At 42.6% G+C, this 72,089-nt stretch overlaps 1 protein-coding gene across 2 annotated transcripts; it reads right to left on the reverse strand.

The window, feature by feature from the left end:
• Positions 1-26,480: 26,480 nt before the first annotated feature.
• On the reverse strand, positions 26,481-39,393 carry LOC145416554 (legumain-like). 2 transcript variants are annotated; one of them, XM_080285522.1, is made up of 11 exons: positions 39,352-39,393; positions 34,206-34,375; positions 33,587-33,684; positions 32,344-32,650; positions 31,489-31,558; positions 31,191-31,309; positions 30,228-30,425; positions 29,603-29,719; positions 29,253-29,423; positions 28,390-28,458; positions 26,481-27,659 (listed from the first exon to the last, which is right to left on the reverse strand). In XM_080285522.1, exons 2-11 carry the CDS (start codon positions 34,368-34,370, stop codon positions 27,603-27,605), a joined length of 1,371 nt encoding a protein of 456 aa, XP_080141648.1. In that variant the 5' UTR covers positions 34,371-34,375; positions 39,352-39,393; the 3' UTR covers positions 26,481-27,602. The 2 variants fall into 2 exon arrangements, with proteins under 2 accessions (XP_080141648.1, XP_080141647.1); XM_080285521.1 differs by lacking the exon at positions 39,352-39,393 and adding an exon at positions 34,587-34,698.
• Positions 39,394-72,089: the final 32,696 nt, after the last annotated feature.

Here is a 72,089-nt window from a genome sequence, read left to right on the forward strand (position 1 = left end):
CGAGCACACCCGCGATGCCCTGGGCGGGGCGGTAGTCATCAATGCACAGGGCCCAAGTCTGTGCCGTTTCACTGCGGGGCTCCAGCCTAACTCATCACTGTGGTTGGGTTAGCTATCTGCCATCTACTGTTATTCTACCCTCCACTACCACTTACTGCCACTTATTTACAGCCAACTTTCCTACCATCTAATAGGCCTACCCTTTCCCGGCCAGTAATTATTCTTGTACTCACAGTTGTACTTACTAAACAACCTACATCAGACACCAGAAAAATAATAGATAAAACTACCAATCTCTACTTGTTAATCCTCTCTTCTACCTTACTCCTATTGTCCCCTGATAACCTATTTCCTAATTTTACAGCCTACACCCACACTACAAACTGTGCTGCACAACGAAGATTAACCAGCTTAATCCTACTCCTACTGCTGCAAAGTCCTAAGCAGCTGTCAAGGTTAAAAATTAAAGCAAAAACAAAAATTTAAACCTAAAATGGAATTATACTTATCAGAAGGTATTGGCGCAGTGTATGTACACAGCAAGGGCGAAGGCAGCAGGGACACGTGTGTAGAGAGCAGACAGGACACTGCGGGCGAAGACAGACACCACCTTCACGACCCCGACATCAGAACACCTGCGAAATATGAAGCGTTAATGGCTTCGTGGCAAAGGTGCGCCTCGCGTATATTCAGCCTTCCTCAAAAAAAAAAAAAAGAAAAAAAAAGAAAAGAAAACGAAAGAGTTAAAAATACTGCAAGCTAGGCACTGATAAGTAGCTGTGAACATGCAGCGCGAAAAGAAATTCAATAGCGTTCTATCTATCACCACAAAGATTACTGTTCAGGCTTTTCTAGTTCTTCCCTTCACTAAGATTGTCTACCTACCCTCCACCACTTCTAAGAATCTAACTATATCACTCAGTATGGGCGAGCACACCCGCGATGCCCTGGGCGGGGCGGTAGTCATCAATGCACAGGGCCCAAGTCTGTGCCGTTTCATTGCGGGGCTCCAGCCTAACTCATCACTGTGGTTGGGTTAGCATTCTGCCATCTACTACTAAGATTCTACCCTCCACTACCACTTACTGCCACTTGTTTACAGTCAACTTTCCTACCATCTAATAGGCATACCCTTTCGCGGCCAGTAATTAATCTTGTACTTACAATTCTACTTACTAAACAACCTACATCAGACACCAAAAAAATAATAGATAAAACTACCTATCTCTACTTAATCCTCTTCTCTACCTTACTCCTATTGGCCCCTGATATCCTATTTCCTAATTTTACAGCCTACACCCACACTACAAACTGTGCTGCGCAACGAAGACTGACCAGCTGAATCCTAATCCTACTCCTGGAAAGTCCTAAACATCTTGCAAGGTTAAAAGTTAAGCAAAAAATAAATAAATAAATAAAAAATTAAACCTAAAATGGAATTATACTTATCGCAGATATGGGTGCAGCGTGTGTAGACAGCATGGGCGAAGACAGCAGGGACGCAAGGTGTAGACAGGAGACTGGATACAGCGTCCAAGATAGACACCACCGTCACGAGACCGACATCACAACACCTGCGAAATATGATGTGTTAATTACGTTGTCGAAAAGGTGTGCCTCATATTTTCAGCTTATCGTTAAAAAATAATTAAATAAAACTGCAGGCTAGGCAATGATATGTAACGGTGAACTTGCAGTGCTCAACGAAATTCAATAATTTTCTACCTATCACCACAAAGATTACTGTTCAGGCTTTTCTAGTTCTACCCTTCAAGATTGTCTACCTACCCTCCACCACTTCTAAGAATCTAACTAATATCACTCAGTATGGGCGAGCACACCCGCGATGCCCTGGGCGGGGCGGTAGTCATCAATGCACAGGGCCCAAGTCTGTGCCGTTTCATTGCGGGGCTCCAGCCTAACTCATCACTGTGGTTGGGTTAGCATTCTGCCATCTACCGCTAAGATTCTACCCTCCACTACCACTTACTGCCACTTGTTTACAGCCAACTTTCCTACCATCTAATAGGCCTACCCTTTCCCGGCCAGTAATTAATCTTTTACTTACAACTGTACTTACTAAACAACCTACATCAGACACCAGAAAAATAGTAGATAAAACTACCAAGCTCTACTTCTTAATCTTCTCCTCTACCTTACTCCTATTGTCCCCTGATAACCTATTTCCTAATTTTACAGCCTACACCCACACTACAAACTGTGCTGCACAACGAAGACTAAACCAGGTGAATCCTAATCCTACTCCTGCAAAGTCCTAAGCAGCTGTCAAGGTTAAAAATTAAAGCAAAAACAAAAATTTAAACCTAAAATGGAATTATACTTATCAGAAGGTATGGGCGCAGTGTATGTACACAGCAAGGGCGAAGGCAGCAGGGACGTGTATGTAGAGAGCAGACAGGACACTGCGGGCGAAGACAGACGCCACATTCACGATTCCGACATCACAATACCTGCAAAATATGAAGCGTTAATGGCGTTGTGGGAAAGATGTTCCTTGCCTATATTCAGCTTCCCGTAAAAATAATAATAAAAATATTGCAAGCTAGGCATTGAAAAATTCAATAACTTTCTACCCATCACCACAAAGATTATTGTTCAGGCTTTTCTAGTTCTACCCTTCACTAATATAGTCTACCTACCCTCCATCACTTCTAGGAATCTAACTAATATCACTCAGTATGGGCGAGCACACCCGCGATGCCCTGGGCGGGGCGGTAGTCATCAATGCACATGGCCCAAGTCTGTGCCGTTTCATTGCGGGGCTCCAGCCTAACTCATCACTGTGGTTGGGTTAGCATTCTGCCATCTACTGCTAAGATTCTACCCTCCACTACCACTTACTGCCACTTGTTTACAGCCAACTTTCCTACCATCTAATACCCTTTCCCGGCCAGTAATTTATCCTGTTGTACTTACAATTGTACTTACTAAACAACCTACATGAGAACAGAAAAAATAAAATTACCAAACTACTACTAAATCCTCTCCCACCTTACTCTTACTGTCCCCTGATAACCTATTTCCTAATTGTACAGCCTACACCCTGACTACAAACTATGGTCCACAACGAAGAATAACCAAGTGAATCCTAATCCTACTCCTGCAAAGTCCTAAGCAGATGTCAAGGTTAAAAATTAAAGCAAAAAATTATCCTACAATGGAATTATACTTATCAGAAAGTATGGGCGCCGTGTATGTACACAGCAGGGGCGAAGACAGCAGGGACACGTGTGTAGAGAGCAGACAGGACACTGCGGGCGAAGACAGACTCCACCTTCACGACTCCGACATCACAACACCTGCGAAATATGAAGCGTTAATGGCGTTGTCGAAAAGGTGTGCCTCTCATATTTCCAGCTTCTCAAAAAAATAAATTAATAAAACTGCAAGCTAGGCAATGATATGTAACGGTGAACATGCAGTGCTAAAAGAAATTCAATAACTTTCTACCTATCACCACAAAGATTACTGTTCAGGCTTTTCTAGTTCTACCCTTCAAGATTGTCTACCTACCCTCCACCACTTCTAAGAATCTAACTAATATCACTCAGTATGGGCGAGCACACCCGCAATGCCCAGGGCGGGGCGGTAGTCATCAATGCACAGGGCCCAAGTCTGTGCCGTTTCATTGCGGGGCTCCAGCCTAACTCATCACTGTGGTTGGGTTAGCATTCTGCCATCTACTACTAAGATTCTACCCTCCACTACCACTTACTGCCACTTGTTTACAGTCAACTTTCCTACCATCTAATAGGCATACCCTTTCCCGGCCAGTAATTAATCTTGTACTTACAATTCTACTTACTAAACAACCTACATCAGACACCAAAAAAATAATAGATAAAACTACCTATCTCTACTTAATCCTCTTCTCTACCTTACTCCTATTGGCCCCTGATATCCTATTTCCTAATTTTACAGCCTACACCCACACTACAAACTGTGCTGCGCAACGAAGACTGACCAGCTGAATCCTAATCCTACTCCTGGAAAGTCCTAAACATCTTGCAAGGTTAAAAGTTAAAGCAAAAAATAAATAAAAAATTAAACCTAAAATGGAATTATACTTATCGCAGATATGGGTGCAGTGTGTGTAGACAGCATGGGCGAAGACAGCAGGGACGCAAGGTGTAGACAGCAGACTGGATACAGCGTCCAAGATAGACACCACCGTCACGACACCGACATCACAACACCTGCGAAATATGATGTGTTAATTACGTTGTCGAAAAGGTGTGCCTCATATTTTCAGCTTATCGTTAAAAAATAATTAAATAAAACTGCAGGCTAGGCAATGATATGTAACGGTGAACTTGCAGTGCTCAACGAAATTGAATAATTTTCTACCTATCACCACAAAGATTACTGTTCAGGCTTTTCTAGTTCTACCCTTCACTAAGATAGTCTACCTACCCTCCACCACTTCTAAGAATCTAACTAATATCACTCAGTATGGGCGAGCACACCCGCGATGCCCTGGGCGGGGCGGTAGTCATCAATGCACAGGGCCCAAGTCTGTGCCGTTTCACTGCGGGGCTCCAGCCTAACTCATCACTGTGGTTGGGTTAGCTATCTGCCATCTACTGTTATCCTACCCTCCACTACCACTTACTGCCACTTGTTTACAGCCGACTTCCCTACCATCTAATAGGCCTACCCTTTCCCGGCCAGTAATTAATCTTTTACTAACAACTGTACTTACTAAACAACCTACATCAGACACCAGAAAAATAGTAGATAAAACTACCAAACTCTACTTCTTAATCTTCTCCTCTACCTTACTCCTATTGTCCCCTGATAACCTATTTCCTAATTTTACAGCCTACACCCACACTACAAACTGTGCTGCACAACGAAGACTAAACCAGGTGAATCCTAATCCTACTCCTGCAAAGTCCTAAGCAGCTGTCAAGGTTATAAATTAAAGCAAAAACAAAAATTTAAACCTAAAATGGAATTATACTTATCAGAAGGTATGGGCGCAGTGTATGTACACAGCAGGGGCGAAGACAGCAGGGACACGTGTGTAGAGAGCAGACAGGACACTGCGGACGAAGACAGACGCCACCTTCACGACTCCGACATCACAATACCTGCAAAATATGAAGCGTTAATGGCGTTGTGGGAGAGATGTTCCTTGCCTATATTCAGCTTCCCGTAAAAATAATAATAAAAATATTGCAAGCTAGGTATTGAAAAATTCAATAACTTTCTACCCTTCACCACAAAGATTATTGTTCAGGCTTTTCTAGTTCTACCCTTCACTAATATAGTCTACCTACCCTCCACCACTTCTAGGAATCTAACTAATATCACTCAGTATGGGCGAGCACACCCGCGATGCCCTGGGCGGGGCGGTAGTCATCAATGCACAGGGCCCAAGTCTGTGCCGTTTCATTGTGGGGCTCCAGCCTAACTCATCACTGTGGTTGGGTTAGCATTCTGCCATCTACTGCTAAGATTCTACCCTCCACTACCACTTACTGCCACTTGTTTACAGCCAACTTTCCTACCATCTAATACCCTTTCCCGGCCAGTAATTTATCCTGTTGTACTTACAATTGTACTTACTAAACAACCTACATGAGAACAGAAAAAATAAAATTACCAAACTACTACTAAATCCTCTCCCACCTTACTCTTACTGTCCCCTGATTACCTATTTCCTAATTGTACAGCCTACACCCTGACTACAAACTATGGTCCACAACGAAGAATAACCAAGTGAATCCTAATCCTACTCCTGCAAAGTCCTAAGCAGATGTCAAGGTTAAAAATTAAAGCAAAAAATTATCCTACAATGGAATTATACTTATCAGAAAGTATGGGCGCCGCGTATGTACACAGCAGGGGCGAAGACAGACTCCACCTTCACGACTCCGACATCACAACACCTGCGAAATATGAAGCGTTAATGGCGTTGTCGAAAAGGTGTGCCTCTCATATTTTCAGCTTCTCAAAAAAATAAATAAATAAATAAAACTGCAAGCTAGGCATTGATATGTAACGGTGAACATGCAGTGCTAAAAGAAATTCAATAACTTTCTACCTATCACCACAAAGATTACTGTTCAGGCTTTTCTAGTTCTACCCTTCACAAATATAGTCTACCTACCCTCCACCACTTCTAAGAATCTAACTAATATCACTCAGTATGGGCGAGCACACCCGCAATGCCCAGGGCGGGGCGGTAGTCATCAATGCACAGGGCCCAAGTCTGTGCCGTCTCATTGCGGGGCTCCAGCCTAACTCATCACTGTGGTTGGGTTAGCATTCTGCCATCTACTACTAAGATTCTACCCTCCACTACCACTTACTGCCACTTGTTTACAGTCAACTTTCCTACCATCTAATAGGCATACCCTTTCCCGGCCAGTAATTAATCTTGTACTTACAATTCTACTTACTAAACAACCTACATCAGACACCAAAAAAATAATAGATAAAACTACCTATCTCTACTTAATCCTCTTCTCTACCTTACTCCTATTGGCCCCTGATATCCTATTTCCTAATTTTACAGCCTACACCCACACTACAAACTGTGCTGCGCAACGAAGACTGACCAGCTGAATCCTAATCCTACTCCTGGAAAGTCCTAAACATCTTGCAAGGTTAAAAGTTAAAGTAAAAAATAAAAAAATAAATAAAAAATTAAACCTAAAATGGAATTATACTTATCGCAGATATGGGTGCAGTGTGTGTAGACAGCATGGGCGAAGACAGCAGGGACGCAAGGTGTAGACAGCAGACTGGATACAGCGTCGAAGATAGACACCACCGTCACGACACCGACATTACAACACCTGCGAAATATGATGTGTTAATTACGTTGTCGAAAAGGTGTGCCTCGTATTTTCAGCTTATCGTTAAAAAATAATTAAATAAAACTGCAGGCTAGGCAATGATATGTAACGGTGAACTTGCAGTGCTCAACTAAATTCAATAATTTTCTACCTATCACCACAAAGATTACTGTTCAGGCTTTTCTAGTTCTACCCTTCACTAAGATAGTCTACCTACCCTCCACCACTTATAAGAATCTAACTAATATCACTCAGTATGGGCGAGCACACCCGCGATGCCCTGGGCGGGGCGGTAGTCATCAATGCACAGGGCCCAAGTCTGTGCCGTTTCACTGCGGGGCTCCAGCCTAACTCATCACTGTGGTTGGGTTAGCTATCTGCCATCTACTGTTATCCTACCCTCCACTGCCACTTACTGCCACTTGTTTACAGCCAACTTTCCTACCATCTAATAGGCCTACCCTTTCACGGCCAGTAATTAATCTTTTACTTACAACTGTACTTACTGAACAACCTACATCAGACACCAGAAAAATAGTAGATAAAACTACCAAGCTCTACTTCTTAATCTTCTCCTCTACCTTACTCCTATTGTCCCCTGATAACCTATTTCCTAATTTTACAGCCTACACCCACACTACAAACTGTGCTGCACAACGAAGACTAAACCAGGTGAATCCTAATCCTACTCCTGCAAAGTCCTAAGCAGCTGTCAAGGTTATAAATTAAAGCAAAAACAAAAATTTAAACCTAAAATGGAATTATACTTATCAGAAGGTATGGGCGCAGTGTATGTACACAGCAGGGGCGAAGACAGCAGGGACACGTGTGTAGAGAGCAGACAGGATACTGCGGACGAAGACAGACGCCACCTTCACGACTCCGACATCACAATACCTGCAAAATATGAAGCGTTAATGGCGTTGTGGGAAAGATGTTCCTTGCCTATATTCAGCTTCCCGTAAAAATAATAATAAAAATATTGCAAGCTAGGCATTGAAAAATTCAATAACTCTCTACCCATCACCACAAAGATTATTGTTCAGGCTTTTCTAGTTCTACCCTTCACTAATATAGTCTACCTACCCTCCACCACTTCTAGGAATCTAACTAATATCACTCAGTATGGGCGAGCACACCCGCGATGCCCTGGGCGGGGCGGTAGTCATCAATGCACAGGGCCCAAGTCTGTGCCGTTTCATTGCGGGGCTCCAGCCTAACTCATCACTGTGGTTGGGTTAGCATTCTGCCATCTACTGCTAAGATTCTACCCTCCACTACCACTTACTGCCACTTGTTTACAGCCAACTTTCCTACCATCTAATACCCTTTCCCGGCCAGTAATTTATCCTGTTGTACTTACAATTGTACTTACTAAACAACCTACATGAGAACAGAAAAAATAAAATTACCAAACTACTACTAAATCCTCTCCCACCTTACCCTTACTGTCCCCTGATAACCTATTTCCTAATTGTACAGCCTACACCTTGACTACAAACTATGGTCCACAACGAAGAATAACCAAGTGAATCCTAATCCTACTCCTGCAAAGTCCTAAGCAGATGTCAAGGTTAAAAATTAAAGCAAAAAATTATCCTACAATGGAATTATACTTATCAGAAAGTATGGGCGCCGTGTATGTACACAGCAGGGGCGAAGACAGCAGGGACACGTGTGTAGAGGGCAGACAGGACACTGCGCGCGAAGACAGACTCCACCTTCACGACTCCGACATCACAACACCTGCGAAATATGAAGCGTTAATGGCGTTGTCGAAAAGGTGTGCCTCTCATATTTTCAGCTTCTCAAAAAAATAAATAAATAAATAAAACTGCAAGCTAGGCAACGATATGTAACGGTGAACATGTAGTGCTAAAAGAAATTCAATAACTTTCTACCTATCACCACAAAGATTACTGTTCAGGCTTTTCTAGTTCTACCCTTCACAAATATAGTCTACCTACCCTCCACCACTTCTAAGAATCTAACTAATATCACTCAGTATGGGCGAGCACACCCGCAATGCCCAGGGCGGGGCGGTAGTCATCAATGCACAGAGCCCAAGTCTGTGACGTTTCATTGCGGGGCTCCAGCCTAACTCATCACTGTGGTTGGGTTAGCATTCTGCCATCTACTGCTAAGATTCTACCCTCCACTACCACTTACTGCCACTTGTTTACAGTCAACTTTCCTACCATCTAATAGGCCTACCCTTTCCCGGCCAGTAATTAATCTTGTACTTACAATTCTACTTACTAAACAACCTACATCAGACACCAAAAAAATAATAGATAAAACTACCTATCTCTACTTAATCCTCTTCTCTACCTTACTCCTATTGGCCCCTGATATCGTATTTCCTAATTTTACAGCCTACACCCACACTACAAACTGTGCTGCGCAACGAAGACTGACCAGCTGAATCCTAATCCTACTCCTGGAAAGTCCTAAACATCTTGCAAGGTTAAAAGTTAAAGCAAAAAAAAAAATAAATAAATAAAAAAAAATTAAACCTAAAATGGAATTATACTTATCGCAGATATGGGTGCAGTGTGTGTAGACAGCATGGGCGAAGACAGCAGGGACGCAAGGTGTAGACAGCAGACTGGATACAGCGTCGAAGATAGACACCACCGTCACGACACCGACATCACAACACCTGCGAAATATGATGTGTTAATTACGTTGTCGAAAAGGTGTGCCTCGTATTTTCAGCTTATCGTTAAAAAATAATTAAATAAAACTGCAGGCTAGGCAATGATATGTAACGGTGAACTTGCAGTGCTCAACTAAATTCAATAATTTTCTACCTATCACCACAAAGATTACTGTTCAGGCTTTTCTAGTTCTACCCTTCACTAAGATAGTCTACCTACCCTCCACCACTTATAAGAATCTAACTAATATCACTCAGTATGGGCGAGCACACCCGCGATGCCCTGGGCGGGGCGGTAGTCATCAATGCACAGGGCCCAAGTCTGTGCCGTTTCACTGCGGGGCTCCAGCCTAACTCATCACTGTGGTTGGGTTAGCTATCTGCCATCTACTGTTATCCTACCCTCCACTGCCACTTACTGCCACTTGTTTACAGCCAACTTTCCTACCATCTAATAGGCCTACCCTTTCACGGCCAGTAATTAATCTTTTACTTACAACTGTACTTACTGAACAACCTACATCAGACACCAGAAAAATAGTAGATAAAACTAAAAAACTCTACTTCTTAGTCTTCTCCTCTACCTTACTCCTATTGTCCCCTGATAACCTATTTCCTAATTTTACAGCCTACACCCACACTACAAACTGTGCTGCACAACGAAGACTAACCAGGTGAATCCTAATCCTACTCCTGCAAAGTCCTAAGCAGCTGTCAAGGTTATAAATTAAAGCAAAAACAAAAATTTAAACCTAAAATGGAATTATACTTATCAGAAGGTATGGGCGCAGTGTATGTACACAGCAGGGGCGAAGACAGCAGGGACACGTGTGTAGAGAGCAGACAGGACACTGCGGACGAAGACAGACGCCACCTTCACGATTCCGACATCACAATACCTGCAAAATATGAAGCGTTAATGGCGTTGTGGGAAAGATGTTCCTTGCCTATATTCAGCTTCCCGTAAAAATAATAATAAAAATATTGCAAGCTAGGCATTGAAAAATTCAATAACTTTCTACCCATCACCACAAAGATTATTGTTCAGGCTTTTCTAGTTCTACCCTTCACTAATATAGTCTACCTACCCTCCACCACTTCTAGGAATCTAACTAATATCACTCAGTATGGGCGAGCTCACCCGCGATGCCCTGGGCGGGGCGGTAGTCATCAATGCACAGGGCCCAAGTCTGTGCCGTTTCATTGCGGGGCTCCAGCCTAACTCATCACTGTGGTTGGGTTAGCATTCTGCCATCTACTGCTAAGATTCTACCCTCCACTACCACTTACTGCCACTTGTTTACAGCCAACTTTCCTACCATCTAATACCCATTCCCGGCCAGTAATTTATCCTGTTGTACTTACAATTGTACTTACTAAACAACCTACATGAGAACAGAAAAAATAAAATTACCAAACTACTACTAAATCCTCTCCCACCTTACTCTTACTGTTCCCTGATAACCTATTTCCTAATTGTACAGCCTACACCCTGACTACAAACTATGGTCCACAACGAAGAATAACCAAGTGAATCCTAATCCTACTCCTGCAAAGTCCTAAGCAGCTGTCAAGGTTAAAAATTAAAGCAAAAAATTATCCAACAATGGAATTATACTTATCAGAAAGTATGGGCGCCGTGTATGTACACAGCAGGGGCGAAGACAGCAGGGACACGTGTGTAGAGGGCAGACAGGACACTGCGGGCGAAGACAGACTCCACCTTCACGACTCCGACATCACAACACCTGCGAAATATAAAGCGTTAATGGCGTTGTCGAAAAGGTGTGCCTCTCATATTTTCAGCTTCTCAAAAAAATAAATAAATAAATAAAACTGCAAGCTAGGCATTGATATGTAACGGTGAACATGCAGTGCTAAAAGAAATTCAATAACTTTCTACCTATCACCACAAAGATTACTGTTCAGGCTTTTCTAGTTCTACCCTTCACAAATATAGTCTACCTACCCTCCACCACTTTTAAGAATGTAACTAATATCACTCAGTATGGGCGAGCACACCCGCGATGCCCTGGGCGGGGCGGTAGTCATCAATGCACAGGGCCCAAGTCTGTGCCGTTTCATTGCGGGGCTCCAGCCTAACTCATCACTGTGGTTGGGTTAGCATTCTGCCATCTACCGCTAAGATTCTACCCTCCACTACCACTTACTGCCACTTGTTTACAGCCAACTTTCCTACCATCTAATAGGCCTACCCTTTCCCGGCCAGTAATTAATCTTTTACTTACAACTGTACTTACTAAACAACCTACATCAGACACCAGAAAAATAGTAGATAAAACTACCAAGCTCTACTTCTTATTCTTCTCCTCTACCTTACTCCTATTGTCCCCTGATAACCTATTTCCTAATTTTACAGCCTACACCCACACTACAAACTGTGCTGCACAACGAAGACTAAACCAGGTGAATCATAATCCTACTCCTGCAAAGTCCTAAGCAGCTGTCAAGGTTAAAAATTAAAGCAAAAACAAAAATTTAAACCTAAAATGGAATTATACTTATCAGAAGGTATGGGCGCAGTGTATGTACACAGCAAGGGCGAAGGCAGCAGGGACGTGTATGTAGAGAGCAGACAGGACACTGCGGGCGAAGACAGACGCCACATTCACGATTCCGACATCACAATACCTGCAAAATATGAAGCGTTAATGGCGTTGTGGGAAAGATGTTCCTTGCCTATATTCAGCTTCCCGTAAAAATAATAATAAAAATATTGCAAGCTAGGCATTGAAAAATTCAATAACTTTCTACCCATCACCACAAAGATTATTGTTCAGGCTTTTCTAGTTCTACCCTGCACTAATATAGTCTACCTACCCTCCACCACTTTTAAGAATGTAACTAATATCACTCAGTATGGGCGAGCACACCCGCGATGCCCTGGGCGGGGCGGTAGTCATCAATGCACAGGGCCCAAGTCTGTGCCGTTTCATTGCGGGGCTCCAGCCTAACTCATCACTGTGGTTGGGTTAGCTATCTGCCATCTACTGTTATTCTACCCTCCACTACCACTTACTGCCACTTGTTTACAGCCAACTTTCCTACCATCTAATAGGCCTACCCTTTCCCGGCCAGTAATTATTCTTGTACTCACAGTTGTACTTACTAAACAACCTACATCAGACACCAGAAAAATAATAGATAAAACTACCAATCTCTACTTGTTAATCCTCTCTTCTACCTTACTCCTATTGTCCCCTGATAACCTATTTCCTAATTTTACAGCCTACACCCACACTACAAACTGTGCTGCACAACGAAGATTAACCAGCTTAATCCTACTCCTACTGCTGCAAAGTCCTAAGCAGCTGTCAAGGTTAAAAATTAAAGCAAAAACAAAAATTTAAACCTAAAATGGAATTATACTTATCAGAAGGTATTGGCGCAGTGTATGTACACAGCAAGGGCGAAGACAGCAGGGGCACGTGTGTAGAGAGCAGACAGGACACTGCGGGCGAAGACAGACACCACCTTCACGACCCCGACATCAGAACACCTGCGAAATATGAAGCGTTAATGGCTTCGTGGCAAAGGTGCGCCTCGCGTATATTCAGCCTTCCTCAAAAAAAAAAAAAAGAAAAAAAAAGAAAAGAAAACGAAAGAGTTAAAAATACTGCAAGCTAGGCACTGATAAGTAGCTGTGAACATGCAGCGCGAAAAGAAATTCAATAGCGTTCTATCTATCACCACAAAGATTACTGTTCAGGCTTTTCTAGTTCTTCCCTTCACTAAGATTGTCTACCTACCCTCCACCACTTCTAAGAATCTAACTAATATCACTCAGTATGGGCGAGCACACCCGCGATGCCCTGGGCGGGGCGGTAGTCATCAATGCACAGGGCCCAAGTCTGTGCCGTTTCATTGCGGGGCTCCAGCCTAACTCATCACTGTGGTTGGGTTAGCTTTCTACCATCTACTGCTAAGATTCTACCCTCCACTACCACTTACTGCCACTTGTTTACAGCCAACTTTCCTACCATCTAATACCCTTTCCCGGCCAGTAATTTATCCTCTTGTACTTACAATTGTACTTACTAAACAACCTACATGATTCAACAGAAACAAAATAAAATTACCAAACTACTACTAAATCCTCTCCCACCTTACTGCTACTGTCCCCCGATAACCTATTTCCTAATTTTACAGCCTACACCCACACTACAAACTGCTCCACAACGAAGACTATCCAGCTGAATCCTACTCCTACTCCTGCAAAGTCCTAAGCAGCTGTCAAGGTTAAAAATTAAAGCAAAAAATTAAATCCTACAATGGAATTATACTTATCAGAAGGTATGGGCGCAGTGTATGTACACGGCAGGGGCGAAGACAGCAGGGACGTGTGTGTAGAGAGCAGACAGGACACTGCGGGCGAAGACAGACGCCACCTTCACGATCCCAACATCAAAACACCTGCGAAATATGAAGCGTTAATGGCTTTGTGGCAAAGGTGCGCCTCGCGTATATTCAGGCTTCCCTCAAAAAAAATAAATAAATAAATAAATACTGCATGCTAGGCACTGGTAAGTACCTGTGAATATGCAGCGCTAAAAGAAATTCAATAGCGTTCTATCTATCACCACAAAGGTTACTGTTCAGGCTTTTCTAGTTCTACCCTTCACCAAGATTGTCTACCTACCCTTCACCACTTCTAAGAATCTAACTAATATCACTCAGTATGGGCGAGCACACCCGCGATGCCCTGGGCGGGGCGGTAGTCATCAATGCACAGGGCCCAAGTCTGTGCCGTTTCACTGCGGGGCTCCAGCCTAACTCATCACTGTGGTTGGGTTAGCTATCTGCCATCTACTGTTATTCTACCCTCCACTACCACTTACTGCCACTTGTTTACAGCCAACTTTCCTACCATCTAATAGGCCTACCCTTTCCCGGCCAGTAATTATTCTTGTACTCACAGTTGTACTTACTAAACAACCTACATCAGACACCAGAAAAATAATAGATAAAACTACCAATCTCTACTTGTTAATCCTCTCTTCTACCTTACTCCTATTGTCCCCTGATAACCTATTTCCTAATTTTACAGCCTACACCCACACTACAAACTGTGCTGCACAACTAAGATTAACCAGCTTAATCCTACTCCTGCTGCTGCAAAGTCCTAAGCAGCTGTCAAGGTTAAAAATTAAAGCAAAAACAAAAATTTAAACCTAAAATGGAATTATACTTATCAGAAGGTATTGGCGCAGTGTATGTACACAGCAAGGGCGAAGGCAGCAGGGGCGTGTGTGTAGAGAGCAGACAGGACACTGCGGGCGAAGACAGACACCACCTTCACGACCCCGACATCAGAACACCTGCGAAATATGAAGCGTTAATGGCTTCGTGGCAAAGGTGCGCCTCGCGTATATTCAGCCTACCTCAAATAAAAAAAAAGAAAAAGAGAAGAAAACGAAAGAGTTAAAAATACTGCAAGCTAGGCACTGATAAGTAGCTGTGAACATGCAGCGCGAAAAGAAATTCAATAGCGTTCTATCTATCACCACAAAGATTACTGTTCAGGCTTTTCTAGTTCTTCCCTTCACTAAGACTATCTACCTACCCTCCACCACTTCTAAGAATCTAACTATATCACTCAGTATGGGCGAGCACACCCGCGATGCCCTGGGCGGGGCGGTAGTCATCAATGCACAGGGCCCAAGTCTGTGCCGTTTCATTGCGGGGCTCCAGCCTAACTCATCACTGTGGTTGGGTTAGCTTTCTACCATCTACTGCTAAGATTCTACCCTCCACTACCACTTACTGCCTCTTGTTTACAGCCAACTTTCCTACCATCTAATACCCTTTCCCGGCCAGTAATTTATCCTCTTGTACTTACAATTGTACTTACTAAACAACCTACATGATTCAACAGAAACAAAATAAAATTACCAAACTACTACTAAATCCCACCTTACTGCTACTGTCCCCTGATAACCTATTTCCTAATTTTACAGCCTACACCCACACTACAAACTGCTCCACAACGAAGACTATCCAGCTGAATCCTACTCCTACTCCTGCAAAGTCCTAAGCAGCTGTCAAGGTTAAAAATTAAAGCAAAAAATTAAATCCTACAATGGAATTATACTTATCAGAAGGTATGGGCGCAGTGTATGTACACGGCAGGGGCGAAGACAGCAGGGACGTGTGTGTAGAGAGCAGACAGGACACTGCGGGCGAAGACAGACGCCACCTTCACGATCCCAACATCAAAACACCTGCGAAATATGAAGCGTTAATGGCTTTGTGGCAAAGGTGCGCCTCGCGTATATTCAGGCTTCCCTCAAAAAAATAAATAAATAAATAAATAAAATACTGCATGCTAGGCACTGATAAGTACCTGTGAATATGCAGCGCTAAAAGAAATTCAATAGCGTTCTATCTATCACCACAAAGGTTACTGTTCAGGCTTTTCTAGTTCTACCCTTCACCAAGATTGTCTACCTACCCTTCACCACTTCTAAGAATCTAACTAATATCACTCAGTATGGGCGAGCACACCCGCGATGCCCTGGGCGGGGCGGTAGTCATCAATGCACAGGGCCCAAGTCTGTGCCGTTTCATTGCGGGGCTCCAGCCTAACTCATCACTGTGGTTGGGTTAGCTATCTGCCATCTACTGTTATTCTACCCTCCACTACCACTTACTGCCACTTGTTTACAGCCAACTTTCCTACCATCTAATAGGCCTACCCTTTCCCGGCCAGTAATAAATCTTGTACTTACAGTTGTACTTACTAAACAACCTACATCAGACACCAGAAAAATAATAGATAAAACTACCAATCTCTACTTGTTAATCCTCTCTTCTACCTTACTCCTATTGTCCCCTGATAACCTATTTCCTAATTTTACAGCCTACACCCACACTACAAACTGTGCTGCACAACGAAGATTAACCAGCTTAATCCTAATCCTACTGCTGCAAAGTCCTAAGCAGCTGTCAAGGTTAAAAATTAAAGCAAAAACAAAAATTTAAACCTAAAATGGAATTATACTTATCAGAAGGTATTGGCGCAGTGTAAGTACACAGCAAGGGCGAAGGCAGCAGGGGCGTGTGTGTAGAGAGCAGATAGGACACTGCGGGCGAAGACAGACACTACCTTCACGACCCCGACATCAGAACACCTGCGAAATATGAAGCGTTAATGGCTTCGTGGCAAAGGTGCGCCTCGCGTATATTCAGCCTTCCTCAAAAAAAAAAAAAAGAAAAAAAAAAGAAAAAACGAAAGAGTTAAAAATACTGCAAGCTAGGCACTGATAAGTAGCTGTGAACATGCAGCGCGAAAAGAAATTCAATAGCTTTCTATCTATCACCACAAAGATTACTGTTCAGGCTTTTCTAGTTCTTCCCTTCACTAAGATTGTCTACCTACCCTCCACCACTTCTAAGAATCTAACTATATCACTCAGTATGGGCGAGCACACCCGCGATGCCCTGGGCGGGGCGGTAGTCATCAATGCACAGGGCCCAAGTCTGTGCCGTTTCATTGCGGGGCTGCAGCCTAACTCATCACTGTGGTTGGGTTAGCTTTCTACCATCTACTGCTAAGATTCTACCCTCCACTACCACTTACTGCCACTTGTTTACAGCCAACTTTCCTACCATCTAATACCCTTTCCCGGCCAGTAATTTATCCTCTTGTACTTACAATTGTACTTACTAAACAACCTACATGATTCAACAGAAACAAAATAAAATTACCAAACTACTACTAAATCCTCTCCCACCTTACTGCTACTGTCCCCTGATAACCTATTTCCTAATTTTACAGGCTACACCTACACTACAAACTGCTCCACAACGAAGACTATCCAGCTGAATCCTACTCCTACTCCTGCAAAGTCCTAAGCAGCTGTCAAGGTTAAAAATTAAAGCAAAAAATTAAATCCTACAATGGAATTATACTTATCAGAAGGTATGGGCGCAGTGTATGTACACAGCAGGGGCGAAGACATCAGGGACGTGTGTGTAGAGAGCAGACAGGACACTGCGGGCGAGGACAGACGCCACCTTCACGATCCCAACATCAAAACACCTGCGAAATATGAAGCGTTAATGTCTTTGTGGCAAAGGTGCGCCTCGCGTATATTCAGGCTTCCCTGAAAAAAAATAAATAAATAAATAAATACTGCATGCTAGGCACTGGTAAGTACCTGTGAATATGCAGCGCTAAAAGAAATTCAATAGCGTTCTATCTATCACCACAAAGGTTACTGTTCAGGCTTTTCTAGTTCTACCCTTCACTAAAATTGTCTACCTACCCTCCACCACTTCTAAGAATCTAACTAATATCACTCAGTATGGGCGAGCACACCCGCGATGCCGTGGGCGGGGCGGTAGTCATCAATGCACAGGGCCCAAGTCTGTGCCGTTTCATTGCGGGGCTCCAGCCTAACTCATCACTGTGGCTGGGTTAGCTTCCTACCATCTACTGCTAAGATTCTACCCTGCACTTTTCCATCATCTACTGATACCTGTTTACCCTCTTTCTGCCATTTACTGCTACCTGTATACCCTCCACTTTTCTACCATCTAGTGCTTTTTGTTTACCCTCTACTTTTCTACCATCTAGTGCTTCTAGTTTACCCTCCACTTTTCTACCATCTAGTGCTTCTAGTTTCCCTCCACTTTTCTACCATCTAGTGCTTCTAGTTTACCCTCCACTTTTCTACCATCTAGTGCTTCTAGTTTACCCTCCACTTTTCTACCATCTAGTGCTTCTAGTTTACCCTCCACTTTTCTACCATCTAGTGCTTCTAGTTTACCCTCCACTTTTCTACCATCTAGTGCTTTCCCTACAATTGCCTCCCTATCGCTAAATAGATTAGATCTAATTCCTCGTTTTATATAACTATTCGGGCTTCAAAGAACCCATCTTCAGAGTCTGAAAAGTGATGCTGCTGAGACTCTTCCACCCCAGGAGATTACCACCCCCTCCCAACGCTTTCTTGTGTACCAGTCTATTTGGTTACCTCAAGTAAAATTCAGTCTTCCTACCCCACCTCTTAACTCTGCTATTAGTGACCTACACAGGCTGAATAATCCCTCCCTGTGGTTGGTTACATTTTTTCCACCGAGCTGCTTCCAACATCCCATTTGTTTATTCCGACCTATCTCACCGACTGCAGTTTCTCAATCGGGCGAATCATTGTGCTGATATAGGTGCATCACAAGGGAATTAGATACTCTGATTGCCTTACACCTGCTTTGTGTTCTATCCTTTTGTCCATTCCTGGTTCTGTTTGCCCTATGCAAACTAGAGGAAAATTCCGGGTTATACACTCGCTCACCACTTCGAAATAAATGCGAGTCAAGAGGTAGCGAAGCAGTAGCCAGCATTTACCTGGTAACTGTGCGAGGGGTGGGCCTGGAAGGGAAGGGGTAGGAACCATCAGCTCCTCCAACCATCCTCCTCCCTCACCCTTCCTCCTCACATAACCTTTCCCCTCCCGTAGTGTTACCAGACAGTTTAGAGTGTGACTATTGCTTCACTAGTGGCTGCCTCACACTTAATAGTTCGAAGTGGCAGGGATATGCATAAGGCGGAACTTTCCTTAAGTACGTCCTAGAGCATCTACTGCACGACTGTCTGTATTACACAGTTTTTACTTTCCACTTTTGACTTATTTCACGTCCTCAGTATGGTGCGATCAAAAAGCCTGTGTTCTCCAAGATCTTATTTACATCCGAAGCTTTGAGTTGAGGTCATATACACCTTGAATTGTCAGTTTGATTGACCACTGGCAATTTAATATAAACTGCCTATTTTTATTTCTAACATGACAAAAACTATTACGTATTTAATCTCATCCTTTATTAACTCATTACTGCTAATAATATACGCTCTTCGGAAAAATCCTTTAACTTTGACCTTTCGTTGTGTGCTGGATATAGTGGATAGTCATCTTGGATGATCTATGGTACACAGTATTTGTCTTCCTTGTCTATTCTCAGTATCACGGGATCTAAGAATGGGTGTTTTTTCTTTCACTTCTACTGTGAAGTCATCATTCACGTTAATATTTTGGTTATTTAGAATATTCGTGTCCTTTGGCACAACTACGTTAACACAGTCCATATACCTGATCCAAGTTGCACCCTTGCCTTGGATTCTCCTGTAGTAGTCACCCTGTAATGTTCCCATGTATAGTCAAGCCATGACAACAGAATGAGGAGAGCCCATGGCTAGACTAGTGATAGCTACGTTACTATCCACTGAAAGTAAATATTCCGCATGTAAGTGATTAGTTCGATGTAGTCAGATCTACGTAATGGCAGCTCCTCATCTTAAACGTCCACTGTTCTTCCCTGCCGGCAGTAGGCCGAACAGTGGACGTTATCGAAGATGAGAAAAACATTACGATGGTCGGATTACATCGAACTAATACCAAATTAGGAATATTTATTTTCAGTGGAGAGAAATACCAGCAACACAATGGTCTAGCCATGAGCTCTCCTTTATACCCGTGATGGCTTACCAACACATGGGAGACAGACTACTGCTGAAGAATCTAAAATTATCGATTCAACCCCTAACAGAATTAAGAGTTTTTGGTCCATTTTTTGGTATTTTAGACAATGCGAAGACTTTTGATGTTTTTGTCGCAGATTTTTATTTGACCCTTGAAGATAACCCAACCTACCTACTGTAACCTAACCTAACCTAACCTACCTACCGTAACCTAACCTAACCTACCGTAACCTAACCTAACCTACCGTAACCTAACCTAACCTACCGTAACCTAACCTAACCTACCGTAACCTAACCTAACCTACCTACTGTAATCTAACCTAACAACCCACCTAACCTACCTAACCTGACCTAACCTGACCTTCAGGAGTAAAATCAAAATTTGCGACGAAAATGTCACAAGAAAAGTATCTTATAATTTTTTGAAATAAAGAAAAAATGCATCAAAAACTCTTAATTCTGTTAGAGGTTGAAACGATAACAGAACCGAAGAATCATAAGCGGGGGTGTAACTTTATACAGATATGGATACTGTCAGTAGCTGTGCCTAAGGACATCAGTAGTCTAAATAAACGTAAATTTTAATTTCTGCATAGAAGAAAAAAAAATTCTTAGATACTATATGAAGAACAGACGAGGGAGCTAAATACTGTGTTGTCAAGCAGTCAACAAAGATTACTATGCACTGTCTCGGCACACCGAAAGGACCAAGTCTGGATTGTTACAGGATTTTTTCTAATGGCGTATGGAATTTGCAGTAACGAGTTCGATGAGGAAGAGATTAAATACATACCTGAAGCCTTTATGAGGCTGTGCTGTCGGGTAGACATGTTAAAAAAAAGGATGGCAGTTGGTATAAAAAGTGTCTGTTCAATCAAACTACAACACAGGCTAAGAATCTGTCCCCTACTTAAAGCTTCGGTTATGTACTTAAAGAAAACAGGCCTTTGGATCACAGCATCCTCAGAATGTAAAATAAAAAATAAAGTGAAAATGAAAATGATCAGCAATAAACAGCATACCGTGCAATGGATGCCCGAAAATGTACACAAGGGGAATCACGAGGAATGGATACAAAGCTAGAACAATGCAGATGTAGGGTGTAACAGTATCGAATTCCTTACGTTGCACCTAGATCAGCACAATCATTTGCCCAGGATGAAGCTAGTCATTGAGAAGTCTAAATAAACATGTTTGGAGCAGCTCAAGTTTGTAAAAAATGTTAAGATAGGGTTTTTTCAGCTTATCTGGGTATACAGTAAGTTAATGGCGCAATTTGGGGTTGGGGGCAGCACTAGCCAATCACTGTGCCACACGAGAAAGGGGATTTCCATGGGTATAATGTCTGATGTATCACTTATTCACACTCAAGATGGGTTTTGTGTAGCCTGAAAATTGGGAAAAATAAAGAATTCCAGCTCTAACCTTCGTGTGTCTCCCACCAAACATTTCTACAGTCTAACTATATTTCTTAGCAGAGCCTAAGTAGCGATAGCCCTTAACTTCCTAGTATTTTACCTGGAACAAAACACTAGCTTACACCCACATCCTGACCGACAATACAACAAAACTACAGCCAACCAAACCCTTTAAGTATACAAGGGCCTAAGCACTGCAAGCTAAGCAAAATTAGAAGTGCAAATGATAATGGACAAAGTTGGAGTATACTTATCTGCCGGTAGGGTCGTAGTGTGTAGACAGCAGTGTCCGTCGCCTCACCTGCGAAATACGAATTGTTAAGTGAAACTTGAATCATCTTTCTAGATTCATGTCAACAAAAAAATACAAGCTAGGCATTGACAAGTAGCGTTAAACATACAAAGGAATGAGAAACTTAACATACCACTACAGATGCATGACCTGGCAGATTCTAACTTAGATTTCTGCCCACCCTCTCCCCCCCCCCCAAAGAAAAAAAAAAGAAAATTAAGTAAGCCATTTCATGGACGAAACTCCGCTTATGAAGCAACGTGGTACATTATAGAATAAGTACACAACTTAGCTTTAAAATACTGCAAATAGTGCCAAGGTATTTTTTCATATGTCTAAAATCCAGCTTGTTCTAACAATCACAGAACTCATTTTCGAAGTTCAGGTTAGAGTGAGAGATTGACAAGCAATCAAGAAACCCAGAAAACTCTCGAGTTTTCAACCAGGATTATGTTTAAGTGGGAGTGACGCAGTTCCAAGTCGAGAACCACCTGTCTTTATAGAGTGAAACTGCATTTAAGCTGATTAATCCGTAGACTTTGCTAAAATCTTCTGACAGCAGTGCCGTGTATCCTTCCCTGTATCCAGTATCCTTTTATTTCATATGTCCGCATACAAGTTTTCCTTTATCAATGTTCCCAATAAGTCAATGGGCAACTACCATTCGGCAGTTTGTAATTAACTAACCCGCACACCGCACCAGGCATTCTTAATACGACTAACACTTTTCTCCATATGTCCACTGGTCAGTTTCGACCTAAGGCAGTTGGATCTCCCAGGCTCACTTTTCCATCTTTGTATTTTTTAAGTACAGTAGCAACATAATGGAAATCATTAAAATACTGTAACTATATAAAATCAATCACCTCCACCTTTACCTTCATTCTCTATCAAGGCTCTCCTTAGTTTCAGTGCTTAAAATCCCAATTCCAAATACTGAACTAAATACTACGGTGTTAGCAAGGCAGGTAGCCCTTCTCCAACCTCTCTCAGCATTTAACTTGTGTAGAAACGGCGAAAATTACCAACAAACTAGTAAGGATTAAAAAAAACAAAAAATCATGACCTAAAAAAAAAAAATCATGACCTAAAAAAAAAAAAAAATCGACTTACCAGAAGGTGAAGGTACTCCCTCTGTGACGGCCAGCGTTTTTCTGTCGACTGGCTTACTGAGACTGACCTGCTTTGTAGAAGAATGTAGACCCCCCAAACCGGCCTACTGAATCACAAAACAGTGAGCTTTAGCTGTCTCGAACAATAGTTTGGCGTGTTCACGGGGCAAGGCCCAATATCAGAGTGGATACTGATTACATTTTATTTTTTCTTTATTTTGTACAAGTTGGATAACTCTTACGACACTGTAAAAACAAATAGAGTGGAAGATGTAATCAGATAGCAATGTGTCCGAGTCTGAACAGCCATCTTCGAATAGAAATCCGATGCATCACTTGCGAACTCTTTCTCTAGACACATCAAAAAATATTGTGTTAAAAACATATATTAGAGCTAAGGCAGGTGAAGGTCACAAAATCCCCCTCCTGAAAATATAAAGGCATATACATATGATCTGCCTTGATAACCTTTGAATTTAAAAGAGATAAATCTATTTTAGCATTTGATATCGACCCTAACGCCATCTGCTGAGCTCTTGCGTTTCTACAGGAACACCGTCGTTTGCTTGGGGAGGATTCGCACAAAGTTTTTACATTGATTCTCTTCATCCATTTGTAATTATTGTAGTTGTTTCCCCTCTCATATGCCGTATAGCTTTCTGCCAACATTCAGAAACTCAAATTTGGAACTGAACGGGTTAGCTATTTCATTACCCTCTGCACTGCCTGGGAGGTTATTCCTGTAGTCTGATATTGAAAAGAAGAAAGTAAACCACAACCTCTGCCTGAAGGAGTAAATACCGATCTTTCTCATAATTGTCTTTTTTTTTTTTTTTTTTTACATTACTGTGTTACGGATATATGGCTTTTATTGTGTCGCCCGGAACCGCTAACGCGTTATGATTTCCCCACCCTGACGGCACACAACGCAGTATTGGCTTGTATTCGCTCTGCATCCCACTCAAGTCTTCTAAAAATTTGTAGGTAAGGTCTTCGTGCCCCATCCGTGTCTCTCTATTATAATGAGACCTTTCCTGTACTTCACCAAATATAAGTGATGACTTTTGTACACGTAAATATATACTGTGTATCTGGGCAACTCCTAAGGCTCGCAAGTACAAAAATCCCCTGCCAGACACTACGCGACAATAATTGTGATGGAACAATATCTAGTTGGAGGGGGAAAAAAACACACACACAACCTGGATATCTGTGTAAATTGTTTCTGATGGAACTGTAAAATCTAAAACAGAGTCAACTGTGAATTACCACCTTGTTATTGCACTGCTGAGTAGGAATGGTGCCTAGCAGTTGCATAGCTTTTACCACTGCCATTGTGGCTGACCCTTAAAGCATTATGCAGTCTGTCACCTACAGTTTTCTGTACAGAGACGTAACTGGGATATATTTAAGAAACGGGGTAACCAAGAATAATTTGGGGGGGAAGGGGTGGTTCAAGGCAAACTCTAAAGGACTCCCTCCTCAAAATTTGGGCGGGAACTGGCGTGGCTCGGGATATCACTGCCACTCCTCTGCCTACGTCACTGTTTCTGTAAAGTCTGGGTACAGTAGAGCTATTTTGTATATGGAACATGCAATAAAAGTCCTATTGTATTTAACACTTTACAATCCTCAGTCGTGTTGGTTCAAATGTTTACAGTAATTAGATTTTCTTCAGTCATTTCCACTTTTTTAGTTGTGAGGTTTGTCTGGGTTCTCATGTCTCCACTTTTGTATTACTTGGTGCTTGACTATACAGCTCCCCCGATTTTCTGTCCTGTCAACAAAATGTTCAGGAAAACAATATGGTGCTCTTACACTGCCATCCTCCTTTTCAACTATCGTATGATGGATTTCCCAACTTTAAATCTGGGCCCCGACAGTATTATCTTTAATTATTGTGAAGGAAGTATAGATGCTCTTTCCTTGTGTATGTATTGGAATGGCTTAATTCTTCTGTTTATGTGTTTTTATTCCTGTGGCAAAATCATATTCAATTGAACGTGAGCCTAGTGGATTGAAAAGAACTGACCACGTCGACCGGTGGCTCCCAGAGATGTTTCAAGTTGAAAGATTAACTGTGCTGTGATAGTGTGGTGCAAGAGGTGAGTGTGTTATGCTGTGAGAGGCTGTTTGAAAGTGAGGAGATAGTGAGTTATTTGCGAGTTATGTTCTTTGTCAGTACTCTTTGTGTCCATATAAGAATGAAGTAGTTAACTCCTTTCGTCTCCATTCATCAAATTCTTCTTCGGTTTTCCCATTTTGTCATCACTTTTATCATATTCTTTTGTTTTCTCCAGAGCCCGTATGCCCTGTGCGTCCGATACTCTGTTTGTAAATCCGTATGAACACGGCTGCACAGAAGACGAGTTTTACCACAGCCGCCCGTGCCGTTTGTGTCCACGATCCAGTCACGGACATACAGTAAATGGAAGTCCAATCCCGGAGTTTATCAAGGCAGGGGAGTTCTCCTCTACATAGCACCTTTTATACATTAACAAACTTTACAAAATTTTTTCTCTATAAAACACACACACACACACACACACACACACACACCTTCCTTTGTTGTACCAGAACCAAATGAGGCTTAGTCCTGCTGTTAATCCAGAGGCTAGTTTACTATCTACATAATCTCCCTACTCATGAACAAACCTCTCCCCCCAGTACACACCCAATATAGAGTTTCCTTGCCTATGCTTCAGAATCTCGGCCACATAGGAAATTGATCTTCTTTATTTTGCCTCAGTATTCCTTCAACTTTTCTTTCCCTGATCAGCTTTTCCCTCAAGCCACACCTCAAAGAATAATCTAATCTCATCCTGGCCCATATCATTTCTGTGCCTTGCCTTTCAATATCCTTGCCACACACAAATTCATTCCTCTTAATATCACCTTGGATTTGCTTCACTAATTTAACACCGTCCCACACTTTATATTGGAATTCTATTAAATTTTTCACGTTAATTTCTTTAGTTATCGTTGTCGTTTATTGTCCAAGGTAAAATATTCCCTTACTAGAATGAATCTCCTCATACAGACCAACAAACACAGAATTTAGGTAATGATAAAATAACAGTGCATTTTACTGATTTCTTATAGTGAGTGGATGGATGGTTCATTTGACCGTGTATTGGGATGAAGATTTCACCTGTTTTGGTATCTTCCATTTCTTGTTCCTGGATGATGATGATGATGATGATGATGGTGACTAAGGGATAAGAGGTATAATCAAGTGGCTGCGAACATATGATTATCCTGTTTGACTCTTCCTGATGTTTTTCCTTTCTCTTTTCCTATTTCTCTTACAATGCCTAATTTATAAAGGTTGCAAAGTGGAAAAATATTTAAAGATGATCACACACACACACACACACAGTAAAAAGCCATATCTCTATCAATTAGTATCATTATTACTACAGCAACATGCATAATTTTATAATGTATATATATATGCATACTTAATGCCAGTGGAGGGCCAGCATTATACTAACCCCTGGATGTTTAATAGTAATGGTAGCAGTAGTAACAGTTGTAGTAATAGTAGTAGTAGTAGTAGTAGTATAGTATTATTTTTTTTTATTATTATTATTTTTTTTACCGTTATCATCATTATTATTATTATTAAGGTATAACAAATAGGGCTGTATAAAAACTCAAAACAATTTATTCAGATAACAAAAAGCATTCGCACCAAACAGTTTATATTTTATCTAGGAGTATTTCAAAACACACTGAAAAAAAAAAGAAAAGAAGAAGCAAACAACAACAAGCTATATACCCTAATAATTTCCTCTCAGTTGAAGCGAAAAATAGCCAGTACTAAGGACATTATTATTATTATATTACGTTTTTGCTTAATTCCATTTTTCTGTGATGTATTTTTTCATATCGTGCTACTTAAAAAAATGAATAAATTCTTCTGTTAGCTCTATATAATTATTCTCTGTAATATTTTCTCTTTCCATGACTTTTTTTTCCACCCACTCTGATGTCGATAGTTTGTTTATAATCCTGCGAAATTTCTCTGTTATATCAACCCCCGTGTTATTGTGACCTCGTGATAAATCTACGCCTATGATATCCCTCCACCCGTTATATATGGGCCTCTGTGATATCTCTACCCCCATGCCATACCTGCTCATGAAAAATCTACTTCTATTTCTACTGCTATTTTTCTGTCTACGTGATTAATATTCCTACCTTTTGCGAGACATAACATTTGGTGATAATGTCTACAAACTTTTTTTTTTTTCATAATTTTATATAATTGTTATGCTCATGATAGTTACCATAGTGATATTGCTACTTCTGTGATATTTCTACCCCCGTGATAATTCTACTCTCGTCATAATTCTACCCTGTGATATTCTACCCCCGTGATATTTCTCCCCAGTGTTATTCCTCCCATGTGATATTTCTACTCCCGTGATTCATCTACCTCCGTGATATTTCTACCCCCGTGGTATTTCTACTCCCGTGATATTTCTGCTCCTGTGAAATTTCTCCCCCAGTGTTATTCCTAGCAAGTATATTTCTACCCCGTGATATCTCTACTCCCGTGATATTTCTACTCTTGTGATATTTCTGTGATATTTCTACCCCCAACACATTTCTACCCTGGTGATATTTCTACCCCTGTCACATTTCTACCCTGGTGATATTTCTACCCCTGTCACATTTCTACCCTCGTGATATTTCTACCCCCGTCACATTTCTACCCTCGTGATATTTCTACCTCCCGTGATATTTCAAGGACTGTTCTTCACGAGCCTTGAGTCACCTTTCCCGCCACTTCAAAGGACCGGGGGCATGGGTGGGTGAATGCAGATCTTCTTGGTGGCTGCCAGGACCTGAGGAAAAATTCATGAGGGATATTAACACTTTTTTTTTTAATGATAAACAAGTATTTATAAAGGAAAATTACCCACATGTATTAGTCTACTTTTTTTTATATTAATTCTAGTTTGGTTATGGAATACATAAGAGCTTATATGTGAAGATGACAGTACAGTATATACTAGCAATTATATGAACAAGTGAAGGTTAAGAAGGTTTGGAAAGATAATGTTAGAAGAAATTTGGTTGAGAAATATCTACAAGTAGAGATGACAGTTCAAAAGGGACAGTTCTATCAGCTGTCTGAGAGAAGGCGAAGTTATAAACAAATAATCATATTCATAACTGAAGCTCAAGAAGGCTGGTGAATTCTAGTAACTGTATATTTAATGTTGACGACACAACACACAAGCATTTGTATGTGTGGCGCTGACAGGAAGCTATGTATGGTGGCGCAGTACACCCTGGATGAAGCAGCTACGATGTCCACCCGGAACCAAATCTCATATTTCCCTGCACCTCACCGCGGGAAGAGCTCTGGTCCGACCCTGATGAGGCAGTCTACCACAAGGGAACGCCGGATCCCTTTATGGTGTATGTACTGAACTGTACCTATAGGAGGGCCCCACAGAAACAGTTGCTTACCTGTGGTCGATGGGTCTGCATGGTCAGACGGACCAGGGCAACAGCAACATCAACTTCTATGCATAAAATAAAGATCACTAAAGATTATGTTTATCATACCTGGTCGCTGGTGTATCCATGCTCACACAAGTTGACCAGGGAATTCAGCACTCGGGTAGCGTAGGGGTTCTGTGGGAGAGGTTAGGACAAACTGGTAAAGGGATAAAACATGTAGGGGTAATGCCTGTTTGCCATCATCATCATCATCATCATAATCGTAATGGCTAATAGATTAAAAGGTTATAGTATATGTGGGAGATATGCCTGCTTGCTACCATCATCATCTTCATTATGATTATGGACTTTTTTTATTCTACGTAAGGATGGGGTAAGGTAGGATCATGGAAAAACTAGTAGTTGTAGTTGCAACCCTTGGCTCTTATGAATGTGAACCTAGTAGATTGCAGGCTTAAGTGGTCCCCTTCCTGCTGTCCACAACCCTCTTTCAGAAAATAAGGAGGCAATTGAGTGGTCTTTGCATAACTACAGTATGTCGGTGCCCCCTCCAGGACCAAGATCGCAGGAAAAAAATAAAAAACAATGAAGAAAGTAAGAAAGTGGGAGATCTATTACAACCATACCAAGTGTAATGGGCCAGCTATCCAATCTTTTATTTATTTATTTTTTCTTGTCAGAAGAGTGCGGGGCTACAACTAGGTTACTCAGTTCAGGTACTTAAGGAGAGGATGACCGGTTGTTCTTTCCTGAATGGCATTATTTGAGCAATTAACCTCAACACACTTCAGAGTTATATACCCATGTGTGTCATGTCGAGTTGGACTGCCTTGGCCCACCAGACCACCAGGCGATCAATCATCATCTGGGGTTATACCTAAAAGGGCCACATGAAACTAGAGCACCTTAACCCATTTGATCACCAGGCTCTAAGCACACTATAAAATATAGCAAAATCTTCTACTAACGTGAGCGAGGTTGAAGCACTGCTCATGGAAAGCCCTGACGGAGGCGGTGTAGCAGCCCCAGCGAGAGATATCGTGGATGTGGCTTGAGCTGGTCATTTGGGACGCTTTTTCTCGGTCACCCGTCACCTCCGCCACCACCTTCCACATCATCAGTTTCACCAGCAGGCGATTCTGTAGCGATATGGAGCTTGTTAGAATTTTATTAGGCATCACACACACACACACACACACACACACACAATGGATGCTTTGGGTCTGGCAAAACTCGAAAAATATAACTGGATAAAGAACATGCAAGTACAGACACAACGCAAAATACACACACACACACACACACACACATTTCCTACCATGGTAAGGGCCTCTATCTGTTCCTTCCAGTATCTCTTTGCACCGAGAGTCTTGGCATGTCGAAGCTGGGCCTTGTAGATGCCCAGAGGTGCGTCTGGGCTGGCGATGGAGGAGTTCTGAGGAAAGAGGGAGATAAATATATCCATCTTCTCTCAATATCCTTGGGGCTTTAGTCTCCTCAGAACTATCATGGAAAGATCACGTTACCTCTTACAAAATCTGCTTCCAAGAGATTTGGTGTGCTAAGCCGACTCCATAAAAAATAAATAAAGCTGATGTCCCAGTGCTATAATCTTACATCGAAAAAGGGTAGACAAGCCTCGAATTTTTTATTTCTGGAGCAGCTGAAGGAAGAATTCTTTTAGCCATCGCTGTGTTAATCCTGACTTCTCTCTGTAACACACACTGCAGGTTCTTGAGACAATTGCATCCTATGACTCCTCACACTCGATGATGTCACTGGAAGGTGTCGTCACTCCCCTAATCTCCACCAGCAGGATGGTTCAGCAAGTTCACACAAAGAGAAGGATATGCACAGTAACTTTAATAGAAGAGCCGTCACTGGATTAAGGGGACTAACACAAGGCAGCGACTATGCAAGCAGCCTATGATTATTCAACCTACCAAGCAGGGGTCGTCTTCGGTGGAGCGCATAGGGAATCGTTGGATCTGTGGGATGGATGAAGGGTCTTGGTTGCCCAGGAATCTAGCGACCTTCTGTCCCCCCAGTCGGAGCTCCCCCCAGTGCATCACCGTCGACGTTGTTACCTCCTGACGCACCAGCTCGAACTGCTTCTTCAGCGTCTCCTTGTGTAGGTTCTCCTGAAGGGGGTAGATGGAGAGGAATTAGAAATGTAAACTTTAAAGTGTTCAGGCGTTCTCTCGGTTGAATAAAATAATTTGGAGTTAGTAAGAATTAAATACCCAACGAGTAGGCCAATGGCATATCGATTAACCCTTAGCTGTGCAGGTGTTCACTCAACTTAAAATAAAATCTGGCATTAGCAAGAGTATGAAGGTAAAAGTATCATTAACAAGTTGAAAGGTAAAAGAACACCGAAAATAAGATGAAGAGACATGAGGAGCAACAGGGGTAGCAGTATGTCGAGGGAAGAAGGGTCGTTAGTGAGTAGGGACAGCAATTCATCTTCAGAATCTCCTATTCTAAGCTCCTCTCAAGGGGGTACAGAGATGGGGGTAAGAAAATGAGATCTTTAACTGCATTGGGGATCTCTCAGATACACATAATCGTCCTGCTCAGCAAGATAGACAAGACTGAACACCGACAGAATTGTATGGAGATCCTTTAGTCGAGGTGGAGATGAGGTACGAGTGTATGAGGGAGGGTGGCGTGATATGGGAAGAGAAACAGATAGCCAGGCAATGACACACCTGTAAGCAAACATACAGTAAGGTAGGCCAGGTACACATGACTTATAAACCTCACCTGTGTCCCTCATCCAGGTGACGGCGAAGAAATCCCCAAGACAGACAGACAAGCAGGGAAGAAGGTAAATATATAAGCAGATAACGTAGCTACAGCACACAGGTAGACAGAGAATATAAAACAAAGGTAATCTGACGCACCACATCCGTATCTTCCATCCACTTGACACTGAAGACATCGCCAAGGTAGGTCATCCGCTCGTCATCCATGTAACAGGCGTAGGAGTGTTGGCGTGGGCTGGAGGCGCTTAGGGCATAGGCTGCAAAGGGAAAAACACAAGGTATATACCGTGGAATTTCAACACACACACACACACACACACACACACACACACACACACACACACACACACACACACACACACACATACACACACACACACACACACATACACACACACACACACACACACACACACACACACACACACACACTCACCTTCAATGTCACTGGGCAGGAGTCGCTGGAAGAGTGACCCAGACTCGCAAGACTCCACGTAGATCACGAGCTGAGGGTAAAGGTCAGTCAAGGTCACCGTACAATATGAGACAGACAGACAGACAGACAGACAGACAGACTAACAGACAGAGAGCTCCTAGATTCATTAACGAACTATTATCAATATCCATCAGAGAAGTGTTTATGAGTTTATCTATCCATCTGTCTATCTGGCTGTCTGTCTATCTACCTGTGCATCTACCTATTTTTTTTAATGTGTAGAAGGAATTACAGGCAAGAGGTGTACGAAAAAGTTGTTCCTTCCGAGACTACTAAAGAAAGGAAGCTAAATTCAGGGACTGTTTACCTATCCCCCTCTCTCCCAACCATATATCATCTATTTTATTTATTTATTTATCTGTCTATCTATTTGTCTATCTGTCTATTGAACTGTCTACCTATTTGTCAATCTATCTATTGATCCGTCTACCTACATCCATATATCTATCTTAATCCATCCATTTCTCACACACCTTTGTACTTCTTTTCTTTAAGCACATCCAACAATGTATCCGTCAGCATTTATCTATCTATCTGCCGATCAATTTATCTACCTATCTATCTGTCTGTCTACTATCTGCCGATCTATCTGTCTATCTATCTATCTATCTATCTATGTACTCACCTGATTGTAATTGCTGTTCTTATACATATCCAGCAGTATGTCTGTCAAATTAAATGCATGGAAACGAGGAAAGACCAGATGCTTCTTCGTCCATCTGTCTACCTAACTACCTGTCTATCTATCTATCTATTTATCTGTCTATTTATCTGTCTATTTATCTATCTACTTACCTGGTTGTACATCCCATTGTTATGCATGTACAGCAGTGCGTTCGTCAAATTCTCAGCGTGCAAGATGTCATCAGGGAAGGCGAAGAGACCAGGGGCTCCGTGGTCCACCATATTGATAAACACACGGTCGTTCGGTCCACTCCCCAGCACCTTACCAGACCCCACGCCCCTCAGACCTTCAGCGTCTCCCCTCAGCACCTTCAGGAAGTTCTCAGGGGTCACGTCCTCCCCTGTGTAGTCCTTAGGTACCCCGTGATAGACGTCGGGGCCCCTTGGTCGGTTGATGATCTTGCCCGGGGTAGGGTTCCTGTGGGAGGTTAGACTCATTTTCCTTTTTCCTCTGAAGCTGGGACACCTTCATGTGGTGGCGCCTATATGGCCAGGCGGGGGAGCTGCCTGGCAATACGCACGTCCCTTAACCACCTCCCTATACCCCCCGAAAGAAGGATGTTTGGCCGCAGAAGAAGGGCAACTTTCGCCTGCAGTCCACAGGGTTCACGTTCAGATGAGACTGGGGTTGTAACTACTACTACTACGACTACTACTACTACTACTCTTAATTCGTCTTCTTGGCGATTCATTTTGCTTGCTACTCCTCTTTTATGGCACTGATGCAACCACGTTCAAAGAAAACCTATATACAGTAAATAACACACAAGACAATAGGAAGGAGTAACATAGACATAAATAGATAAGTAAATAGCACTACGAGAATACGGATCAAGGACGATAATCTGGGTTAAGGTTTGCGAACAAATTTACGATCAACTCCGTCTCGTAACTCGCTTCTATTCGCAGTAAGAGCAGGAAGATTAAAATGCTGAGTCTCCCAGTGTCTCTTTTTCATTGTACAAAAAGAAATTGGAGTTGAGAGAGAGCTGATATTATTTTCGTTTTTTTTTCTATTTTGATCCTTTACTGAGTTGAGAGAAGGCTGATTTTATTTTATTTTTATTTTTCTTAATCTTAGCCCTTTACTGAGTCATATAAACCGTGCATTCAGAGGCTAAAGTTGGCCTAATACTCCACTGCGTCTGCTTCACTTCAAATCACGTCCGTCTCTCTCCTAATACATCATGTCAACGATAACCATCAATGGGCAGAGAAGCATTCCAAGCCTCTCTCAGCTTAGAAAAACTAGCCAGCAGAGGAAAGGGACAAGAGGAAGGGAACTAGTAAGCAAACTTTGTCCCAGATTGTACCACACCCCCCCAACAGGAAAAAGAAAATCACCCTAACTTACTGTTCGTTGTAGGCAATATCATCATACATCATGACAATAATGCGTTCGTCCGGCACCCCATGAGCGTGTAGGATTTGGTAGGCATGGCACACATCAGCCTGGGGGGAGATAGAGATAGCTGGGTGGATGGATGGGTGGATGGATGGATGGGTGGATGGATGGGTGGATGGGTGGATGGATGGATGGGTGGATGGATGGATAGATGGAAGGATGGGTGGATGGATGGATGGATGGATGAATGAATTGATGGGTGTGTGTTTGGAGAGAGAGAGAGAGAGAAAGTTACATTCCATAAAATATCCTCTTATGTTAAATTACTAGAAACAATAATCATTCACATTAATAAAAAGCTAGTGAACAAGATTTCAATATTTAATCTATCTATCTATCTATTGCCAGACGCCTTAATTCCGTAAGGGGTGGCCACAAACAAATCGCCTCCAATTTAATCCAGTGTTTAAAAATGTGAAGTCTAAGAAAGAAGATAATCTGGGGACATGATACAAACATATACATAAACAGAGGTTAAGACTGATTGTAATAAAAAGAACATGGAAACATAACAAGTGAGGTTCTTCAGGTGTAAGATAAGGGGAGAACCATCCAACCTTCCACACACCTGGTGCCGGTAGTTGAACCATCCATTTGAACCAGCCAGAAGCACAGCCCACAAGTCCCCTCTCACTTCCCCGTCGCCCTCCATCTCCAACAGGCTCTCCTCCAGTGTGTACCCTTGCACCCCGACCCCCACCAAGACGAGGATGGTCAGGAAGAACCACCTCATGTCTCCTGTAGGGTAAGAAAAATGTGGCCTGCAGTCTACTGGGTTCACATTTCAAATGAACCTTTGTTTATAACTGCTACTACTACTACAACTACTACTACTACTCATGATATCCAAGGCGCAGCATGTAAATCATAAAGACACGACAATTTCTAATCTTGACATTGCTGCATAACATGGACTGAAAATCGGGTAACATTGTATTGCGTGGCTCACCTGTGGATAAATATATATGATAGAGACAGGTAGATGGGATGATGAAAGGCTGCTTGATATCCACTTCCCTTGAGAGACAGGCGGGATGAGCTGACCGTGTGACCTGACCGAGAACTTGACAAAGACTGAGAGTGTTGTACAGTATTACGTCAGTACTGAGGGACAGGGAGTAGGAGCGGGGAAGGAGGGGTAGAGGGAGAAGGGGGGATGGGGAAAGGAGGGAGGAGGGAGAGAAGATGGGAAGAGTGGGGTATAAGGGAGGAGGGATGGGGGAGAGGGAGAGGGAGAAGAAAGGAAAAACTATTTAGAAGGAGTGAGGCAGAAGTGGGAGAGAGGGAAGGTGAGAATATGTTACAGCGTGAGGGAAAGGGAGGAGTGAGAGAGAGGGAAGGGAGGAGAGACGGATGAGGAGGAGGGAGAGGAAGCAAGGGAGGGAAGACACCGGAGAGGGGGACAGGGATAAGGGGGGTTGAGGAGGAGGGGTCACATCACATGACTCCCCAGATAGTAAACATTTCTCATCACATCACATGACTCCCGACATTTCTCATTTCCTGTCACATCACATGACTTCACATTTCTCAGTAAACATGTCCTTTGTGTAATTTTTCTTATTTCTTACACCATCGACCCGAGAGCATCACATGCATTTTTATTCTTGCTTTTACCGTCGATTTTGGCGAGAGGGAGGGACGCCTTCACGTGGTGGCACCGAAACCAGCCCTAAACTGCATATAACGTCAATCATCTTCTGGTACTAAGAGTAAATGCAAAATAACATGCGCTAGTTGATGGGGATTAAAACATGAGGATCCGATTCCTATTGCTCTCTGGACCTAGATTCGGAAGCCTTGCCCTCCCACTGTCTCACCCTATGTGGAATTTCGGATTTTTTACCGTGTACTGTTCCATGCAGCAGTGGGCCTCCTCAGAATAGGGCTTGATCCCTGGTTCGACCCTCAACATGTTAAACCCTGGACACCCTAGCGATACAGAGCTGTGTTCTAGTACGGTGAGGAAGCTGAACACCACTTCCTTAGCGATTTATTTCTGATTCTGCTCCGTTACGATATTCTTGTGTGTTATGCAATCTATGTCTAAACTGAAAAGACATAAGAAGCAAACCAGGGGATATTAGTGAGTAGTTTGGAAAATAAATCGTTAAAGAAGAGGTGTTAGGGAGCCTCCTTACCCTACGAGAATACGGGCCACGGAGACTTGGACCCTCTTTGTCGTTAATAAAGGAAGCGCCCTAATACCTTTTCCTTGGTGATATATTTTCCATACTACATATTGCTTTTTTCTTGTATGGCGTTTATACCTTTTAAACACCAAAACAGAAGGCAAAAATAACACACATGGGATTACTGATGAAATGTGTAAAAAAATAAACTGCTAAGGAAGAGGAGTTAGGGAGCTTCCTCGTACGAATATTAGCCTAGGTTTGATTAGAGCTCTCCTTGACAAGTTCTTGGAAGGATATTCAAGGGCGTCTAAGTACGAAGGAAGATGGCTCCCTTAGCAACGCCGTATAACCTCCTCAGTCTGTAAAGCAACGTCAAACAAAGGAAGGGTGCTGACGCCTTCACTTGGTGGCGCTGATATAACTGAGCAACTCCTCTGCCAGTTATACATACGTCCCTCACTTCCCTCCCTACGCCCCCGAAAGAAAGAATAATGCAGGGTGAGGACAGTTTCAGCCTGCAGTCCACCAGGTTCGGGTTTCAGATGAACCTGGGGCTACAGGTTGAAAATGGAGGAGCCCAAGTTCGATTCTAGGGCAGGTCAGACTCATAGGCAAAGTTTGTTTCCCCCTTGTCCTTGTTAACAGGGGGACCTTGAGATAACATCGATGGTTGCGGGTCGTATTATAGGCAAAGACAAGGATACCAAAAACTTATTCTTGTCCTCAGTAACTTTCGTGCGGTCGACAGGCACTACTTCTAAGCCATCTTCCTCCCAAGGTGGAACTAGGAATTTCATCAAGGTCTGAGGAGGCAAGAAAGTATGGACTGAAGGCCCCTTAGCTACTCAAGGCAAACAGTAAGGAAATTAACTCTCTAGAGGTCGGGACATCTCAAGTATTCTATTTCAGCTAAGAACATATGATTTTATTTAAAGAATGAGTCATAGGAGCCTGGGTGTTAAATCGGTAAGGAAGAGGTGTTAGGGAGCCTCCTTACCCCACCAGAGTATAGGTTTTGGAAGAGGACGTGACAAGGACAGGTTGTGCTGCGCCATGTGTGTGTGTGTGTGTGTGTGTGTGAGAGAGAGAGAGAGAGAGAGAGAGAGAGAGAGAGAGAGAGAGAGAGAGAGAGAGAGACAAGGGGAGGGAGTGTTGCACCATGTCTGTGTGTGTGTGTGTGTGTGTGTGTGTGTGTGTGAGAGAGAGAGAGAGAGAGAGAGAGAGAGAGAGAGAGAGAGAGAGAGAGAGAGAGAGAGAGAGAGAGAAAGGGGAGGGAGTGTTGCACCATGTGTGTGTGTGTGTGTGTGTGTGTGTTGTGGGGCTGTATCACACTCACATGACCCTCTTGGTGTATGCAGGTGTGGTTTTAATAAGTGATGTTCAGGAAAGGCGTATTCACACACCTGGCTGGTAAAAAGTAAATGAATAAATAAATAAATAAATAAATAAAGCCTGTATAATATGAGAGAATAGGTGGGGCAGTTTGTATAAGTGCGGCTGAGTGTGTGGTGTGGTTGTGCATGTGGTGTGGTTTTGTGTGAGGTGTGGTAGAGCATGTGAGTGTGCGGTGGGGGTGAATTTGATGCATTGCAGTGAGTGATGTAGCAGTGTGAAGAGTAGTAGAAGTGGTGTGTGTGTGTGTGTGTGTGTGTGTGTGTGTGTGTGTCGTCTACTGCACGCAAGTCTGTAATTAAACTGCATGTGGGACTTAAATATCAACCTAAATGAACCCAAATGATAACTACATACTCTTAATCTCCCCCAAGGACCAAATGTTTATCTTGTTAGCTCCTGACCTTTCTATGTGGAGTGTAAAGACGGCCACGTATTCGTGTAGGTTAAGGAAATTCCCTAACACCTTTTCCTAAGTGATTTGTTTTGCTTATCACGCCTTACGTTCCTATTCCGTGTTACATAAATCTTTCCAACATCGCCATACTCTGCATAAATAGCGCACAATAGGCTATGAATCATCCATATCCTTGAATAAATCGCTCAGGACAAGTGTTAAGATATCCACAGAAGAGGGCATAGGGGTGTTATGTGCAAAATAAATCGATAGGGACACGGTGTTAAGGTATCAACAAATCCGAAGAGTATTTAACCCCAATACTGTAAATCTGCATCCATAAAAACCTACATTATCCATTAGATTCGCAGTATCCTGTACGGTCACTGGTGGCGCAGACAACGCAGACAAAAACGCACCATCCTGCTCTATTCTGCTTCGGCCTTGACTCCCTCCCTGCCCACACACACACACACACACACACACACTAGGAAAACAACTGTGGCACAACGTTCGGTGCACACTGCCATAACAAAGCAGACACAGTTCTAATGCCCACTTCGCTGAACAAGTCCTTATCATCATCATCATCATCATCATCATCACCATTGCATTATCAACTTTATCTTCATCATCATCATCATCATCATTACATTAGCAACTTCATCATCATCATCATCATCATCATCGGCTGCAGCAGGAACAGTCCACGTTGATCTCTTAAATGTTAGTCTGTTCCATCCAATCCAAGTAACTCTGCGAATTCCACCCCTCCAACTTCTTCTCAGCATGCCTCTTTCTCCTATTTTATCTCTGGGTTACCATTCATGATACCCTGTTTATCTCTTCCACGAAACATGTGACCTGCTCATATCCAAGAACTGCTGATTAACTCGGGTGAATGTATCCTGTGCTTTCATCTGTTCCCTTATCCAAGAAACTTACTTTTTATCCATGTGATATTCAATAAAATCCTCTTCATTAATCTCTCAGACGTGTGGATTTTGCGTGGTATAGTTAACCCTTTCGCATTCAGGTTTTGTCAGGTGAAGAAAATCATCTGGGGTTTACCTGAAGTGTGTCCATAACAAGGAGTGACCGTGGCAGCTTCTAATCCTTTAACCTATAAGATGTGTGTCTTTAGATTAATGATACACAGGACTGGGAAACATATAGCGATGTTGTGTGGCGTAGTAGTGTGTGGTGTAGGAGTGTGTGAAGTGTGGTAGTGTGAGATGTAGTGAGAGGCATGGTACTGAGAGGTATTGTAGTGTGCAGTGTGGTGGTGAGAGGTATGGTAGTGTGTGGTGTGGTAGCGTGGTAGTGTGATGTATAAATGAAGAGTGGTAGCGTGCTCATTGCATATTGTTAGAAATAGTGTCAGAACTTGTGCATGATGATAAACAGAGTGAAGGATAACTAACTTAACCCTTACCGTACGATAAAATATATTGTACATCACTCCTCCGTGTGTGTGTGTGTGTGTGTGTGTGTAACATATTCAGCATAGGGGAGACTTTTCTAGTTAGAGTTTCATACAGCCTTAATCACTTCACTCCTACGACTAAAATAAAAATCATTGAATAAAATCCTCCAGTGGAAGCTTGACTGAAAAAAAAAAAATGTTAAGGTAGGCTGCGTATATGAGAGACAGGATCAAAACTTCCTCCTGTTGCACCATGCTTTATCTCCTTCCCCTCCTTACAGCCTAGAAATATGGCTTGACGTGGCCCCTTAGGTGACGTATCTTGGCTCCTACAATACAGACAGGTAACAGAGACTTGACTTACCTGATCTACGGCTTATTGAAAGACACAGAGAAACACACAGACACCCACACCGCGGCAGGGGAGTGAACTGAACGCCGGGTTGAAATGACTGGTTGAGTGGAGAACCTCACACACACACACACACACACACAGGGCAATCACTGCTCTCGTCCCCAGCTGGTCTTCTCACGTGGATGGCAGCAAGAGTGGTGATTACATCTTTTTCGGAGGCTCACAAACGCGTTTATCTTTGCTATTTCTTCTGCATCTAACACCTTAATATTGACTTATATGTCGCTGATAGCTGTTTAATACCAATATAGTATGCACACATAAATTAGAAGATTTTGTTAAGGTGCCAGATAAAGAAATAAAAATGTAAGAGGAATTTGTGATGCAAAACCGCAGAGGGGAATAGGTGATAGCAAAGTCTCCTACAGTTAATACGTTTTTCATTTCCACATTCACGGCCGGAACTATTAACACTGTCGGAGGTAACGTCACTACTACTACTTCTTCAGCTGCTACTACTACTACTACTACTACTACTACTATTATGGTGTAAAGTTTCCATCAGGCAAAATAATAATAATAATAATTTAAGGCCAACCAGAGTAAGTTTCCTGAGTTCTATATCCTCATTGCCTTTATCACTCGCTTCCTTCTCTTCAGCCTTATCAACATCTTATCAGTGTTTGTCATCCTGTCTTAACAGGTGAAGGTAAGTCAGTGTGTGTGTGTGTGTGTGTGTGTGTGTGTGTGTGTGTGTGTGTGTGTGAGAGAGAGAGAGAGAGAGAGAGAGAGAGGAATGGAGGAGGGGGGGGATGAGAAAGAAAAATCGTGTAGCCGTGTGTGTGTGGGTGTGGGTGTGTGTGTGTGTGTGTCACAGATAGCACAGATAAGCGTGGTCATTGGAGATCATAAGACCACTTCAAATGATATACTGATAACACTCCTTTCCAGTTATCTTCTACATTGTTACTACCTCCAGTTACCTGTGCTGATAAATCCCTTCAAAGACAAACTCAATCTTATCACCTGAAGACTATGATAACTTACCTATTTTTTATTTCTCGTTTCTACCATTGATAAAATTTGCCCTCTCTTTTCAAGGTGTTTCTAATGACCCAAAATTATTTAAATGATATTGTCTTGCTGTGCCACTGAGCTACGTGAAATTAGGAACAAAAGGACGAAAATGAGAGCCAGGTTGAGGTGAAAGGAGTATTGGCACAGGTTTATTTCGCTGGTACTGCACACTTCCTGTCTTTTTTTTTTACGATTGGGGTTATTTTTGTGGTCCTGGGATGTTTGTGTGGTTGCGTGTGTGGCGGGTGATTGTTAGTCTGGATGATTGACGAGGATGTGACGCTGCGGTTCTGTGACGGTGCGGTTCTGTGACGGTGCAGTTCTGTGACGGAGCGGTTCTGTGACGGTGCGGTTTTATGACGGAGCGGTTCTGTGACGGGGCGGTTTTGTGACGGAGCGGTTCTGTGACGGGGCGGTTCTGTGACGGAGCGGTTTTGTTGCACCTCTTCCTTAGCGATTAATTTTGCATTATAAACTAAATCATTTTCCTGCATGTTATTTATATCTTTTTAATATCGAAATAATTTGCATCAGTAATATACAAGAGGAGATGGAGTTGTAATGCGTAGAATGAATAGCAAAAGAAAAAGTGTTTGGGAATCTTCAAAATAATTTATAATACGGACGATAAAAAATAAATATTCGTGAGTTTTCGGAGGTGTGGATGGAGGTTGTGATAATGAGAGAGAGAGAGAGAGAGAGAGAGAGAGAGAGAGAGAGAGAGAGAGAGAGAGAGAGAGAGAGAGAGAGAGACTGTTGCATGTGGATAGTTTTTTTTTTTTTTCGTTGCAGTCATGGTAAGCTGGTGTGTGTGTGTGTGTGTGTGTGTGTGTGTGTGTGTGTGTGTGTGTGTTCACTGACATCGATTTTTTCTATTCCTTCCTCTCTCTCTCTCTCTCTCTCTCTCTCTCTCTGTTTTCCTTTTGGGGTGTCAGTGTTGCCATCTTCGGGGCTACAATAGACATGGCAACACTTTCTTATTTCCTGACCACCCATTATCTAGAGAGAGAGAGAGAGAGAGAGAGAGAGGACGGTGATGTTGGGAAAGGAGGTTTAGGGAGCAAAAGAGATAATTTATTTTCTCAGTGTATTCTTTTTCATGTCAATATATTCTTTTCAATGTCAGCTTATTTCTTCCCTTATTTTTTTCCTTCTATGTGAGTAAGTTTTTTTTTTCCCATCAATTAATTCCTTTCTTCCTCAACTTATTTTATGCATTTTTTTCCCTTTCATTAGTCATTCCTTTCCTCTACCAATTTCATCTCTTCTGTAACTTCTTTTCCTCCCTATCACTGTATTCTTTTCTTCATCATTTTATTCTCTTCTCCTTTTCTCCTTTATTTCTATTTCTGTTTGTCTCATCAATTCCCTGCTTCATCCATTCGCTTCTCCCGTCGTTCCTTCGTCCCTATCTCCATCCCTCCCCTCCTGTCTTCACCTCTTCCTTCTTCCTCCCCTTCCTTCTTCCCTTCATCCCTCCCACCCTTCAATTCCTCCCTCCTTCCCCTCTTCTCCTTCCTCCCTCCCTCTTACCCACCTGGAGGGCTTTTTCTCCAGGTGTTCATTTTTCTTCCCCCATTTTTTTCAGTCAATTTATTTTTACCATATGATTTTTTTGCGACTTAATCTTTTTACTGTCAGTTCATTCCTACCTCCTCTCTCCCTTCTCTCCCTCCTTTCCTTCCTTCTTCCCCTCCTTCATCTCTCTATTCTATTTCCCTTCCTCCATCGATCTCTCTTCCCCTTCTTACTTCTCCTCCTTTTCCCCCATTCCTTACTTTCTTTCTTTCCTTCGTTCATCATTTCTTCCCGCTTCCCTCCCTCCATGCATCTCACGTATCTTCCTTACCGCTCTTCTCTCTCTTCTCCCTCCCTTTCTCCAGGCATCTTCCTTCTCCCTCCCTTAACTCTGTCTCCCTCTTTACTTCTCTTCCTACCCTTTCATTCATCCCTTCCTTTCTTTCTTTCCCTCTTGGATCATTTCTTTCCCCTCTTTCCCCTCCCTCCCTCCATGCATCTCGTGTTCCCTCTTTCCTCTCTTCCTCTCCTTTCTCCTTCTCTTTCTCTAATCACACATCTTTCCCTCCCTCCATTCCTTCCTTCCATCTTACTTCTCTTCCTCCTCTTTCTCCATCCCTTCCCTTCTTTCATCATTTCACTCCCCTTCCCTCCCTCCAGGCAGTTCATGTCCCCCTCCTACCCTCTCTTCCTCACCCTTCTCCTTCCCTTTCTCCATCCATACCTCTATCCCTCCCTCCGATCCTCTCTCTGTCCCTCCTCTTTCCCTTCCTCCATCTCTCCATACACTCCTTTCCCTCTCTTCTCCTTCTCTTCCTCCATCCCTCTTTCCCTCCCTCCACTCCTTCCTCCCTCCTTCACCCCTCCTTCGGGCTTTCCAAACTTGCTCTCGTTAAGGACCATAAGCCTGTCATTAATTACTGTTCTCTAAAAATGTGAGGCTAAATAATTTTTGTTTGATAATCCTGCTCAGAGTATGTTAATGAGAGAAATTTTGGCGTGAGGGGAAGACGAAGAGGAAGACGAAAAGCTGTACTCTCCTGCTGCACTTCCTCTTTACTAGTATGGCCCTGGAGACTGGGGCCTTCATGTGATGGATCTGCTAGGACCGGGTGGTGGAACTGCCCGGTTATACAAACATGCCTCATCTCCATTACTATAATAGTATGGCGCTGGAGACTGGGGCCTTCACGTGGTGGATCTGCTAGGACCGGGTGGTGGAACTGCCCGGTTATACAAACATGCCTCATCTCCATGCCTATCCCTCAAAAGGAGGATGATTGCATACAAGAGGGATCTTCACCCTGCAGTCCATTGGGTTAATTTTACAAATGAATCTGGGGCTACTACTACTATTACTACTACTACTATTACTACTACTACTACTACTACTACTACTGGTATATTTCTGCATATGGCGAATTGATCATTTTTTCTTTACGTAATCATTGTCCATATAAAAAAAAATAAGTGTTACAGAAAAATAATTGTAGTTTAATAGAAAGTCATATGAAACGAGAATTAGGACTCAAGAATGAAGTGGAAGGAGGATAAGGGCAGGTGTGTGTGTGTGTGTGTGTGTGTGTGTGTGTGTGTGTGTGTGTGTGTGTGTGTGTGTGTGTGTGTGTGTGTGTTCCAGGTCTAAAAACGTACATGCTTCTCACCTTCACAAGAAAATTGACTTGTAGGATGTCTAATAACACATCTGTATGCAAATCTAAGGAATATTGGCATTGGAGGCCATGAGGGGGAGAGGCAAAGTGAAGAGATGTGAGTGAGTGTGGTATGTTGAAATGGATTAACTGCAGGGGGAGAGAGAGAGAAAGAGAGAGAGAGACGACAGAGACAGACAGACAGACTTATATAGACAAGCTCTCTCTCTCTCTCTCTCTCTCTCTCTCTCTAATTACACACTAATTACCTCTATCAGGAGAAGTTTAGGCTCCATCACTCTCTCAGGAAGCACGACAGACCCATCTATAGGCAGTGTCTCTCTCTCCATCCTGTCGCTTCCCTCCCTCTCCCACCCGTCTCATTTCCTGTCGCTTCCTTCCTCTTCCTTCACTGCGATGTCGTCTTGGTCTAGTTCGGTCTTCTACGAGGTGATTTTACTCCATTTAGGTAAAGTGTCGCCCCCTATCCTGTCGTTTTTCTTTCCTTACTTCCTGTCGTTTCCTTTATCACCAACACGATTGCGTTTTGTGTCGTCTTGTTCTTACTTCTTTTTCTACCTCCAAGCGAGTTTATTTTGCTCAGGTTTGTGGCTTCCTGCCGTCTCGTTTACCCTCTCTCCCACCTTCGTCGTGTCCTGTCGCTTTATTTAACCTTCTCATCGCCCTCACCCCTCGACCTGCTGGGCTCCTTCCACCTGACGATCTGCTTCTGCTCGCTCTGCTTTCTGGTACCTCCCTTCCTCTCCTGCCTCTGCTCATCGTCTCCTATCGCTTCCTCTCCCTCCCTCCCTCCAACACACCAACAGGAGACACAACACACACACACACACACACACACACACACACACACACACACTTCCCCCTCTCACCTTAATATTCCCCATCCTCTTCCATTCCTATGCATGGAACCTCACAGACTCTTGTTTATCCTCTTATACATCAAGAAACCTTTTTTTTTTTTTTTTTAGAGTTGTTCCCATCGGCGCAGTGTGTTTGTGACGCGGGGGGAGGGGAGGAGGGAGGGGGGAGAGGAAGAGGGGAGGAGGAGGGGGAGAGGGGAGAGAGGAAAGGGAAATCTGTCGGCGCTGATGATGTTTGTTTCTCGGGCTCAAAATATTGGGAGATATTTTCTCCCAGGTAATGACCTTTCTACTCCAATAAGCCTTTCAGATCAACGACGTTCTTGTATTCTCTGGCTTCTACCTGGTGATTCTAGACGATTTAGAAGACCTATCCCCCTGTAGAGATGATAAGGAAGGCTATTTTTAACACAATAAGTTCAGGTTAGGTTAGGTTTTGTTGGGTTGGGTTGGGTTAGGTTAGGTTGGATTAGATTAGGTTGGGTTAGGTTAGGTTGGGTTGGGTTGGATTAGATTAGGTTGGGTTAGGTTAGGTTGGATTGGGTTGGGTTAGGTTAGGTTGGGTTAGATTTGGTTGGGCTGAATTGGGTTAGGTTAGCTTAGGTTGGGTTAGGTTGGGTTGTGTTAGCTTGGGTTAGGTTATGTTGGGTTAGGTTAGATTGGGTTGGTTAGGTTGGATTATGTTGGGTTGAGTTAGCTTGGGTTTGTTTGGGTTGGGTTAGCTTGGGTTAGGTTGGGTTGGGTTGGGTTGGGTTAGGTTAGGTTAGGTTAGGTTAGGGTAGGTTAAGTTAGGTTTTAAAGTCTGCCTTGACGTGACAGACAGACAGGCAGAAGGACTTACAATTTCGTCTTTTTGTAACCTAATTCACGTAGCCGTATGGAGGAACAGGGCAATACCACGGCTCTACATCCTTTCCATAGCACTTCCTCGTGACTAGCATCATATTTCAGTGCTAGTCTATTGCTACAACTGAGCACTTATGGTGGAGAGATGCATATTTTTAGGCCCAGTTAGGGTAAAATTAACATAGCTCACTCTGGTCTCTTCCTTGTTTCAGCCCTTTCACTACGAGGATTTGGACCTATATGAAAAAGTCGTCCAATATCAACCAGAATATTATTTTTAAAACGAGAGAGAGAGAGAGAGAGAGAGAGAGAGAGAGAGAGAGAGAGAGAGAGAGAGAGAGAGCGTGACCAATAAGCCTGCCTTGATAGAAGAAGGTGGAAGAGTGGCAGAGCCTTCCTTTAACAAGAGGTGGTGTGGAGGGGGAGAGGGAGAATGGAGAGAGAAGGGGGAAGGGGTTATGGAGAAGGGGTGGGGAGAGAGGGGATGAGGGGAGAAGGGGTGCAAGGGGAGGGAGTGGAGAGAGGGCGGGAGGGAGGAGGAGGAGGATGAAATAGGGAGGGGTGAAGGGAGAAGACAGGGAGAGGGGAGAGGGTGAAGACAGGAGGGAAGAAGGAGATAGGGAGCGGGAAGATGGGGAGTGAGGAGGCAGAGGGAGTGCAAGGGAGAGAGGACTAAGAGAAGAAGAGAGAAGGAGAGAAGAGCGGCGAAGGGGAAAGGGTGAAATGAGAGGGGAAAAAGGGTGAGAAAGCGGTGAGTGAATGGGAGAGGATATAATGGGTGAGGGGAGAGGAGAAGGATGAGAGATGAAGAAGGGGGAGGAAGATTGAAGAAGAGAGGAGGGGAGAGGAGAAAGGTGGAGGAGAGACGTGGAGGAGAAGCGAAGAGAAAAAGGAACTCTAATTTGCGTATACATAAAGCATATATTACGCCAATAATTAACTTTCCCCTCATGCAAATCCCATGTATTTTTTAACTTACTGTATCCGGGCATCTGGATATGAAATTAATTTGATTTTCATTTCGTAACTTTTCTTGGATGGCACCTTGTCAACTGGCTCTACGCTTTCGGGTCCTTCCTTCTTCCTTTCACTGATTCATTCATTCATTCTCTCTTTCTTTCATTCATTCATTCATTCATTTTCTCTTTCATTAAATTCATTCATTCATTCTCTGTTTCTTTCATTCATTCGTTCATTCATTCTCTCTCTCTTTCTTTCTTTCTTTCATTCATTCTTTCTTTCTGTCATTTTGATCTAATGAGTGACGCGTGAGATAATTTGCTTTACTGGAGTGGCTGTGTATGAGAGAATGCAAAGAGTTCAGTCTCCTGAGTTCAGAAGAGTTCAATTCCCCTCGTATGCTGAATAAAATCGTCCGGTGGTTGCAAGGATGACTACAAAATACGTCTTTTTACTGAGGGAGATATAGCTAATGATTATTTCTAACCATTTCAGTCTACCTATCTATCTATCTATCTATCTATCTACTATAGCCAGACACCATAATCCTGTAAGGGGTGGTCGCTTGTCTCTGAATTAGGTGTTTTATAGGAAGAGGCACTAATCCTCCGCCAACCCACTTGCTGACACGTAAGAAACACGTGTGGGTTAGTTATATGGTTACCACCCAGCGCTGTAAATGGTTTTCTGGCTTACAGGAAACCATTTGGCTTGTCATTCACTGCAAAGCCACCTGAAAAGGAAAGAAGAGTAATAAAAAGTGACAGGAAAGATGGGAGAAATAGGAAGAGAGAAGGGCAGGTACAGACCAAGAATGATACAAGTGAAGGAAGAACTAAGCAGCACTACATCAAGCGAGTGGATGGCGTTGGCAATACTAGAGCAAAAATAACACGTCATCCTACTGAAGGGGTTGGCCATCTCCCCTAAGCTGAGTAAATCGTCTGGAGGCAGCAGGAATTAAAATAAGATAAAGCGTCATCATTTGGAGGATATCGACCATCACTCCAATCTGTATTATCTGGGAGAAGGCGCTGACGAGAGGAGGGCGTCAGCAGAACGGGGAGAGAGGGCTTTATCCCCCGTGTGCTGAGAGAGAGACAGACAGACAGACACAGACAGAGACAGACAGACAGACACAGACACAGACAAACAAAAAGAAAGACAGATAGACAGAGACAGACAGACAGGCAGAAGGACAGACTCGGAGACACAGGGGATGAGGGAGGGAGGGACACTGTCGGAATGAAGAAAGAAAGAGGGATGTATGAGTCAAGAAAGAGAAGAAAAGACAGAGAGAGAGAGAAAATTAAAGAGCAAATGGGGAGACGAAAAATACCTGTAGAGACCTGAATCTTCAAGAAGCAGAAGAAAATAAATGAAACACGACTTTATTTCACTGAGAGAAAGTGGTAGATGAAGGAGGCAAGGTAGATGGAGGAAGCAGGGCAGGTGAAACAAGCAGGGTAGATGGAAGAAGCAGGACAGGTGAAACAAGCAGGGTAGATGGAAGAAGCAGGGTAGATGGAAGAAGCAGGGTAGATGGAAAAAGCAGGGTAGATGGAAGAAGCAGGGTAGATGGAAGAAGCAGGGTAGATGGAGGAAGTAGGGTAGATTGAGAAAGCAGGGTAGATGGAGGAAGCGGGGTAGATGGAGAAAGTGAGATATGATGGAAGGAAGAAAGTAAATGCTAAGGAGACAGAGAAAAGTTGAGAGGAGATGGAGAGACAAGAGACAAAAGCCTTGATCTCTGAGGGGACGGGTCAGAGTGGGGTGAGTAGGGGGTCATGGATGAGACAAGAGACAGAAGCCTTAACCTCTGAGGGGAAGGGGCCAGAATGGGGCGAGTGGGGGTAATTTTGATTGGCTGCAACTGGCTGTCAAGACCCATGGAGCAAGTGCTGAGGAGGAGGCAAGTGAAGGTGAGGTCTGGGAAGGGACTGAAGGAGGGAGGGAGGAAGGGAAGGAGAGAAAGAGGGAGGGGGAGAGGAGAAGGGTTGGACAGAGGTAGGTGTGCATGAAGGAAAGAAAGAGAGGGAAGAAAGACCGAAAAGTAAGTGGGTGTGGTGGTGAGGGCAGAGGGAGGGGATGAAAGGAGGAACAGAGAGGTGAGCAGCAGGAGAGAGGGAAGGGGAAAAGGAATGGGGTAGGAAAGAGGGAGAAAGACGGATGGTCGAAGAGAAGAACGTGGAGACTGGGAGATGTGAATGAGAGAAGAAAAATTCGTAATGTTTGAGAAAAGTAAACAGGAAGAACAGAATAGGAAACAATGAAATAATAGGCGAAGTTTTTATTTTTCTATCTTGTGATCTTAGGTTGCTTGGAGAGGAGAGAGATCACACAAGAACTTACACTTTCTTTATATCAGCGTTGCCTTGGAGTCATAAAGATTTAAAAGGACTTTATTTTCTTTTCCCCTTTCAGTGTTTTCCTGTCAGTTCGTTTTGCAAGATTCTTAGGCCTCAGAAGTTCAAGATGTATTTATTTTCCACTAAAGAGTCTAAAAGAAAAAGGACACTGTTATCCTGAAATGAGGAAAAGCCCTGGGGAATTCTTTGATCGCACCAGCACCAGGAAGAGATGCAGTAGGCAGGCTGGCGGTTTACTGGGGAGGTCATTAGCATCGCGACAATGATGACCTCTGACGACTCCTTTAGCTTCGTGTTGTGCAGACGTCCTTATTCAGCTTACGAAAGACTTTTTATACTCAAGGGATTAACAGCCTCGAAAATTATTATACACTGATCTTTTTTGTGGGAGAAGGGGCATGGGGAGCGTACGCCCCCCCCCCTCTGTTTTTGTCAAACCCATGATTACATATACTAAAGAACAGTAGTGTGTCCTTGCTCTGGGCTGAATGACCTTAGGTGCCAGAGGATGGAGTGACCTAATGTGCGCGAGAGCAAGGCCGTGGGAGGGGGCTGGGATGGCTGAAGGGTGAAGGGGGAAAGGAGGAGAGGGAGAGGGGTAAGGAGTGGAGGAAGGGTGAGAGATCCACGTGGCAGAGCCGGAGTGCCAGTGTGGCGGAGCTCTCGGCCCGCGACGGTAAGAGGAACCACGCTGCCTCTCTCACGTCACCCTTCTTGCACGCGTCTCGCCACGCCACGCTCCCCGCAACCTCTCACACACCAACCCACTTTCAACGTCAAACGCCATCTGCTATACACGTCACCTGTCACCTGCACTCAACATCACCTTGCGTCATCATCATCATCATCAAGACGTTTTTTCCTACCTGTTATTATTCGTCAACCTCCCTCATCACTTACTCCAAATCTCACTGCTCCAAACGTCTATCATCAGTCTCACATTCCACACTTCTCAGCATCACATACCACACCTCTCAACCTCTCACACCACACCTCTCAGTCTCTCACACCACACCTCTCAACCTTCCACACCACACCTCTCAACCCCTCACACCGCACCTCTCAACCCCTCACACCACACCTCTCAACCTCTCACTCCACACCTCTCAGCCTCTCAGACCACACCTCTCAACGTCTCACGGCGCTCTATTTTTGCCATTTGATTTTCAGGATTAATTTCAATTGAGTAAAATCATCTAGTATTTGCCGAGTCGAATTCCTAGGTGTAAAGTGCACATAACTTACCAGATACGAGTGAGAAAAGAGATGGAGGTAGTTTGTGAAGTCTTCGATTGCTAGGATTAATCTCGGTTGAGCTAATTCTTCTCGTGCTTGTCTCATTAAATTACCCCAGTGAATTAATCGCAAAGTTTATGCATTACTCTCCATCTCCTCTCAGCCTCTCACACCACACTGAACCCAGCTTCACCCACCACACTGAACCCAGCCTCACCCACCACACTGAACCCAGCCTCACCCACCACACTGAACCCAGCCTCACCCACCACACTGAACCCAGCCTCACCCACCACACTACAATCAGTCTCGCCCACCACACTTAACACCCACCACAATGCACCCAACCTCACACCCACCACACTGCTATCACCGTCACACCTCTCAACCTCACTCATCTCACTGCCATCATCCTCACACTTTTAAACCTCGCACTGCATATCTCTAACCTCACAAACCCCACCACATTACACCATAGAAAGTGACCTATAATATTAACACTGAGTACGAGATTGTGTAGGCAAGAGCTATTGTGGCTGAATTTAAAACATCTACTGTTAGTGTGTCCCCAGGCTTATCTGAAAGTGAACCCGGTGGACTGCTGGCTGAAGTTGCCCTCCTCCTGCAATCCACCATCCTCCTTTCAGGGGATAGAGCCTGAAGGAGAGGGGGCTGAGGGTAGTTTATAGGTCCGGACAGAGGGGCAGCCTGGTCACATTGATGTCACCACGGGAAGGTGTCCCTCTCTAGCCCCTAAAACATCTGTGAGGAAAGGTTAAAGTTAGCCTGCAGTCCACTTGGTATATAGCAGTTAGCAGCGAGGTAGGAAGGTCACACTTATTTCCTGTCATGTGTTCCAATAACGTTAACAAAAAAAATAATAATGATAAATAATCCTTCTCGCTCTCAATTTCAGCTTTTTCAGTTTAGTTAAGTATTTTAGATTTCATTTTTGCTGCCTGTAATCAATTAAAATTAGTCTTTTTAATTATAGAGTTAGATTTGACCTTCATTAACCCCTTCACTACTAGACATCTTCCTTGAGTTTAAGTCGTTTAGCAGTACTAGTAGTAAAACAAAGTCCTCGGGGTGAAGAGATTAAAAACACAGGCCAGATCTTCTCTCAGAATAATGAAATACACTTTGAAGGATGTGGGGTAAACAGCAAAGTAAAAAAATTAATCAGTTTACCGTTAGAGAATGTGTGTAAATATGGATCTTCATTTTCTGTTTAACTAAGGACGTGGTTTTAGTTATCAGTGCAATAAAAAGTACATAATTTATTCATTTACTAATACAAAGATTACCAGAATAATTACTTTATGATCAAGGAGAACTGATGTGAATTATTGAACTTCTATTTTTTTATTCAGGGCGTGATTATAGTTGTCATTGTCAAAATCCACGAAATTTATGCAGCTTTTAAAACAGTTACCTACTTGTAGCACATTTAATCTAACCTCATGAAGATCCCTAATTTTGTCAGCTTAGTTGATGGTCAAGTGCAGTCAAATTAGTGAGTCGATTTGACAAATAACCAAGGAGACTCATGCCCGCCTCGTAACTAAAGATTACTGAATTTTCATGCATCCACAACTTGGCAATAAAATCATGGGAGCGGTCCAGTTCCACCAGATGAAAACAATTTATCTATCTATCTATCTATCTATCTATCTATCTGTCTGTCTATTCATCTATCTGTCTCTCTATCCATCTATCTCCAGCCAGACGCCTTAATTCCGTAAGGGGTGGCCACAAATAAATCGCCTCCATATCACCCTGTTCCCTGCCATTACTCTGCCCTTCCCCCGGCTCACACCTCCCTCTATCATATAGCTCTTCACTCCATCCCTCCATCTCATCCTCGGGCTTCCCTCCCTCTCCCCCCCTCCACTTCACTCACATGCACCCTCACATATACGTCTCCACACCATCCTTCCATCTCATCCTCGGTCTCCCCCTCCCTCTCCCGCCTCCACCTCACTCACTCACACTCTCCTCGTTAGTCTATCACTCTCCATCCTCTCCACATGGCCAAACCACCTCAGTGTTTTTCTCCTGACGCTTTCTATCACATCCGCACCACAAACCAGCTATAATTACAATCATTCAGAGTTTATGTGAATCAATGAGGTTCATTTCTGAGTCATTAAATATCTGATCTCTGTTGCAATTACACTAAAAGCCTCCAAACTTATTCAGATAATAATACAAAGTTTGTCGGATTAATCGCTTTGCAAATATTGATAATTGGTATGAGTAATCAGCCAAACTCAGTAATTAAAGGATTGTTTGTAGTTGGAATTACACCCAAATCATCACCATCATTACTTTTATCCTTTATTTCTCACCTGAATCTTTAAACATCATCATCATCATCATCATCATCATCATCAACAACCTTGCCCCTCCACCTAAATGTCAGTTCATCTGTTATAAAAGCATATGAACTTTCATACTTATTCACAGATCCTTAAACAACGGCTGCTGCTGCTGCTGCTGCTGCTGCTGCTGCTCCTCCTCCTCCTCCTCCTCCTCCTCCTCCTCCTCATCATCATCATCATCATCATCATCGTCATTGTCATCATTCACCTATAAATCAACTCATTCAACACAAAAACACACAAACTTTCAGGAATTCCTAAAAGACTCACTGACGAAGCTCCGGAACATCTCATATGGCGGATTCGAACCTAAAGCCACCTAAGTATTATCTCATCACTAACCCATCTGTACCTGGGTTCTGTACTGGCTTGTGTGGTGAGCTTGGGATGTGGTGAGCTTCTGTGTGCTGAGCTTTGGGTGTGGTGAGCTCCTATGTGGTGAGGAAGGGGTGGAAGAAGTAAATCACCATGCCCGGACCTTCATGTCACCACCTTCTCCCCTTCCTCGTCGTCCTCTGCATCAGGTGGGTAGAGAAGCAAGGGTTGTTCAAAGACTCAGAGGCATAACTTCGTGGATTAGGAAGACTACTAGCGCCATCTTTTAGCTGTGTTTATTATTATTATTATTATTAGTAGTAGTAGTAGTATGTTGCTGTTGTAATTACCCTTATCATTCTTCTTGCTGTTATTATTATAAATATTATTATCATTCATATTACCCACCTTCATAGTCTTTCTTTTTTTTTTACGGCAAACTATGTCAATATAAAAAGAAAAAACTCCAAGTATTCATGTGCGGTGCTCAAAATAAACGATTATGGAACAGATCCCAGAGAGTTCCCCCAGCTCTCGAGGATACGGTTTTCAGAAAAGCATTATGTTGGTGAGAAAAATCGCGATCCTTTTCACCCTCTGTTAGTGATTCGTAAAATAATAATGGAGAGTTTCTGATCACTGGGAGGCAGATGTGGTAACAAGGGGTGTGGTGTGTGATGTGGCAAGGTGAGATGTAGCAGTGTGGCTGTGTATGGTATGACGGTGAGAGGTATGGCATTGTGTGGTGTGGTAGTGTGGTGTTGTGGGATGTCATAGTATACGGTGCTGTAGTGTCGCAGTGTGGTGTATATCAGTGTGGAATGTGGCAGTGTGAGATGTGGCAGTATGTGGTGTGGCAGTGTGTGATGTGATACCGTTGTTTTAGATGTGTGGCAGTGTGGGATGTGACATTTTGATATGTGTTGTGGGAAGTGTGAGTGTGTGGAATGTGGTAGTGTGAAATCCTGCAGTGTGTGGTGTGTGGCAGTGGGATGTGTGACTGTGTGGGATGTGGTACTGTGAGGTGCTGCAGTGTGAGGTGTTGCAGCGTGGGATGTGGCAGTGAGGGATGCGGCTCTATCTGGATTGGTGTGGCTATGTCCAAATCGTTTGTAATCAGTAAAGATAAACCATCTATAAGTCAGTCTCAGAGTTAAACGATTATCTATGCCTCGATAATTCTACACATCAACTCTGGATCTATCCTACGTATTCTGTATATGTATTATGCCCCATATATGTATTCTGTAAGTATTCTGTATGTATGTTCTCTGTGTCCAGGCATTTCGATACTAAAAGATACTGATTTTGGCCTCTATAATCTCCTATGAAAAGGTTGTATTTGCATCTTTTTGTTCTTTTTCTGAAAAAAATAAATAAATAAACTACTTAATGGCACAGAACACCTGGAATATTTATGACCATCAAATATTGTTATGTGTTGTCATTTAATCATCATTTATTATAGAATTAATCAGCGGAATCTGACATGGAGAGGGAATGTGGCGAATAGGATTTTAATGTGGCGTAGACAGTATTCGGGTTGTGTTATATGCACCAGTATTTTTAACATGGCAGGCTGCATTCACTCATACCTTCAACACAGTACACACACACACACACACACACACACACACACACACACACACACACACACACACACACACACACACACACTTTCTCTCTCTCTCTCTCTCTCTCTAAGGGGTACTCCAAAAACTTTTCAGTATATAAAATCCATAAGTGCTTATCTGTTGACTCAAGTTTATGAAAAAGAAGATGGTCTGGTGAATTAAAAAGCTTCCTATTCACGCCCTCAGTTCACTCCTTTCGAAACGCACGTGAGGGGTATAAGTTTTAGAATGTGTGTGTGTGTGTGTGTGTGTGTGTGTGTGTGTGTGTGTGTGTGTGTGTGTGTGTGTGTGTGTGTGTGTGTAAAGCGGCAGTGTGAGGTGTATGTGAGGTGTGACAGTGTGAGGTGTCATTGTGAGGTGTGACAGTGTAAAATATGACTGTTCTGTGATGAGATGTGAAAAGGGTGTAGCAGAGTTTAATGTGAAAGTATGACGAGATGTAGAGTGTGATGTGGTAGTGTGTGATATAGCAATGTGAAATGTGTGTTAGGAACGACCGTGTAAGCTTGGTGGTGTGTGGTGTGGCAATGTGTGTGAGGTGTAGCAGTGTGTGGTGTGACATAGCGTGATGTGGAGGAGTGTGGCGTATAAGTAAGGTACAAAATGATATAAACCAACCGGATCCAAAAATAAATCGCGAGAATTCTAACAGACGAGAAACAGGAAATTAGTTAAGATTCTGCACGTCTTGAAAGGGCTACTGGAGAATGCTTGTAACTCTTAGGAGACAAGAGGTCACTCCGAAGCTGAATAATGAGGAAAAAGAGATGGAGGAGAAAGAGTAGAAATAATTGCATGATGGAATGGAGATAGTGGAATGCGCGGTGGAAGGAGAAAGTGGAAATGAAGTGCATGGCGTGAGGGACAAGGTGGAATGTGAGGTGGAGAAGGAGAAGAAATGAACAACATGATGTGTGAGAGAAGGTGAAATGTAAGATGAAGGAGTGGATGTAAGCTGCAATGTATTAGGTAGAACAAATGTGGAATGTGAAGTGATTGTGGAAGAGTGGAAATGAAGTAGATGGTTTGATGGAGATGGAATGTGAGATGAGGAACACGGGAAAATACACTGAAAGATATAAAGAAAAATGAAAGTGGACTGTGAGGTTGAGGAAGGTGGAGATGAAAGGTGGAATGTTGGGTGGGAGGAGGAAGGTGGAGATGAAGCCAAGGTGAACATGTGGAGTAATGATACGTAACAGAAAATGAGGGAGAGTCTTCATGGGTTAACTTATTCACCACAACGATGCCTTTTTCCTTTTAGTTGTGCTACTATCTTTTTTTTGATGCAGCCTTCTTTAACTCTCTTCGTTAGGAGATTCGTAAGCTATATTTATTTAGAGATAGAAATTATAAGAAGACGTCTTGGGGATGAAAGGGTAGGGGCCTTTTGTCATTTTATATCTGACATTTAATCTTGGCGAAGGCGAGGCAAGTACCTAGTTGTTGCCAGGCATTTTTGGAACCTGAACGTCTAGGCCAATATATATATATTTTTTTACGGTTCATTAGCCTGCATCCAACATCACACAAAGCAGTTAGCAATGATGGAGAAAGGCCAGACAGATTCTATTTTCACCCCGAGCTCTAGAAATTATTGTTAAAAAATATATATATATATATATTTACATGAGGTGCATGCTGTCGTAAAGGGGAGTGATGTGTAAGAGAAGGATGCATAAAGTGGACGAGAGAGAATGAGGTGTGTGTGTGTGTGTGTGTGTGTGTGTGTGTGTGTGTGTGTGTGTGTGTGTGTGTCTGTAGTCACGAGTAACATAAAAGTTAAGTAGTAGTTTACAAGGGTACTGGGGTGAAGGTTGGAAGGTAAATAAAACTTAGAGAAAATGAAGTGTAGTAGAATGGCTGAATAAAGTAAGAGAAAGCTAATAAGGTGCAAATATATGAAGGGGAGAGAGAGAGAGAGAGAGAGATTTCGTAACCATAGTAATAAATAATCCATCTAAATCCCCATCCTCCTTCATTTCAGTGACATTTTTTTCCTACCATCAGTCATCTTAGGGGATAGTTTTCGTCCTAGGGGGGTTAGCGATTCTCTATATTTTTTCCTTCAGTGCCACGGGACTCCTTTGCTGAAGAAATTCCTCTAGTAACAACAATTATGTATCAGGAAACGGAGGTGGCTGAATTCCCCGACCGATTTAAGTCTCCGTTCCTAAGTATTTCACATTTAATGTCACCATTTCTCACAAAATTAATAAAATAAACAATAAAAAACATTATCCACATCCACTTATAAACCACTTCGCTTATGGAAATTCACAAACTGAACTATGACTGAACAGCAAAGATCCTGTCGACTAGTGACCAAAAACAGAAGAGTGAAAATAACACAGAACAACCCAGCCATTTCCTTGCCTCTCAAAACATCATCATTTAACTCTCCTCCACAAGTACATTTAAACCACGCCGCTAAGAGACATTAATAAAACTAACCAGATTGCAAAAAAATCAATTCACAAAGTCCTGAAAAGAGTAAATAAAAACCAACTAAAAGAGAAATGCAAATTGGAAAAAAATAGAAGCAGAAACGCAGATTAAAAACACTAACTCAAGTCATCACTATTTTTTTTAATCTCTTCTTCATTACGTTCCCCAAACACACGAGTAACCAAATGGGTGGAGAGAAGAGTCACAAATAAAATGGAAATGGTGGAAGTCGGGTTTATTGGCCAGGCATCTCGAGGTTCGTCTGGAACTTGTGGAATGATGGGAATCTTAGAAGCTTTCCAACTTGCCCCCTCTCCTTTGCTCCCCCCTCCTTCTCTGCCTCCTCCTCCCTCCCTCTCTCCACCTCCCCCTCCCTTTCTCTATATCCTTCCCCCCTTTCTCTACCTCCTCCTTCCCTTTCTCTACCTCTTCCTCCCGCTTTTCTCTGTCTTCTCCTCCCCTTCTTCAATCAATCTATTCTGCCACTTCTCTCCCACAAATTGTATCCTATTCTGTTCCCTTCTTTGTCGGCCCCCTCCCCTCTTTCTCAGCCCCCACCCCCACACATTGCTCTTGCACTTCCTCCCTTCTCACCTTCATTCACCCCTACCTTACCCTCTTCCTTCTTTCTCCCTCCCTCTACTTCCCCTACCCACTTACTCCACTCACCCAATTCTTCCCCTCCCCTCCCCCTGAGCTGCTCTTTTCTTATTCTGTGTTCTCCTTTCCTGTCCACCTCTTGCTCTACCTCCCCCCCACCCTTCCCTACTTTGTTCCTTCATTTTCTGTTTCCTCCTTCCCTGTCGTCACCCCACCTTACACTGACGCCCCTTCAATCCCCCTCCCCTATCTCTTTCCCTCCTCCCTGCACTTCCTTTCCTCCCCCCTGCCTTCCTTTCTCCCCCCCCCCCGCCTTCCTTGTTGTCTTTTCGTCCTACTGTCTCTCTCCTTTTCTGATTCTCCCTTCCTTCTGTCCTTCCTCCCTTCCTTCCTTCCCCATTTCCTTCTTTCCTTCCTTCCATCCTTCCTTCCCTCCTTCCTTCCGTCTTACTGTCCGCCTTCTACTACGCTCCCCTACCCTTCTTGCTTCTCTTCCCCCACTTCCCTCTCCCTTCTCTTCCCCTCTCCTACAGTCCCCCTACCGGCCTTAATTTTCCCCACCCTGCTCTTATCCCTCCCTTCTCATCCCCTTCTCTACACCTATTGCCCCCTTCGTAGCCCTCCTTTCACTCCCTTCTGTTCCTTCTCTGTCCCTCACACTCACAGCCTCCCACCCTTCTCCCCCACTCTCCCTCCCTCTTTTTTTCCTCTCCCTCTTCCCTCTCTCCCCTTTCCACCTCTCCTGCCTCTCCCATCTCTCCTCCCCTCTCCTCTCCCCTCCACAGAAATTCCCACCGTGTCTTCCTCTGGCTTAGAAACAGAACTGTGGAGGAGGATGTGGAAGGAATGTGGAGAGAATGTGGAAGGATGTGGAGAGAATGTGAAGGCAATGTGGAGGAAATGTAACGGGAAGGAGGAAGGAATGTGGAAAGAATGTGGAGGGAATGAGGAGGTGTGGAGAGAATGTGGAGAGCATGTGGTATGTGCGGTAAATGAAAAAAATGTATAGGTGGAAGGGTGGTGATGGATGGGGGGAATGAAGAAGGGGGGATGGGAGAGAGGTGAGGGTGAGGGAGGGTGGAATGAAGAGGAAATGGAGGAAGGAAAAGGCTATAGGTGAGGGAGGGAGGGAGAAAGGAGGGAGATGAAGAGAGTCGCTGAGGGGGGGGGGGATAGTAGCAGTGGAGGTAAGGAGTACAGGAGGTAAGGGAGGGAAGGGGGAGGTGGGGGCTGGAAGAGAGGAAGGGGGAGGGGAAGGATGAGGGTAGTAGTAGTAGTGGGGATGAGCGAGGGAGAAGTAAGATGAGGGATGGAGGGGTGGTGATGAGGGGAGAGAGGAAGGGATGGAAGCAAGAAGAGAGGTAAGGGGGAGGGATAGTGAAGAGGGAGGGGTGAGGATGAAGGGGGAGGCAACTGCTGGGGTGAGGGAGGCTGGGATGGAGGACGGGGAGGGAAGGAGAAGGGAGAGATGAGGGAAGGAGGGGGGGGGGAAGGAGAGGGATAAATCGGGGATGAGGCAGGAAAAAATGGGGAGGGAAGAAAATTAGGGAAGTGAGGGAAGGAGAGGGGAAAGGAGGGGAACGATAGGAGAGGGAATGGTAGGATATGAAGGAGGTAACGAAGGGGAGGGTAGTGGGCAATTATAGGGGTGGGGGTCAACCATTTGGGGGTCTCATTAGGTATAACAAGAGCGGGGAGGGGCAGCTTGAACACCCCACTAAATAAATATCTGGCCTCTTATCCTCCTCACCATTTTTCCCTCTCAGAATAAATCGCTGAGGAGGAGATGATACGAATTTGCTTCAAACAGAATAAAAGGTCTAGAATATAACGTGTTTGTTGTTAGTTCTTAGTGTAACGTCTGTCTGTTTGTAGTCTCCAATTTACACACACACACACACACACACACACACACACACACACACACACACACACACACACACACACACACACACACACACACACAAATAGCATGAGAAAGGGCGTCTTCGGGTTGAAAGGTGTCAAGATAAATAATATAAGGGAAAAAGTCGGCCCTCGACAAAAATCGCAATCGCCTTCACTTTCAGGGATCGTGTCGGAGATGTCGCGCGGATTTCTTCATGTGAGGAAGCGTGAATCTTAGATGCTGTGAAGGAGGAGAAGGAGACCGAGGAAGAATAGGAAATATGGTCCCTTAAGTTTTTGATGTGAGGGCGAGGTGAGATTCGGAGGGGTACGTGTGAGTGGGAGGGAGACTGGAGGAGAGAGAGAGAGAGAGAGAGAGAGAGAGAGAGAGAGAGGAAAAAAGCAGGCCTGACGATAGTAAGAATAAACCACAAAATGGACGAAGCTCAGGATGATAGGGTTTTCTCTTTTTTTTTTTCGATATATTTTCTTGCTCCTTCTGGGATTTTTTTCTCTCTTTTTCGGGATTTTTTTTCTGACCTTTTCGGGATTTGCTCTTTTTTCAGGATTCTTTCTCTCCTTTTTTGGGGATTTTTTCTTTTCTCTTAATTTTCTCTTTTTTCATGATTTTCTCTCAATTTTTTTCGGGAAATTTTCTCTTTTCGGAATTATTTCTCTTTTTCGAGGACTTCTCTTTTTTTTTTTTTTTTTTTTCGTTTTTTCCTCTTTTTTTCAGGATTTTTCTCTCTCTCTCGGGGTTGTTTCTCTTTAGGGGGGGATTTTTAATTTTTCTCCTTTTCAGAGATTTTTTTTTCTTTTTTTCTGACTTTTCTTTGTTTTCATGATTTTTTTCTCACTTTTTTGGGGAGATTTTTTTTCGGGATTTTTTTCTCTGAGGATTTTTTCTCACTTTTTGGGGGGATTTTTTTTTCGGGATTTTTTCTCTGAGGATTTTTTCTCATTTTTTTTTTTTTCTGTTTTTCTCCCTTTTTCAGGATTTTTTTCTCTTTTTCCGGAGTTGTTTCTCTTTTTTCTGGATCTTTCTCTCTTTTTTTCGGGATTTTTTCTCTTTTTTCTGGATTTTTTCTCTCTTTTTTCTGGATTTTTTTCTCTTTTTTCTGGATTTTTTCTCTTTTTTCTGGATTTTTCTCTTTTTTCTGGATTTTTTCTCTTTTTTCTGGATTTTTTATCTTTTTTCTGGATTTTTTCTCTCTTTTTTTCTGGATTTTTTCTCTTTTTTCTGGATTTTTTCTCTTTTTTCTGGATTTTTTCTCTTTTTCCTGGATTTTTTCTGGATTTTTCTCTTTTTTCTGTTTTTTTTTTCTCTTTTTTTCTGGATTTTTTCTCTTTTTCTGGATTTTTCTCTTTGGGGGGATTTTTTTTTATCTCGTTTTTATCGGGATTTTCTCACTTTTCTTTCTTTTTTTTCTCTCTTTTCCTCTTTTTTTTCTCTACTTTTTCCTGGATATCTGCATCGTGTAAATCCTCAATGTTGGTATTTCAGAAACCTCTCCTTTATGTCAGCAAAACACTCTGGTTGAAAGCTTGCCGATATTGGACAGTGCCAAGGTCTCTCTCTCTCTCTCTCTCTCTCTCTCTCTCTCTCTCTCTCTCTTTCTGTGTGTGTGTGTGTGTGTGTGTGTGTGTGTGTGTGTGTGAGTGTGTGTTTTATGAGACCTGACATTTGATCCATCCGATGTACACTTCCTCATCACCTGAAACTTCCTGTTCCATGGATTTATATAACTCAGAACAGGACAATACGGAAATAACAAGCTAAATAAATCGCTTAGGAAGAGGTGTTAGGAATCATCCATAACCGATGAGTATGGCGATGTTTGAAGGATTAATGTAACACAGCATCAATAAGATATAAGCAAAATGAATCGCTTAGGAAGAGGTGTTAGGGCGCTTCTTTAACGGAGGAGACTAGGGGCCCAAATCTACAGACACCCAAAACTACTCAGGGGTACAGGGCCCCACCACAGCCCGTCACCCTCCTGTCCACGCCATCCCGTCTAGTGACCAAGATAATCCCACTGTCCAGCCACATTGGAGGATTTTCAGCTGACATTCGCCCCTTGATTTTTCCTTGAAGTTTTCTCAAGGCCTTTTCGTCACTTTCTTTTCCTGTGCTTAACTCCACCATTTTTTTTTTTTAACTCTTGCATTGTGTGGACGTTCTTTTTTTTTTAATTCTCCGTGCAAGTAAACGATTTATTTTTTTATCTATGGGTAGGTCTTTTGCAGCAAGTGAGAGACGATTCCAAAAAGATAAAATTAAATTACTTTGACATGAGAATAATATATCAAAATGTTTCTTCTTAGCAGTGACGCCTCTCGGTACAATCACGCTACACTGATTGTTGTATAGAGTATTTTTTTATGCAAGGAAAAAGGAACCAAAGGCCAGAAACCCGCAAGATTGTTCCCTCCAAGAAAAAATAAAAACAATAAGAGAGAGCCAAATTCAAGATACATCTATTAACTACACTCCTTTTACTCCAACTTGGCCTAGATGTTTGTCCAATTGCAGCTAATTTCATGTAGTAACTGAATAAGACTATGCAACGGCTCTACATCCTTTCCACAGCACTTCTTCTTGACTAGCATCATGTTCTAGTGTTAATCTCCCACCACAACCCAGTATTCAAGAAGAGGGAGGGTAATTTTAGGCCAAGTTAGAGTAAATAAGGTATAGTTCCTGCCTTTGTTCAGCTTAAAAGTGAAAAAATGTTCGCGCAACCGACAGATTTACCTCAAGGTCCCCAGATTCCATAAACCTTCCCTCACCACACAGGAAAAAAAGAAAAAATAATGAAGAGAATGACACAAACATCGTAAATAAAAAAAAAATATATATATATAAACGAATGACACAAGCATGGTCAAAAAATAAAAACAAAAATAAATAAAACAATAAACGAACGACAAGCACGGTCAATACTACCCCATGTCTTGCAAATCCCCTTAATGCATTCACGGATCCTGTTATCTTGGGTTTGGATTCTGCAGTACCCCGTGAGGATACCAAGTTATAATCACGTAATTATAACTTTCATAAACTCACCCTTTCCTCATTAGAAGTCAGGCTTGCGTTCCAAAATAATATGGCAGTTTTTCAGTCTAATTATTGGTACTGTTAGTTGTAGGGGTGGCGACTATCATCCACTCACTTGATGAAGAGCTGCCTACTCCTTCCTTCACCTTTGTCATTATTTTTCTGTATCTACCCTCCTCTCTTCCTATTTCTCCCAGCTTTCCTGTCAGTTTTTATTACTCTTCTTTCCTTTTCAGTTGGCTTTACATTGAGTGACAAGACTAATGGTTTCCTGTAAGCCCAGAGACCATTTACAACGCTGGGTGATAACCAGGAAGGTAACACTCAGAAAAGAAAAAAATGGAGAGGCATTCTAGAGAAAGAACTAATCAACGACACACCAGTTAGATGGGCCGCACACTCATCTACTCACCCTTTAAGCCCCTGGAATCCTGAATTTCCGATAACCTAAAGAAACACGTCCTCGGGCTGAAAGGGATCATGGGGAGGATCTGTGAGTCCGTAGTAAGATAAATAAAACAAATAAGTAATTAAAGTACGTCATCGAGGTGAAAGGATCATTTGCTCACAAAATGTCAGTCACAGGCGAGTAGAAAGAAGAAGAAGAAGAGGAAGGAAAGAAAGAAAAAGAAAAAGAAAATGATGATGATGATGATGATGATGACAAAAAAGAAAGGAGATAGAAAATGAAAAAGAAGAAAACGAAGACGAAGAAGCAGAGGAAGAAGAAAAACAAGAAGACAAAGAAGAGGAAAAGAAAGAGAAAAAGGCGAAGACAATGATGATGATGATCAAGACGAAAAAGAAGAGGAGGAAGAAGTAGAAGAAGAAGAAGAAGACATAGATGACGAAGGAGAAGGAGAAGAAAAAAAGAAGAACACAAAGAAGAAGAAAAAGAAGAAGAAGAAGAAAAAGACGAAGACGACGATGAAGGTGAAGAATACAAGGAAGAAAACTGGTCTCCGTGGCCTTCAATGTCCAGACCCCTGCCTAGCCCCGGGACCCTACTCTCCTGATAAAATGGGGCAATAAAGGGTTGGGTGATGGATGGATGGATAAACCCGTATTTCCGGTGAATGAGGAAACTTCTAAGCTCCTGTTTTTTAGCGATTTATTTTGCATGTTGTATCTTAACTCCTTCTCTACGCCTACTTATTTTTTTTTTTTTGTGCTTGGTATCTCACGGTTATCTTATTCAGGTTAGATTGATTATTTGTTTGTTTTTAGATGAATTTTAAGTCCGTATTCTCGTCAGTTAAGGAAGCTCCCTAACACCTTTTCCTAAGCGATTTATTTTGTTTGTTACACCTTACTGTCCCCTTTTGTGTTGTATAAATCCTTTCAATATATCCATACTCTACATAAATAACATACAAAAGGACATTAACCAACCATACCCAAAAATAATTCACTAAGGAAAAGGTGTTAGGGAGCAAAATAATGACCTGAGATAGCGTTCAATAGTCCCATGAACGCGATGAACATTTCCTAAGTTCAATAAATCGTTTGGAAATACACTCTGTTCAATTTAGCCTGGCGCAAAATTACCATCTTTCCCTCTTGAACATTGAGCTGTAGTGAGATGTCAGTTCTAGAATATGATGCTAGTCACGAAGAAGTGCTACGGAATGTATAGAGCCGTAGAATTGTCTTGTTCTGCCACTGAGCTACGGGAAATAAGCATCGGACGAAAATCTGAGCCAAGTTAAGGTGAAAAGAGTATAGGCGAGAAATTGTCATCTCTCCAACTTGAATCCTAAGGTGTAGGTAGGCAGGTAGGTAGGTAGGTAGGTAGGTAGGTAGGTAGAGAGAGAGAGAGAGAGAGAGACAGACAGACAGACAGAGACAGAGACAGAGACAGACAGAAGACAGAGACAGGAGACAGAGAGAGAGAGAGAGAGAGAAGTAGATCAATTAACAGAGTTGCCCCATCTTAAGAATGACCTCTAGGACTCAAGATGCTGACCAATATCTCAAGAAGTCGACTACGAAGGACGGGAAGTAAACACAACTATATCTTAGTGTAAACAGACGCGGACAGGAGTGGTTTGTTTGGTCTGTGTATCTATGTAACTTTCTGTGTGTGTCTGTTTGTCTCTGTCTGGTTCTGTGTCTCTGTGTCTCTGTCTCTCTTGATCCTATTCTATCTTTGCGTAAGGGCCTTTTCTTGCACTTCTTCGTGACTATCTTTTTGCGTAGGGTTGTTTATGATCGTTGTTTTATAGATGGACGGCTACCATCATCCCTGTGAGGTACTATACTCCTTTTACTCTTACTTGGCTTAAAATTGACCTCTCTCCACCTTGAATGCTCACCTGTAACGAAGGATTAGCACTAGAATATGATGCTAGCCACGAAGAAGTGCTATGGTAAGGACATGGAGCTGTAGTATTATTCTGCTATCGAGCTATGTGAAATTACCTGCAAAAGGACGGAAATCTGGGCCAAGTTAAGGTGAAAGGAGTATACCATGAGAGTGAAGTGTGATTATAAACATGGTAACGAGACACACACACTCATCACTCTTATACAGGATACACACAGTCATATATAGTCTACAAATACATCCTCAGTTACAAGCGACTTTTTTTTTCTATCTGGCTGTATGCAGAGTCGAAGTCCATACTGAGAATCACATTGCTACAGAGCTTAGTAAACATCTCATTTTCTTCTTTTTTTTTCAGCTGCTTCTGACAACTGATAGAAAAAAAAAAATCTGTTTTTGGCACTTGGTTTAGCTTCCAGTCCATAGGAAACATCAGCTTTACAGTTGTCAACCCTAATGTGGGGAATCCTTATGAGAAAGCATGGCGTCATTTATATGGATGGATGGATGGATGGATGGATAGATGAATGTATGTATGTATGTATGGATGGATGGATGGATAGATGAATGTATATATGTATGTATGGATGGATGGATGGATAGATGAATGTATGTATGTATGGATGGATGGATGGATAGATGGATGGATGTATGGATGGATGGATAGATGAATGTGTACCTATTATATCAACATCCATATTAAAAATCTACGAACACTTTAATCATACAAAAGAATAACTAATGTAACATACAAAATAAATTACTGAGGATGCAGTTTCAGGGGCCTTGCTAACACATGAAAATAACTGCCTTGTTCAACCTGATATTCTTAAGATGTGAATATTCTCCTTCTGCCCCTCCTGGTTCTGCCTAAATGAATCTTGAGAATCAGCCTCGTGAATCAGAAGAAACCAACTCGAATGACTATTTGCCCATCGTGGAAGGGGACCGTTCAAGATCCTTTTCAGAGTCTGGAGAAATTCTTACAGATGAATTAAGACGTTCAGGGATATCCTTAATGAGATAAAAATGTAATGAGTAGAAATGGGATATACTGAGACACACACACACACACACACACACACACACACACACACACACACACACACACACACACACACACACACACACACACACAGAAAGGGTGAATGTAGGGACACACACACATACACACACACAGAAAGGGTGAATGTAGACACACACACACACACACACACACACACACACACACACACACACACACACACACACAGAAAGGGTGAATGTAGAGACACACACACAAAAAAAAAGGGTGAATGTAGGGACACACACACACACACACACACACACACACACACACACACACACACACACACACACACACACACACACACACACACACACACACACACACATGGGGGGGAGGAAAATAAGGGGCCACACAGACTACCTCGAGTTACACAGGGACAATATTTGCCCTTCCCTTCCCCGTCATCTTGGGGGACTGTGCTCTGGGACGCCATTAACCCTTTCACTACGATTACCCCCTTTTATTATTTTTTTCTTTGTTAATTGAGATGTGGTTCTTTTTTCTTTTTATCCTTGTTACTCTCAGATGTGATTCTTTTTCTTTCCGACGAGGAGAGTATATTTTCACCCCTTTTTGTTTGCTTGTTAGTTTGTTTGTCAGCAGGATTACTCAAAAACTAAAAGAGAGACTTGGACCAAATTTGGTGGGTAGATAGCCCATGTCCCAGGGAACAATCGATCAACTTTTGGGACCGATCCGGGTAGTATTACAGATTCTGGATCCGGAAAACAGTTTTTGTGAAACCCTAATCAGTGATGAGAAAACCTAACCCATTATGAAGAGTGGTTTGGAAATTACGTTGCCCTTGTCGGAGAGATGCGCTCTACTGAGTGCCCCTCTAGTTTATTTATATATTTATTTATTTACTTATTCTTACTCGTCACCACCAGACAATTCTATTCAGTTTAGGGGACACCTCTTTTTATGAGAGGATTGTGCGTAATTTCCCTCAAGTTATCATTTTTGTTACTGTGAGATGAGTTTGTTGAGAGAGAGAGAGAGAGAGAGAGAGAGAGAGAGAGAGAGAGAGAGAGAAAGGGGGAGGAATACTACAGAAGAGGAAAAAGTTAGGCTAAACTCGAAAGCTGGATAGGTAAGAGAGAGAGAGAGAGGGGTGGGGAGGAATACTAGAGGGAAAAGTTAGGCTAAACTCGAAAGCTGGATAGTTAAGAGAGAGAGAGAGAGAGAGAGAGAGAGAGAGAGAGAGAGAGAGAGAGAGAGAGAGAGAGAGAGAGAGAGAGAGAGAGAGAATATTACATACGAGAAAAAAGTTAAAAGCTAAACTCGCAAGATGTATAGGTAGGAAGGAAGATGACGAACTGACTCTTCGCCCAATCACTCCGTTCCTTACAACTCTCGCGTGTTCCTTGGCCGTACCTTCCAAGTAGCTACCTGCCTTCTTGCTGGGGGCAGTTCCGGTCTACCTGTACCAACTCTCTCTCAACCAATCCCATCAGAACTCCTTGCATTTACTTTTTGCTGATTCTGAGTTTATTTTTTTGTCTGTGTTGGTTTCTGTCTGTCTGTTTGTCTGTTTCCTCTCTTCTCTCTCTCTCTCTCTCTCTCTCTCTCTCTCTCTCTCTCTCTCTCATCAATCTCAGTTACCCCGAAATGACCAACTAAGTTTTAGAAATCCACAAACTAATAATTCCCAAGAGTTTTCCAGTTCAGACCCTCAAAACTGGAGTGACATATTGACCAATCCCTTATTTTACCTTTTTTACATATCAACATTTCGATGTATATATTAAATTAACTTGGAGGAAAAAAGAGTATGTGACAATTTTCGTTTCATCTTTTGTTTTTTTACTTATATATAGAGATAGATATAGTTGGATAGATGGATAGATAGACAGGCAGACAGACAGACAGATAGATAGGTGGTAGATAGGCAGATAAAGTGAAGAGAAAAAAAAGATTATGGAATTTCCTTTTTTCATTTAATCCTACTACTAATAAAAATGTTTTAATCAGTACTGGTAGAGCTTCTGTCTCTGGGGAGCGTTTTTGAAGCTCTACATAAATTCTCTGGGTCAAAAAATTAATCTTGGTCCGAATTAAATCGCCTGGGGAAAGCAAAACACACACACACACACACACACACACACACACACACACACACACACACACACACACACACACACACACACACACACACACACACACACACACACCAAATTAAACGAGAAAAATATGCAAATTTCTCCTCACACCTGACCATACGGCCCACCTGAACCCCTTCACTACGATGCCATATTTTCTAAGCTTATCCTACTTCCTTCCAGACAATTTTCTTTCTCGTATTTAAAGTATATAAGAAGGATACTTTCTCTCTTCCTAGTCAAAAAGTCTCACCAAAACTCAAAAAAATGGAGATGACAGAAAAATAATAATCCCAGGTTGATTTTTACATGACCGTCCGTTGGCTGCCTCATTCATCATCTTTGCATCGTTTATTCATTTTTCTTCACAGGTTATGAAGGGCGGGGTAAGATATTCATTTTAACCCTTTCACTGTGTTCTAAGTTTAGCATTCTCGTCTCTAACACCTCCTCCTTAGCGATTTGTTTTTGGATATGGATGATGAATATCCTTTTGCACTTTCGCAGAGTACGGAGCTACTGGAAAGATGTATGTAACACGGAATAGGACAGGAAGGTGTAATAAAATAAATCGCTTAGGAAGGGGTGTTAGGGAACTTAAAAAAAAAAAAAAGTGCTAGGACAGTACGGTGTAATAAAATAAATCGCTTGGGAAAACGTGTTCGGGAGCTTCAAAAAAAAAAAAAAGTGCTAGAACGGTAGGGTGTAATAAAATAAATCACTTAGGAATAGCTGTTAGGGAGCCTCCAAAAAAAAAAAAAATGCTAGGAGAGTAGGGTGTAACAAAATGAATCGGTTAGGAAAAGGTGTTAGGGAGCTCGCAGAGAAAGTGCTTAACGGGTGATCTTGGACTGGAGCACAAGACTCTCGTAACATCGACCCAAAATCAATGAACACTTGAGCACGTCCGCTGTGTTCAGGAGGAGGGAGAGGGGGAAAGAACACCAATTATTAATACTTTTTATGCTGAGAAACTGACTAGGAGTGAATAGGAGGGACGGAGGAGCAGGAGAGCGAGGACGTGATGGTGGGAGTAGGTTGTTGGGGAGGGAGAGAGAGAGAGAGTAGCCTCTATTTATCTGCCTATTTATATCCGTCTATCTATTTATCTGTCTTTCTGTCTGTCCGTCTTTCTGTCTATATTTCTATCTGTCCATCTATCTATCTGTCTATCTATCTAGCTATCAATCTATCTATCTACCTATCTTTCTATCTATTTATCTATCTATCTTTCACACTTCCCCCAGACTTCTAAGATCTTCCAACTCTCACGCAAGGTCAAGAAATATTACTTTTCCTATAAAACTTCTCAGAGGTCAAGATATACTCCCTCTTGGCACCAGGAAGTGGGTTATGGGGTATTTCTCAACGCCTTTTCCTTAGCTATTCATCCTACACGTCAGACCTCACTATTATCTTGTATTTATTAATATTAAGTCAATATGAAAATGAAATAAGTAACTTAAAGATGTTAAGAAACTCGATCATTTTCTCGTCTTTTTCGGATCTTACGTAATGCCTCTTTCACAGCGATTTATTCTAAGTATTGCACCTCAGTATCCTCATTTATGTTATTCATGCAAACTGTGTCGATATCAGAATAATACATAAAGCACGAGAAAGAATGTTAAGGTGTTATAGGCAAAATAAATCGCTAAGTCAGAGGTGTTAGGAAATCTTCAATGACACTAAAAATACAGCCTTTTAAACCACAGCCATTTTTTTTTAGGGGGATTCTCTGTTTTGAGCAACACACACACACACACACACACACACACACACACACACACACACACACACACACACACATAACCAGAAAACTTCATATATCTGGCTTGACATCACAGTGCCATAAACAATTCTAAAGGGACAGCAACACCCATATGTAGAAAGCCTATATATTGAGAAGGCATAACAGATTTCGCCCGACTTGGACCTTCTGAGGGTCAAGGATGGACGGAAACTATTTTATCAACTCAGTAATCAATTTCCTTCTACGTATGTGCTGTGAAAAAATTTGGAGACATTTTTGAGATGAAATTACTTTGTTCCTAAAAAGATAATCTTATAACAGGTAAATAGCACAGGTTCCGTATTAACAGATCATCCCTTTTTGCTTAAATTTTTACCAACTTACACTATAATTGGGACGAAAAAATACTGTCACCTGTATGGCAAAATGATGGAGAATATTTGCCCTGAGAAATATTAACAAGGGAGTGGATTTTGGTTTTGGGTTATATTTGGTGTGGTTACAGTCAATATTCCTAAGCAGAGATCCGTGCCATGACTAAACTGAGCCAATCCTGACACACACACACACACACACACACACACACACACACACACACACACACACACACACACACACACACACACACACACACACACACACACTCCAACCCCCCACACCCACACTAAGGAAGGATACACCCTATGCACCCTAGAAATCCCCTCTCACCCCCCCCACTAACCTCCCTCCCACCACCACCCCTATCTCTCCTCCTCTTCCCCTTACTTTAATAAGAGTGTGGGGGGGAGGGAAGACAATAAACGTAGCCCTTACAGTTGTGGCTGTGGACACAAGGGGGTAATAGTACTTCATTTCGATGTGGGGGGAGAGGGTCTTGAATTTTAGGAGCCCCTCTGTTTCTGCATTTGAGGCATCTTATTTAACCTGTGCTGTGGGAAAGGCATCATCATCTAAGTCATCGTTATCACCATCTTTGTCATCACTACGACTACTACTACTTGTATAACTACTGCTACTACTACTACTACTACTATTACTGCTATTCTTATTATCATTATGAAAAACTCGGAGAAGTACACAGAATAAGATTTAATTTTGTTCATTAGGTTTTGGCACATTTTCGAGAATGTAACGGAACTTTTGCCCGTAACCGTACAATCAAAAGAAAATTGCAATTAATATTTCACCTATGTTTTTCACTTCTCTCCGGTGGCTAATAATCTTGAGGTTGAGAGGGACTTGGCACGTTTCTCTGCCCATAGATAATTCTCTCTGATATGATGCGTCAGGATGGAAGAAACTATAAAATTTCCTAAGTATGAAGGAGGTGGATGGGAACAGAAGAAATATTGTTCCTGATGATGTAGTGTAGTTCAAGGGCCCACAGAGTATGCATTTCAAAACATCACAAGAACAATAACACTGGCTTGTTTTGGATTTTGATTACAGTAAAATTACATTGTGTTGGAAGCTGATTTATAATAAACTTTCGTTGTCTTGGCATTTGATTAAGGTTTTGTGTTTGTTCGATCATGGCAGGTTTGGTTATCATAAACTAAACAGTCAGGCGTCCTCAGTTAGCTATAGTTTTAATGTGTGTGTGTGTGTGTGTGTGTGTGTGTGTGTGTGTGTGTGTGTGTGTGTGTATGTGTGTGTGTGTGTGTGTGTGTGTGTGTGTAAATTAGAACTACGTGTTCCTCTTTGTTTGTTTTGTTTTGTTTTTTTCTTGCTATACGCCATCCATGACAAGTTTCTCAAATAAATCTGTTAATTAAAACATAACTGATGGAGTTAGTAAGAGAATGGAGTCCCAGCACCAAATCAAAACACGCAGACTGACAGTAGCCCAACCAACATGCAGAACTGATGTCATTTTGGATTATTGCTTGTGTGATTTGGTTTTTCGGATGGCTGATTTAACCTCTTCTGTACGATGACGCCGTTTGCATGTGGATGTTTTTGTATTGAGTTATAGCCAAGTTCTGTCTTGATTGTTATTTTTATTATTATTATTGTTATTATTATTATTATTATGAAGCAGGGGTGTGTGATGTCTCCATGGCTGTTTAGTATATATATGGATGGAGTTGTAAAGGAGGTGCAGGGTAGGGCGGTGGATGTGGGGGTGGCCCTAATGAATGAGGGTGAGATTTGGAAGCTTCCGGTGTTGCTGTTTGCTGATGATACAGTATTGTTGAGTGAAGATGAATGGGAGTTGCAAGGTTTGGTGAATGAATTTGGGACAGTGTGTAGGAGGAGGAAGCTGAAAGTTAATGTAAACAAAAGTAAAGTTATGGTGTTTGAGAGGAATGAAGTCACAGAGTGTGCAGTGAGGTTGGATGGTGAGGATATGGAGAATGTGAGTGCATTCAAGTACTTGGGTAGTGTGATGAGTAAGGATGGAACTTTGGGGGATGAAGTACGTGAAAGGGTACAGCAGGGAAGGAAGGTTGTTGGCACACTGAAAGCAGTGATGAGAAATAGGGAGGTGAGTATGGAAGTTAAGAAGTCACTGCATGATGGTATTGTGATCCCTACCCTGACGTATGGAAGCGAGGCGTGGACCTTGCAAGAGGGGAACAAGTCAAGAATGAGAGCAGTGGAAATGAGTTACTTGAGAGGAGCATGT

Source organism: Coenobita brevimanus, chromosome 106 (assembly GCF_032717465.1).
Source record: "Coenobita brevimanus isolate Jiangsu-jjx chromosome 106, ASM3271746v2, whole genome shotgun sequence".
NCBI classification, from domain to species: Eukaryota; Metazoa; Arthropoda; class Malacostraca; order Decapoda; family Coenobitidae; genus Coenobita; species Coenobita brevimanus.

Bases quoted from the DNA above. Each gene is read 5' to 3' on its own strand.
- LOC145416554 (XM_080285522.1), bottom strand. From the start codon at position 34,370: ATGAGGTGGTTCTTCCTGACCATCCTCGTCTTGGTGGGGGTCGGGGTG. The intron at 33,685-34,205 runs GTGTGTGGAAGG...ATCTCCCCCCAG, and splicing joins GGTTCAACTACCGGCACCAG to GCTGATGTGTGCCATGCCTA. The intron at 31,559-32,343 runs GTAAGTAGATAG...CTTTACCCTCAG, and splicing joins ACAATGGGATGTACAACCAG to CTCGTGATCTACGTGGAGTC.